Raw genomic sequence first — 72,089 nt, 5'->3', positions numbered from 1 at the left:
AGACTCAGATTGACCTAAAGCAAGCGTCAGCAGCCTAGAACCTAGGAACCCAGTCCAGCCTTCCATCCAGTCGTTGTCTTCCCAGTCCTTGAGCTGGGGATAAAAACTTCATTATGTCACAAATAGGTCTGTTTTTGTTTTGTTTTCTTTGAGACAGGGTCTCACCAATTCACCTTTAGGCTGACCTCGAACTTGATATCCTCCTGCTTCGGCCTCCCAAGTAGCTGGGATGACATGCATGCACTATCACACCCAGCATGTATTCTTCTCAGGAAATCTTTGTAAACAATTTACAGGAGGCACGTGGTGAGCAGGGGTCATGTCAGCCTGGTAAGCTCAATTCTCTTAATCGGGGAGCACAGGGAGGAACTCTGTGGTCTGGTTCTTTCTGGATCTGGAGTTGGTGTCATGCAGAAAATAGATAACACATGGTATATACACATATCTTAAGTTTTTAACAATATCTTCCCTTTGCTCTATTTAATCTAAATAAAAAATGTTGTGTAAGCTAGCAACATATGTAGGCATTAGTCACTGAGACTTTATAATTCTCTAAGAATCAAGGGTTTTTCAGGAATTGAGGCCTAGAGGAAATCAGCATGGGGGGTGAAAGTGAGGGTATTGGTGGGCTTGTTGGTTTCTGTTACCTTTCTTGCTAGTAGAAATAAGGATGGGTAGGAAGGAGGCTATCTCAGCAACACATGAACACTGCAGAATTCAAATTTTAGAATCCATGCATAGTTTTGAAGAGACCACACTCCTTAACGTATTATGGAGGCTGCTTTACTGCTACAGTGGCAGAATTGAGTGACTGTGACAGCCTGAAATAATTGTATCTGGTCCTTTACAGAATAAGTTTGCAGCCAGGTGTGGTGGTGCATCATAATCCCAGCAGTGTGGGAAGTTGAGGCAGGGGGATTGCAAGTTCAAAGCCAGCCTCAGCAACTTAGGGAGGTCCCTAAGCAACTCAGTGAGACCCTTTCTCAAAATAAGAGGACTGGGGATGTGGCTCAGTGGTTAAGTGCCCCTGGATTCAATCCCTGGTACAAAAGGAAAAAAAAAAAATTGCAGACCAACTCCTGCAACTTAGGTCCCTAACTTCAACACAGAGTCTACAAAGCCATACTTTAGAATTTAATCTTTGTATATTTTTCCCTAGAAAACCTTAACAGCCAGGTAACGCAGACTGATTGTATTTGTTGAGTTTTAGAATTTCTAAAAACATGCTACACTGTAAAAATTATCACATTTGGAAGCGCCAGCGTTCAGTGGTTTGAGACCCAAATCTTCTAAACTGAGAATTGCTTTAGAACATTTTGCCTAACTGAGCACAATAACATGATGCCTGAAGTCATCCCGTTTAACTGTTCATTACAACTGCATGCACGTCCTGATAAAAACTCAGTTCACGTTTCATCACCTTCCTCTAAGACAAAAGTCCATGCCCCCAAACCATTCGCACCCTCTCAGTTGCAACTTTCTCCCCAATTTTAAACAGAAGCAAAAACTCTCAAGCCCCCCGGAACCACTTTGTTTCAAGAGACACTTTGAAGAGTGGCAGGACATCAGTTCAATTCTTGTCTCTGAGCTCCTCTGGCAAGAAACTTGCCATGGGTCAAATTGATGAACTGGGATAAAAATCCTCCAAACCAGAGAGGGTTTAATTACCAAAGGAATTGTTGAACTTAGCTTCCAGGAAGAAATATGAAGGACTTTTAAAAGAATAAAATCTGAACATACCTTCTGTCTGTAGATCCTGAGAAGCAGTTTCTAGAAGAGCAGGAATGGTGATTCTCTTTCCGGTGATATTCAGGCTCCTGTAAGAGCAATTAACAGTCTTAAATACCATCATGCAGAAAAAGAAATTCAAAGAGAATTGTTTATTAGAGTCTTTTGCCCAGCATCTTCACTATACCATTTCTACAATACATTCCCCTCTCAAAATGAGGAGGGACCATCAAGCTCTTGGGCAAAGCCTTATGCCAAGCTGGAGCATCTCCACTGAAGATGTCACCATCAGCAGGGAGGAAGCCATGTGATGGGCATGGCCACCTTTGTGCTGAGCTTTATATTAACTAGGGTCAAGCGCCAACTAAGATACTTAAATATACAAAGTCATTTTAAGGGAAATATGACAACAGCTTGTAATCCTGGCTTTTCCCCAAAAATATCTAAATCTAGTCTTTAATTCAGACAACATGATTCAGTTTTCTTAATTTACTTATGGTAAGGAAAATAAATAACCTACATCAGAATTTGCAAAGTTTTCTTAGATTGAGGTTGCATGATCACATAACTACTACTAAAGTCCAAACAGCCTTGATTCATAGAGAAGCATTGGAGATGCGCGAATTAACAAGTGATACTAAGTTAAATCCAAATTTCTGGTGAACAACAAATGTATTTTTAGTATACGTGTATATTCTGTGTAATATTTGGGACTTAATTATGCTAAAAATATTTATCATTTGTTAGCAATTCGAGTTTGATTAGGCATCCTGAATTTTATCTGGCAGCCCAAGAAGAAATTTTAATTCAAAATGCTTTTGGGTGGACAACTAGTGAGGAGAAAGTTTCCTGAGCCTGCTGTACCTAATCTTGGAACACAAACATTCTTAAAAACATTAATAGAGGCCCAGGTACCTTTAAGCCTCAGTTGTCCAATCTGAGAAATAGGAATATGAAATCTAAATATTTTTAAACTTCCTTAAGTTGCTTGTGTATGAATCTCAATGACTGTCATTAATTTATCATATTTATATAAGTGAATTAAATGAACAAAAGCTGAGTGCTTTCAATTCTAGTCTGGCACCCTGTCACGAACTGTAAGATAAAGCTTAGCCACCAAGAAGGCATTTTCTCTTCAGCTTTGGTGCATTTTCTCTACCAAAATAAATCAATTTAAAAACTCATCTTGATATGACTCCATTTCTTCCCCCACATCCTTTCAATGTGAAAAAAAAAAAGAAAAGAGATTCAAACCAACTAATCCGGTTGTTTTCTGAAGACACAGGGTCCTTCAGTGTTGCCTCAGACTACGTCTGACCTCTTGAACACAGAGAGGGGAAATTAAGGCAGGAAAAAAAAACTAGTAGTTCAAACCATTCGGCTTTAAGACAGGGTAAGGATTCATCTTTGCAGTTCCCTAAGGTAAGTAAGTTTGAGCAAAATAACCAGGGAGTAATAATATATTGAAGAATGATTTATTTTTAAAGAGTGAAACTGACTCCAAATACCAAGCATTGGGGGGATGGGTAGAAGTTATAGAAGTTCAAGGTTAGCATACTAAGTTTCCAAAGCACAATGACATGGACAGGTCAACTAATCAGGGAGAGGTGAGCTTTGGAAGATGTAACCAACCTCAAGGACATCACTGTGGACATAATACCACATCTATGTCAGAGTTCATTTTCTTACACAATGGAAGGAAGCATTTTTATTTCTTAATATTATTGACTGGCTTGAGCAACCCAAAATGAATTAATTCCTTCTGAGGAGTCCCCTGATTATTTAGTCCAGGAAGCAATATTCAAAGTCCCTCGGTATCACCCGCTGAGTGTGCTATGGTGGATCTAAAACTCTAACCATCCATGGGAAGTCCTTGGAATTTCAGGTGTTAATTTTGGTACTTGGAAATTCCAATATTAGGGCACTTCAAATAATTAAAGCCGGGCTGGGACATAAATACTTGCAAAGAATGAAGATTCTCAAATTCTTGTACAAATTCAAGACTCACCTTAGAAAACGTGTTACAAATAAAATTTCCAGTCTCCATCTGGAAGACTGAATTAGAGAGTCTGATGTAGTAAGGTCTTCATTTTTCTTTTTCTTTTGTGCATACAGTTGTTATTATGTACTATGAGTCATGTAGAATGGTAAGTACTGGAAGGTTACACATATAGATATGTATTACCCACTCTCAAAAGTTTATCATTATTTGAGCCTTTACTTTCTCAGAGCAACCTGTAAGGGGCAGGTATTAATCCTGCTCTTGAAGAGAAACTTAAGGTCCTAAAAGATCCCAGTGTTCTCAAAGGCAGATGCAGAAGTCAAGTCCATAAAAGAGGTAAGTTCATTCATTCGTTCGTTCATGATTTCTCTCACCTCTTTTCCAACTGCTTTCCTGCACATTAGTCTACTCTATCACTCTGGCTGACTATTCTCTACACCTCCCAGACCACACCTGCCCCAGGGCTTGCTTTTCTTCCTCTCTAGCCTGAAGCACTCTCTCTTGACTCCTCCCCTTCCCTTCCTTTAGTCTCTGACCAAAGATCTCCTTCTCAGTGGGATCTTCCATGTCCACATCATTTAAAATTACAACCCTCTCCAGAATACCCTGACCTGCTTCCCTATCTTCCCCATCTTTCTGGAGTTGAACAGATAAAGAGAAGATACTCCACCTTACAAATCTTATGTGTACAAATCTGCTTCTCACTGATGGACGTTTATGTTTACATTCAATCCTTTGTTTCCTGTCTCTCGGGCTGGGATGGTAGTTCTCAAACCTCAGCAGCATCAGAATCACCAGAAGCCATTTTTAAAACACACATTCCTCATTGCTACCTCCACAAATGTGACTTGCTACCCCTCACTTGGGTAATGGTGCTGTCCAACAAACCCTTTTAAGCAGACTCACCACTTTGTTCCATCCAGGGGTGATTGTCAACCCGCCTGCTCCAGGATATATTTCGTGATCTCTGGAGGAGTTTTATGTTTTCACACCTGGGTGGGGAGTTACCTGGCATCTCGAGAACAGTCATCAGCAAGAATGTTAAACATCCTACAATACACAGAATTTTCAAAGCCAAACTGTCCATAGTTCTGAGGTTGAGGGATGCCACCCTTGGAGAATGCTTCCCAAACATTTACTAGGCATCAAGACCTGGAGGACTAATGAACATTGTCTTGTCAGACCAAACCTCCAAGATTTGTTAGATAGGTCTGGGGGGGGGGGCTGAAAATCTGCATTTCTACTAATGAAGGGGATGCTGTTGATCCAGGGTGGACACTTGGAAAACAATTTCAGTGGAACAAAAGCAACTTGAAGTAGAGTCACAGTCTCATCACCCCTGCTTCCTAATGCAATTCCAGTCACTCCAGTTTATAATGCTTTCAATACCAACTACCATCACCCTCCTCCACCCAATGTTTCTGATGCGAAGGAGTCCTGTATCATACAAGGAAAAGTAAGAGTTGTCAAGGATTTTTTTTTTTTTTTTTTTTTTTTTGCTATTTGGGCAGCAAATTTGAGACTCCTTCTATTTCTGTTGACCCCTCAGCTCCACCCACCAAAGAAACGTGTTCAAAGTTGACATCTTTGCCGGCTCACAATTGCCTAATAGTTAGTCTGGCAGAGGTGGGGGATGTGGCTGTGACACCCCCACAGTGAAATCCATACAAAAGAAACTGTCAAATGCAATTCCCTGTATTTTTTGTTTATGAAACTCTGTGAGCCTACAACCAATTAATTCCCTTTTTCCAAAAGTAAGGCCAGAGAATTAATAAATGTGTACACATTCTCCCCCCCCCCTCTCTCCCCCCTTCACTCCTCTGCTTGAGTGAGGCCCCTAGCAGTTACACAATTGGGAATGTGTGTGTCTTGAATGTACTTGTGCTTCCCTAACTACATCGCTGGTACTTGTTCTCTTGAAGATGGAATCTTCCAGGTGCTGCCAATTACCTCTCCTTACATCATTTTCTGGGGAATATTAAATTTGGTTCCTTTTATCCTATGCCCAAGGCCAGCAATGAAGCAGTTGATCTCCATAATTCAAACACGTCTGATATCTTAGATTCAATTGCCCTGTTTAAGACAGGCACTTAATGAAGAACTGGTGAATGAGAAGTTTAATGGCTAAAGTGAAGACACTCCATCTTACAAATCTCTTTTTACTCATGTGGCATCATCGGCCAGTGTTATTGATTTGCATTTACAGACTGGACTTTCTATTGTTTTCAGATGTTAGTATCCTCTGCCGGTGCCTGCAGGCTATCAATTGCAGGGTTAAGCTCACTGTCCTGAAAACCAAGGACTTCTGTACTGAATCGGAAAAGCTGAAGCCTCCATGATAGATTGGAGAATCTGATGCATTTCAGAAAGCTGGAAAAAAAGTATTTCACTCATTTTCTTCCCGTAGATCAGTGAGAATCTACATAACTTTCTGATGTGATACACATGCCTTTTCTGAGAATTCCATAAAAATGGCAGCATACAATATATTGTCTTTTGTGTCTGACTACTTTCACTTAGAATCATATGTGTGTGTTCCATGTTGTAGCATGTATGGTACATCATTTCTTCTTGTATACAGCATTCATTGTATGGACATATTACCACTCATTCATTCATTCACCCACTGATGGATATTTGCTTTAAGTGACTGCTATGAATGATGAGCTATAGAAATTTAGAGAGCCTTTATGTGGACATATTTCATGTCCCTTGGTCATAGAGTCCTACATGTGGAGATTCTAGGTCATATGTAAATCTGTGTTTAACTTTTTGATAAAATGCCTGTTTTCCAAAGTGGCTATACCATAGTACAATCCCACTGGTAATGTATCTGGGTTCAAAACACACACACACACACTCACACACACATTTCCAACATTTGCTACTCTCTATCTTTTGACTGTGGCCAACATGGTTCATTCTTAATGTTGAAATGTATTGAAAGAATGCTTTCAAACTTGTACCACAAATACAAAAATAGATCCAATAGTTATTGAGGATCTGCTCTGTGTACTGTTCTTTAGATATAATGCTGCTGAGATTGGAGGTATAGCTCAGAGGTAGAGAACTTGCTTCACACACATGAGGCCCTGGAGTCCAGAGCCAGAGCTACAAAATAGTAAGTAAACAAACAAAGAAAAAGAAAACAAAGATGTTAACTTATCATTGACAGAATGAAATCTCATCCATAGTTCACAAATGAAAAAAAAAACAAGGCTCAGAAAGGTTAAAATTTTGCCCAGGAAATCACAGCATGCAGGTGTAAATCCTAAAGTTGATGCCACAGATGTCTGCCACAAAACCTGAACGCGAGAGTTCTTGATGCCTAAGTCCAGAAAAACAGTAAATATAAGTGTGGGCTTCATCTTAGCCATCGTAGCCTGAGCACATCCACTAAGGTCATTACAAAGATGACACGTAACAGCACATTTCCTTGCTTCTAATAAGTACATTTTCCTTTGAAGAAACTATACTGAGGTTCTCTACAGAACAATTTCACCTTGAAATTTTATCTTCAAATGTCAAATCCCACAGTTGTAGTTTTGATTCAAGATTTAACCAGCAAGATATTTATGACAATCAAAACTCAAATGAAACATACTTCATATCAATGAAAATGCTGAATGGTTTTTATTAACTGTACTGAATCACTTGCCACCACCTAAAGATGTGAATTCTGACAACTGCTGTTCATGTTTGAGTGCGCAGAAAGCATTTATTGCCGGTTTCTGGAGTCCCCGTCTGTGATTGAAGACTATTGATGTTTCATCTGGCTTGTTGTATTCCATTACAAAAGAGGCAGTTGGCAGAATGGTAGACAAAGTCAGGGGCCACCCCTGATCCAGCTGAAAATCAACTTACCGCCCTGTGACCACAAACTCTTAACCACCTACCCACTCTCCCACCACCCAATCACGACTCTATCTGACCTGTCCTTTGTGATCTGAAAGGCCACCCTGCTCTCTCAAAGCCTAATTCTCTGCTTTGAAGACATTGTGTTGAAATGCTCAATATTTCTGAACAACTGACTTCATTCTCTTTGGATTCATCGTTTGACACAGGTGTGTGTGTGTGTGTGTGTGTGTGTGGTGTGTTTTGAACCTGGAGATGTTCTACCACTGAATTACATCTTCAGCCCTTTCTAATTTTTCACTTAAGAAAGGGTCTCACTACGTTGCTGAGGCTGGCCTCAAACTTTGCAATTCTCCTACCTCAGCCTCCCAAGTGGCTGGGATTACAGGTGTGCACCACCCCTCTGCCCCTGCTACAGGTGTGCACCACCCCTCTAACCCAGCTTTGCTACTCAAAGTCTGGCCCACAGATGGGCAGCCTCAGCATCCTCTGGAACCTTGTTAAAAATGCAGAATTTTAGGTTGCATTTGACCCTGACCTATTGATTAGAATCTGCATTTTAACAGTCTTTCCAGGTGACTCCCATGAGATGTATCATAAATTTTAGCATAGACTCCCAGAGACCCAGAGACCCAGAACCCCGCACTACTCAGCTAAAGGTCTTTCCTTACCAAGACACCAGGGGACATTTAATCATGCAGAGAACACTTCCTTCTCTTCTCTCTGCATAGGTTCCTTCCTTCTGTTTTCCAAACATGCTAAAGCCACTCCATTTCGAGCAACAACAAAATCTTTTGACTCCATTAACCCTGTGAGGAAGAGCATGTCATTGTTCACGTTTATCTGCTTCCTCTCACTATCAGAGGTTAAACATCCCCATCCTGTTGAACTCAGATTTGCCTATATGACTTTCTTAGGCCAATGACATGTAAGCAAAGTAATATGTCATTTCTAACCAGAAGCCTGAAGTTGATGCCTTTTGTGCTCATTCATTCTCTCTCTCTCTCTCTCTCTCTCTCTCTCTCTCTCTCTCTCTCTGCCTGGCAACAGCCCAGATGAAGGAGGTCCTGCTAATTTCAGTCCAGAGAAGACAACATGGAGCAGAACTAAAGGTGATCTATGAAGGCAAGCTATTGAAGGCCCCAGAGATTCAGGGGCCTTTGGCTACTGCAGACTTTAGCATAAGCTTACTGATAAACCTTACGTCACTATGTGTATCAGTCAGCTTTTTGTTGCTGTGACAGACACCTAACAGAAACAACTAAAAGGAGGAAGGCTTTATTTTGGTTCATGGTTTCAGAGGTTTTAGTCTGTGGTCAGCTGGCTCCAAAGCAGAAACATCATGGCACCAGGACATGGTAGAGGTAAGTTGTCAGCTCAGGGCAGCCAGGAAGAAGAGACAGTAGGGGAGTGGGGATGGCAAAGGGACCAGAGACAAGATATAGTCCCTAAGGGTATGCCCCTAGTGACCTACTTCCTCCATCTATGCCCCATCTACCTACAGTTTTTACCACCTCCCAGTAGTCCATTCCACTATCAGTGGATTAATCCACTGATGAGGTCAAGCCCTCATGATGCGATCATTTTCTAACCCTGCCCCACTCTGGCCATTGCTGCATTGGGGACCAAGCCTACCCATGAACCTTTGGGAGAACACTCCAGATTCAAACCTTAATATTACTGTCGATTTTTTTCTCTCTCTCCCTGCCCGCCCCACTTTGTTTTTGTTTTCTTTGGGTACCACAGGTTTAACCTAGGGTCCTTTTACCACTGAGCCACAATCCCCAGCCCTTTTTAGGTTTTGAGACAGGATCTCACTAAGTTACTACAGGCCTCATCTAATTGCTGAGGCTGGCCTTGAGTTGGTAATCCTCCTACTTCAGCCTCCCACATCACTGGGATTACAGGCGTGCACCACCACACACAGCTTTTTCTCTTCTTTAATAAAAAAACAAAAGGAATAAACACACCTAAAGAGAGGAATCTTAAGTATCAGTGCACTCACATCTGAATTTACCAGAAACTGAATTGATCCTCTGTCAACTCTGCCAAAATTGTCTTAGGGTTATCATTCATCTTCTAATTCCCAGATTCCTCCCAGTCTGTGTCATGATTTTTATTCTACTGCAGGGGTCACCAAATGTCTTCTGATTTGCTGACCACATGAAAACTGTCATTAATACATAGCCTTAGCGTGCTAGTATGAAATCAGCCTTAGATACTACAGGAGTCAATAGATATGACAATTGCCATGAATGTATCCCTCAGAGTTTAGGTGTTGGGAACTCAATACCCAATGCAACAGTGATCAGACGGGGGGTTGTTTGGGAGATGTGTAGGTCATGAGGTTTTTAATGGATTAATACCACTATATAGAGAGCTTACTGGAATGGGTTGGTTCTCTCTTGCCCTTTCTTCTGTATGTGAGGATACAGCAATAAGGCCCTTACCAGATGCCAGTGACTTGCTACAGAACTATGAGAAATAAGTCTTCTTTGTAAAGTACCCAGTCTCAGGTATTCTATAATAGCATCATAACATGAGTTTGCTGTATTCCAATAAAACTTTTCAGTTGAAGGTTGAAAACTTAAGGGTTATTCTTAATTCACCTCACACTAATACCTCAAAACTAAACCAGGCATCTAGTATAAACAAAACCCACAAAAATTTCACCTGCAAGACTATTTGACATCTCTTGGCTCAGCCCCATAATTTTACACATAAAGAAATTGTTACCCAAAATAATTAGAAAGTAATGTCAATACCAGAACTCTTCTTAATGTTATGCAGGCTGAAACAGTGAGGCAGAAGTATAGTGATATCTTCAATTTACTTTGCAAATGCATGAAGGAAATAAGATGGATTAATGACTGGGTAGAGAATTATTCAAGAGGTAAATGAAAAAGCAAGGATAGTAAAGTGTAGTTTACACTATATGGTAGATTTATAGATATTTCCTATAAAATTATTTTAATTTTTCTGTATTTGAAAAATTTCATGATAAAATATGAAAAAAAAAGGGGGAAAGTATACCAAAAATAAAATCCGTAAATCCTGGGACATAATCAGTTGACTAGTGAAGAATAATTCCACGTGATAAATATCTTATGGAGGCCAAACACGGTGGCGCACACCTGTAATCCCAGCTGCTTAGGAGGCTGAGACTGGAGGATCACGTGTTCAAAGCCAGCCTCAGCAAAAGCAAGGCACTAAGCAAACCAGTGAGATCCTGTCTCTAAATAAAATACATAATAGGGCTGGGAATGTGGCTCAGTGGATGAGTGCCCCTGAGTTCAATCCCTTGTCCCCCCCTAGCCTCTGCCCGCCAAAAAAAAAAAAAAAAAAAAATCGTATGAAATTTATCAAGCAGGGTTTGAAAAAAATATTTAAATAAGGTTCTGAGACACCAGCTGAAAATAGCTCCATGTCCATTCAATTTATACTGCTTTGAGCTGATACTATATACAGGCTATAGTATGGCTGTGGAATGTCCCAAAGTCCTGTGTGTTAAAGGCTTGGTCCCTAGATTGGTGCTGTTGGGAGAGCCTGGTGTGAGGTGTTTAGGTCATAAGGTCATGACCTAAAGAGGATTGTGGGACTCTGGCCCTTCCTGTTTCTTTTTCTTCCTCTTTCTTTTTTTTTTTTTCACTTCCCAGCCATGACATAAGCAGTTTTACTGTGTCCCATACTCCTATCATGATGTGCTGCCTCCCCCCACCCTGCCTACCAGATGCCTAAAAGCAATAGGTCTGCCTGATCGTTGCCTGAAAGCTCCAAAACTGTGAGCCAAAATTAAACCTTTTCTCCTCATAAGTTGGTTATCTCAGATATCTGTCACACTACTGGAAAGATGAGAATACAGCACTAACACCTGGCACTGAAAGACAGACGTGGCATCTAATGGGAGACAAACATTAACCAGCACTTTTAATGGGTCTGAAATTCTCTAACACCCATTGTACCATCCGATATGGTATTCTGCTTGGGGGTATTGTACCATACAATATGGCAAACTAACCGTTCACCATATTGTATTGGCACCTCCTTTTCTTCATGGTGATTGCAAGCTCCTGTTGGAAGGCACTTCCAACAAGAGCCTCACAGTAGGCTTGTTCATAAAAGCTGGTGTGTAAGGCATCCCAAGTCATTCGCAGATGTTCGCAGTATGGCCAAGGTGAGGACACACCTCCACTAATATTAAATGCAGACTCTGCACAGGCTGCCAACAATTGCTGAACAGCTGGAGGCAAGTGCCTCTGCCTCTTTGCATAAGAGAGCCCACAGTAAGAGAACCAGCTGTGGAAGAGACACTTGTATGACAGTGTAGAGTCAAGCTCATTAGTCATCGGTTTGCCTCTTCACTAAAATGTATTTGAAGCCCCCAAAATCAATACTCATGGTACTTTCAAGGTCACCTGTGATCATGGACAAAGTCATGAAAAGTCTGAATTGCCGAAGGTGTGCATCAGGTGAGATCCATCCAGGTCATACCTGCCTTCTTCCTTCAGCTCTCATATAGGAAACAAGTGCCCTTTCTGTGGTCTTTTGGGTGCCATGACTTTTATGCATTTTGTGCTTTTTGCTGGGGGTTTCACTGTTTAAAATACCCCCAAGCAGAATGCTAATGTGCCACCTGGGGTTCTTACGCACAAGAAAACCACAATGTGCCTCCTGGGGAAAATACATGTGTTAACAGATAAGCTCTCTTCAGGCATGTGTTATAATGCTATTAGCCATGAGTTCAATGCTAATGAATCAATGTATAGCCAATAAGTTATCTTTATGAGAAACACATATAAAATAAGATTATGCACTGATCAGATGATGAAAACATGACCAGCAGTTTACTGGAACCTAATCTTATATTTCCTCTAGGGACAATGATTCAGTATTTGCTAATTCAGCATTCTGGCTGACTACAGAATATAAGTATCAAATATAATGAGAATTAACCATATAGCAAAACAACTTTATTCAATATCAGCAACTCCTGTGACCAGTAGTTTCCTGGGAGTCATTTTGAAGCTCTCCATGGTCACCACCATCCTCACGTTGTCTATAAACACATAAGGCTCACGGCCAGAAAGGCTGATTATGGGGAATATAAGCAGAGGTAGATGTCACAAGGCAACAAAGTTCATTGCAAGTCTGTCCAGAGTGAGCGGTGAGGGGAAATTGCACAATCAACATCAAATAAATTATTTCTTATTCCTTTGGGTGGCCATAAGGTATAGAAAGTCATGCCCAGATACAAATACAGTTTATGATGATCTGAAAGGTCACACTGAAGCCTGATTCTCTTTCTAAATAACCCTCTAGGACATCCTGAACTAAAAGACAATCAATCATGGAAACAGATGGGATATAGAATGTGCTGCTGTGTTGCAATTAGTAAAAGGGGTTATGGAGAAAGCAAAACTCATTATGCTGAAAAGCAGAAGCATTGCGCACAGCAAAAGACCTTGTGGTCAGCCACAGCTGTACACTGAAGGACAGATGTGCCATTCGTGAGGCAGAGACAAGGCCAACAGTGATTAATAAACATATCCCAAGTCATTCACAGATGCTTGGCCCAAACCAGGAGAAGCATTAAGGAGTCCTCAGACATGCACTGAGAAGCCAAGAGACTGGAGAATCTCTGTTCACGACTCAGGAGTGGTCATCTGTCCTTTCATTAAAGAACAATTAAGGAAGAGAGTATTTGGATTCTATGGGTTAAAGACTTATATAGCCCAAAGAACTGGAGATTTATTGGTACTCTGTATCACAGGTAAAATTGACAATCTTAAAGGATTGACAGTGGGTCTGAAATTCTAAGTTTGTCAGGGCTCATCAGCACATTTTCAGTTGAAGAAGCTATGGGGCACCTTGATCTATCTACACAGAGGCCAGCTCTGTATCCTGTGAATGATGTATTTCCCTGCCACTCCCAGTGTGGTCTGCAGACAAGCAGTATGACATCAGATGCAGACTGCAGGAAATGAAGACTCCTCAGCTCCAAACAAGATAGGCTGAACGAGAGCTGGTCTTTTAATGAGATCTCCCAGTGATTCACACTGTGAAGCTGGAGCAAAGGCCCATAGTTAGGGTGAATAGCTGCCCAGAGCCTTGGGTAAGTTCCCACCCTGTGGGAAAGCTCTCAGGTTCCGCAGCACCTTTTCATCCCGTGACAACAACCAAATGATGTTCTTGACTGAGAGATTTGAGACTTGGGGCCTACTTAGGGATCACTGCACCCTGAAACGACTTCCCAAGCTTTGGTTTGGAGTCCTACCTGGTTCCCTGTGGTCCCCACAGAAGGAAAGTAGAACAAGAGTGTAAGGAGTCAAATGAAAAACTAAGACACAGGAGAACACTCTGCCTCCCCACCCAATCTTCCACTTCAGGACACAGTGGTCCAGAGAACCCATTTTGAAATTGAGCAGATAAAAAGATCAAGAGACATTCATTCTTCAAGGGACTACAGTCATTCTCTATGACTGGTTCCTTTCAAAGCCAGGGTGCGCCCCTCTAGAGCACTGGTTCTCAAACTTTCACCATGTCAAAACCACTTGAAGGTCTTGTATAGCACAGATTGCTGAGCCTCACCCTCAGACTATCTGAGATTCCCACGTCAGCAGCATCCAAATCATATGGGAAAATATCCAGAAATGCAAAAACTCAGGCCTACTCCAGATCTACAGAGGTCAGGGTCTGTATTTTCCCAAGATTCCCTGATGATTTTTGCTTGCAATAGTAAAGTTTGAGAAGCACTGATGCGGGAGGTACTCTTAAAGGGTTGCTAAATCGGCGTCCTGCGTCTAAATACAATTGTTTAATCATCCCTTTCGGTCAAACCATATTCTGTGCCTCCTCTTCACTTTTATGTTTGCTTTTATTTTAGAAACAGAATAAGACAAAACTCAGTCTCATGACTCCATTCATTGGACAGAATGGGTGAAATGACTTCACCTTTAGCACCAAGGTCAGAAAGTGTTCTCCCAACAATGAAGGGACATTGAGACTGACGCAGAGAACACAAGGTCTTCTGTTCTCTACAGGGAAGCAGTCACTCAGAGGAAGATGCTGCATGCAGACTGGGGACATCTGGACACAGCCAGTGCCAGCACACCTTGGACTCCCTGCTCTCTGCAAAAGTCCCTGCAGTTTGTTTTCTGTGGTAGATGCAGGAAGGCTTGGTTCCTGCTCAGAAATGGCACAATCCTTTCTGCAAGTAGATAATGCTGTTTTCACATGTGCTACTGCAACTTCATTTTCACCGGTAGTATAAGGTCACATATACTGTTATTTCTTGTTGGCATTCCTTAACTAGATTAAAAAAATTTAAATAGTAATATCTAATACTTATGAAGCACATGATATATCTCAGACATTGTCTTAGACACTTCACATTCTTCCTCATTTAATCCACACAACAACCCAAGAGGTAGCGACTATAATCTGCACACCTTGCAGATTAGAGAATTTGAGGCACAGAATGACTAATGAATTGGCCTAAGGCAAACCAAGAGGCAGAATTCAGAGTCGGACACTAATAAGATGTCAAATAATTATTTTTGTCTTACCCTTTCCAGAAAATTTTATTTTTTTAAAAAAATAAATCATCCTAATAGTAAAAAGGTTTTGTATACAGGAGTGACCCTGTGGCACTGGATAGAATATGCCTTTTAACCTGTGTACATCTCAGCCCTCTTCCTTTGGTAAGGGGGATAATAATTAGCACTCTGCCTTATATAGAGGTGAGCCTGCGTATATACTGTGCAAACTGCAAAAGCCCAGGATAAAGACAATGATCAAAGGGATGATAATCACTCAAAATCATTCATTAATTCTCACAATATCCTTGTGAAATAGAAGAACTTGAGCCTGGATTAATTGTTAGCAACTGTTAAAATGTGGCATGCCAGGATGCTATTCTTATTCTTCAGGTGGGTGGAGGGGGGATTTTTGCAGCAGAGAACTGACTCTCAAGTAGGGGAAGGGAATGTCAAATCTCTCTGAGGATTTGCAGGAGAAAGAGACAAAAGAAACAGGGCTGTTCCAACGTATACTGGAGTGCAGCAATGACTGACAGATGATCGCCAAATCTGGCACATAGCTAGGTTAGATTTATCAGCCTCCTTTGCAGGTAGCATAGCCATTTGATTCTGTTTTAGACAATGGGATGTGAGCAGAAATCATGCTCCATAAAAACCTCCCATGCATGATTCTCTCTCTCTTGCCCCATCTGCCAACTGATGTCAATACTTAGAGAAACCTAGGAAACCACTCAGGACCAAGGCAAAGCCTTTATCAGCTGGGTCCTAGAATGATGCATGGAATAACCCTTCTCACCTACTGCTCCTCCCCAGTGCAGGTACGCCATCTTTACAGCTTCCTGCTGCTCACTAGAAAGTACTACACAGTAGTACTTAAGATTTATATACTACATAAGATTTAATTTTATTAAGCCACTGAAATGTGGCAATTTGTCTGATAACCCAGATGGTATTATCCAAACTATTACACCAACAAATGTCCCATTTACTAAAAAATCTGCTTTATGCTATTTTAAATATGTTGTTCAGATTGTTGCAAATTCCTGTGAAAAAAAAATCCATGTAAGTTAGAGGAAATATCCTTAAAAGGATTAAGAGATTTTTTTTTTTTCTCTCAATGAACCTTAATCCGATTGTTTTCCTCCTAACTCCTATCTGAGATTGGTCACACTGGATAAAAGAGAGTTTTGATTCCTGATTACATGGATAGGAAAAAAGATTTTGTAGCAAAGATGGAGGTATTTGAGAAGGGGAATAAGTTGTTCAATCTGAGTTCATGAGATTTCCAAGACCACTTTCTTTCACCAAAGTAAGTCAAGTAAGATTGTTCCAAAATGAAGTCTCCAGGCTTGACAGTTCTGCCAAGACAGGCCTTGGGTACAGGGAGTTGGAAGAAGGTTCCAGATCTTAACTATCCAGGGACTACTGGCATAAACTTCACTGAAATACACTCTGGTATAGATTGATAACACTCAGTTTAGACATATTTGCCATACTTTTGTGGACTAGGGAAGTACCATGTTTGATTTGCCCATGCATGACAATTAAGTCCTCAAAGCTTCAAGAGCCTATAGTCTTCTATTTCTCACCTTCCACAAGATACCAAGTTCTCTCCAGTCATTCCATTTTTCTCTGGGTAATATCTACTCCCCCGTTCTTCCCTACTGCAAGTGTACTCTATGCCATCCTGAGAATCAGAAACTTGGAAATTCGAAATCCAATGGAGACATAGGCCAGTTAGTCCCAGATATGGGAAAACATAATGGTGCAACACCATCTCTTTATCACTTGGTCCCTAGTGAACAGGAAAGACTATATCCCCCAAAGAAATTGCTCCCAAAGCATAGTGACACCAGCCTTGTCAGGGGAGGAAAAGAAAGAGGCAAGGACGCTCCTTGTCCTTTGTTCTGGCGGCATGCATTTGACAAGCTTTCCGAACCTCAGCAGATCTCCTGGCAGGAACAGAAGAGAGCAAACCCCTCCTCCCATTGGGCACGGGTAATGCCTCCTGGCAAAGACCTTAAGCACATTCATCTCTCTCCAGGCCCTCCTAGGGCTGCTGTGCATTAGCAGAACAGATGGGAGAGTCTGCTTGTCTGACTGTTGGCTGTTTTATCTCACTCAATAAACATTTATTGAGGTTCTACCTGTGCCAGGCCCTATGTGGAGGGGTGTTTCACGAGTGGGTGTGTGAGAGAGCATGCGCTGACCCGCCCCGAGGAAGAAGTGCCCTACTGTCCATCATACACTAAATCCATAAAACAACAAGCGGATGGTGAAAAGGAACAGACAACCAATAGCACATCTGGTTGACTTGGTAATGAGAAAAATGTCATGGTCTATCTCAGTGCTTCTCAGATTTGGCCGCGCACATGAATCCCCTGGACATCCTGTACAACTCACTGCATATTCTGATTCAGCATGTCTAGGGTTGGGCCCTAGATTCTGCATTTCTAGAAAGTTCCCAAGTGAGGCTGATGTTGCTCATCAGAGGACCACAGAGTAATAACAAGGCTTATCTAATTTTGATGCCAATCTCATATATTAATGTGATGTTGTGTGGGTAGGCAGGAGGTGTCTATTTGATTCAAATCTGTATGAGCTTATAAGGGAAATGAGTGTATGGAACTCACTTTATCGTGGGCCTACAATGTGCCAGGAACTTTGCCTATGTAAATTCAATGAATTCTCATAGGTAGATGCTGTTCCATCTCTTTCACAGGTGACAAAACAAATTCAGAGTCATAAAGCAATGTGTCTGAGGTGCCACAGCTAGTAAGTAGGAAAGGCAAGAGCTGGGATGATCTCCAGGTCTTATAAAATGCATACCCTGCCCACTCCCTTCAGGGGACTCCTCAGTCCACTTTGGTTGCTTCTGGTCTGATGTGATGCAGATTGAGAAGTGGAAGCTGTCCCCCTGTGACCCTTTACACTTGGTAAAACCTAATATGTGATTCTCCACTCTGAAGCATCAATTCAATTTTTTAAACCAAGGCGTGCTCAGTAAAAACCTTTGGGTGGGTATTATAGAAAGAAAGAAAGAAAAAAAAAAAAAAAAAAAAAAACAAACCCTGAATTGGCTGGTTTTCCCCTCCCGGCGATGACCTAACACCAACAGACAGGTATCAATATCTCTGAAGGTGATGGATTTTTGTCATGTCAGAGCACAAGAAATAATCATAATAAAGGCCAAGGGTGAAATACTTTCCATTATAAGAAGAAATACAGTGAGGGCTGTTTACCAGGAGGCCTTTGGCTCGGCCCAGCCTCCTCCAGAAAAGGTACTCAGGGCCATTGTCACACAACCCAGCCAAGTATTCAAAATATATTAGGTTTCATGGTTAAAGAATTATGTTTATTGTTTCCTCTAATCAATTTTACTTCACAAAATAAAGAGTGATATATCATTCTTAACTTCTCGGAAGAAGGGAGTGTCAGAAACCTTACAAATAAAGCATGTGTTAAAGAAAATAGGTCTGGAGTGGCTTCTTAAACCGAGGAGAGGATGTATGGCCCACTCTTTAAGCTCATAGGAAATTGTGACCTCGAAAAAGCACCCATGATTTCTCAAGAGAACTATTACTTAACAAAAATCTCCACAATAACAATGAATAATGGCCTGCCAACGAATATAAATAGAAAAGGATTTAATATATATCCCTTAGTTATGAGATTATTGGCCAGGGAGTCTTGTGCTAATATGATCACTCCCCTCAATCCCGAATCAAATTCCCCACAAAATAATATTCATATTACTAACTCTGATAAGGAAGGAAGATAGTCTTCTCTAATTTGCAGCCCAATTGGCATTTATTTTTCTATAAGGGAAATAAAGAAATCGAAATGATAAAATAATTCCATTTTGAAGTAGTTTTTAATGTGCTGATCTAACTATAGCTTTGAATTTATAATAGGGGAGCTTCCATGTTTTCTATCTAAATACAATGAATCTCTGATAAGAACTAAACATGAAAATAACCTGAGTTATTTCCCATCATCTGCCTATTTCCATAACTGCAGCCAGTCCTGGGCAGTTCTCAATCTTTTCCCTCTCTCCTTCGTTCTATTAGTCTCAGGAATGTTGCTCAATAGAAAATCGAACTAACAAAAATGAAGAATTCTTAATGCATCATTAGGCCTTTGGAACACATGAATAGACTACATCAATTAAAAAAATGGGTTCCGGAATATATTTTCTGTCTTTTGATTATTAAAACTAAAATCAGGCCATTTCTAAACAAGTTCCTTCATGTTTCATGAAGACAAAGTATATAAAATCCTCGAAAGACATGGATTAATAAGTAATCATACAATAATTTCTAGAATTCATATATCTTGTACTTTCGAAACCTATTGCACAGCCATAATCATTCACAGACCTACAACTATTTATATAATTATGAGATGTCTGTTAATTTTTTCATTAATAGAAAGCCATTTTATTAATTATTTGTTGTTAGAGACATGTAAAAAAGATTAGCAGGATGAGGACAATGTGATAAACGCATCTTCTGTTGGTCTCATTTTTTTTTTTTTACTCCTCTAAAATATCAGATGTGCAAAAAAGTGTTCAATTTTTATATAAAAGGTTGCTATAAATTTGGTTGAGGTTTTTTCCCTTGAAATTTAGTGCTCAGCATAACCTTACTATATATGGCATTTTACAGTCATCAAAACTGCCACAGACCTTCTGGAACATCCTAAATTAAACAAAGACTTTGTGTTTCACGGCAGCCGTTTGAGTAACAATTACAGTAACCTTCCTCTACACAGCAGTGCTGATGAACTGCAAGCAGGCAGCCGATCTCTGAGGCAGAAGCCCAGGGATCCTGTGTGCACCATGGCCCATCTATGTGGGTGTTACCCTCGCAGCTATGCTGGGCAACTTCCTTGTTTCCTAGTTGTTGGGTTTTGAAATCTTCTTCAGTGATATCACCTTAGGTGGGAAAAAAATTGGGACGATTTCTATGGAATTACTGAGTTGGGTATGCGATAACTAAAGTTCAAGGAAGCAAATAGAAAACATTTGGCTTTGTTTGGTTGATGTCATTTTGTCTTTAAGAGCATCTCTTGGCTACTGAGTTAAGTCTAAAAAAGTATTTTACTGATATTTAAATTAGGATGTCTTCCTGGAATCTCCCCCTGCCACACACTGCAGCCCCATCTCTTAAAATATTTACAAACATTTGCATCTATGCGTGTATCATGTTGTGTTGGTCTTCCCAGCCAACATGACCTCCAGGAGGTTAGGCACCGTGTGCGGTTGGTTGATCTGTGTGCATTTGTTTGTGTGTATCTCCTACACCTACTATAGCTGGAAAAGGAAAACTGTCCAACAATTTTAGAAGTGGCTGTTCTAGGTCATCTTTACATCTGTGCAGCACATCACCTTTACGTTTTTTTGTCCACTTAACTCATATGGTCTTGAAGAAAATGACCCAGTAGGAGCAATAACAAATACTAACCATTTAGATTCTAAGGCTATAAAAAGCATTTATACACATGGCCTCTAGCAAAGGGCATCTAAAACTCGCATGATTTGGGTATAATTCCCATATTCACATGGCATGGCTGGAATATTTTAAGAAAGCAATACTTGCATACAGGTCCTTAGGCACCAGGTCAAAAACTGTTGCAATGCAAACAACTGCATTCCATGTGGGGAGCTTCAGGGAAAAGTGGAATCCCCCACAATCTTTAACCAAGGCAGCAACAGCTAAAGGAGCCATGTAGGTCAACCTAGAATTAAGATTGTAACTATCCAATTCTTATACAACCTCACTCCTTCATTTAATAAGTCACAGATAAGTCCTGGGTCTCTATACATACTGGCATTTAAAAATCCACAGCATAAGAATTGATGGTGATTGGTAAACTGCTGGGTACCCAGATCTGGAATCATGTGACAAGAACAACCTCAGCTTTTTAAGCCATCTTTCCATTGAATCCTCAGGATAACCTCTGAGACAGGTGCTAATTTCCCCATTTTGCAGATGAGGAGATCAAGCCTCAGCGAATTACAATGACCCTGCCAAAGGCGCTCATCTGCTGAGTGGCAGAGCCCTTACTCAGTCCCATTAGCATGGCTCAGGTAGGCTCCCAGCCCTGAACCCTTCTCGCCTCTGCTCCCACCCAGGTGGAGACCATTTTTAAAACCTTAGGAACCTCAAACTCTATCTAGAGGATAAATTTTCTGGTCTCTTTGTGCAATATTATATCTTGTAAAACAAAATTTCGTTTTCAATCAGTATGTGCTTCAAAAGTACTTCCCCTCAGCTCTCAAGACAAATATAATTTTGTGACTAGATGGATTTGTGCTTCTTCACCCTCAAATCCAGGGATCATTCATCACGCTTGATCCTGATTCCCTTTGTTTGTATAAACCTTAAGAGTGTAAAGTAACAAAAAGTGGTATTCTGGATCCCCATGGAAGGTGAAACGCCCTAGAACAGCATCATACATTAATTTTCTTCTTTGTTGCTTTGGGTTTTTTTTTTATTACAGGTTGAAGAAAGCAGACCATTAAAGTCGCAATGCTAGATCTAGAAGCTGAAGCTAAAAGCTTCTAAGTATCACTATATTGCAATGATTTAATATCTTTGTCAATGCCAATTCCTTAATTGAATACTTTCTGACATATTGAATACTTTTTTACTCAAGCACACACTTAACTCAGCATGAATAAAACCATAGATTGCTAACTGGCAAGCCACAAGCCAAATCTAGACCCTGTATGTATTAGGCTTTGGTGTTTCTATTATTTTAAATTTTGATTTAGTTGGCATTAACAAGAACAACAACAACAACAACAACAAAACACTGGTGATTTCACACAGATGTCCAGACTCACCCTAAGATTCTGGATTTCTCAACACTCACCTAAATGCAGACACTTGTCATTACTAGGCTGAAACTACTCCAGGGTAAAGCAAGTGCTGGGAGCTGCCCTCCTCCAAGCTCCTAATCCATTCTGATGCTGCCATATCCTGCTGCTTCCCGCCCTGGACACCTGACTCCTGAAGGTATCTGAATGTTTCACTGCAGCGCACAAAATGGTTCTTTGTATATTTAAGCCTCTTTTTTTAGAAGTCATGTCTAATAAAATTAAGTAATCTATTTCCGTTTTGTTTAATACAGTGGGTATCTTTACTTTTTTGTTCTAGGAACTGCCAAAAGACCACCACTTTTGCCTTAACCACAAGTTGATATCTTTCCAAAAGAGGTTATTGTTTCTAACAATTATCAAGTTATCTGGTTTGTCTTAGTTGACCATCCATAAATCTAGAGGTAAACCTCATGGGCCTTGCAGTAAGCAAAATGTTGGCCCCATATCCTTCACACTGCTGTCACTCCTGTGAATATATGACTTTTACATTGCAAAATGCACTATTTTTGTTGTTGTTGTTGTTGTTACTGGGGATTGAACTCAAATAGGGCTGGGGATGTCGGGGGCTGCCACATCCCTAGCCCTATTTTGTATTTTATTTAGAGACAGGGTCTCACTGAGTTGCTTAGAGCCTCCCTAAGTTGCTGAGGCTGGCTTTGAACTCATGATCCTCCTGTCTCAGCCTCCCGAGCTGTTGGGATTACAGGTGTGTGCCACTGCCACCTGCCTAAAATGCACTGTTCAAATGAGATTAATCTTATTATTCAGCTGGCATATTAACCTGGATTATCTGGGTGGGCCTAATCTAATATAGGAACCCTTAAAAAGCAGAAAACATTCTGTGGCTGCATTTAGAAGAAATATGGGAAAAGAGCAAATGGAAGAGATTTTAATTATAAGAATGACTTGACCTGTTGTTGGCATTGAAGATGAAGGGTGCTTCATAAACCAAGGAAGTAAAACCTGAGAATTATCACCAGTTTACAACCAGCAAGGAAATGGAGATCTCAGTCCTACAACCACATGGAAATGAATTTTGCTAGCAACTTGAATAAGTCTGGAAGGAAATTCTTCCCTAGAACCTCTAGACAAAAGCTCAGCTAGCTTGAATCCTGGATTTTGGGCCTAATAAAACCCTAAGCAGAGTAACCAGCCAAGCCTGCCTGGACTTCTGACCTATGGAAACTTAGGAGATAATAAATTGGTGGTGTTTGATACCACTAAGTGTGTGTTGGTTTGTCAAGGCAATGACAGCAAAATAATACAGGCCCCTCCAGTGCTGGTGACACTAATCAGTAATATCAGAGAGACAGAAGCATTCTCAGCCACCATTGTTTCATTTTCTGGCGTGATGTTGTTCATTTATTTGTTTCTAAGCAAATCTGAATGGAGTCTGCATGAGTTTCCTATCACTTCCATAATAAATAAACATAAGCAAAAATATAGGGGCCAAAATTGGGACTAAGAAAATAAGCAAAGCAATGAGCAAATTATATGGAAGCTGAATTTCTGCAATTGAAACTTTTCCACATTATCTCTTTTAACTATAATAGTGAATGGACTGATGTATGAAGCAAGAAAAAGTTATCTACCCTTAGTTAAACTTCCTTAAGTTATTTATCAAAAGAAGGAGTACTTGATTGAGTATGATGGCACACACCTGTATTTCCAGCCACCTGAAAGGCTGAGGCAGGAGGATCACAAGTTTGAAGCCAGCCTCAGAAACTTAACAAGATCCTGTCTCAAAATAAAATTTAAAAAGGGGTGAGAGTGCTAGAGTATTCCTGAGTTAAATATCCAATGGGACAAGAGCAACAACAAAAATAATTTTTTATATCTGTAACAGTGAAACATTTAATACCACTTTAAAATTAAATGCAGAGCTAGGCACAGTGGCGCATGCCTATAATCCTATCAGCTCAGGAGGCTGAAGCAGGAAGATCATGAGTTCAAAGCTAGCCTCAGCAACTTAGGGAGGCCCTAGAAACTCATCGAGACCCTGAATCTAAATAAAATATTAAAAAAGGGCTAGGGATGTGGCTCAGTGGTTCCATACCCCTGAGTTCAATCCTCAGTACCAAAAATAAAAAATAAAAATAAATGCAGAACATTTCCACTAAAGCCATTGATTGGGGATCTTCTTTAGTTAAACTTTGTTTTTCAAATATTATTTGAAAATATTAAATACTACTTGTTAAAAGTAAGTCTTATCTCATTAGTCAAAAAAATCTTAAGGAAGACAGGACTACACATTTATTCAGTAAGACTGGTTGTTGTCTTCTGAGATCTGAGCATAGTTTTACAACACAGAGAGGCAGACAAATGACAACAGTACTGATCACTTGAGAGCAGAAAAATTTAAGACCTGCTATTAAAACTGTACTCCACCTTGGATATTCCCTGGCTCACTCAAGAGCCAGTTATCCATTCAATAAAGGAGACCCATAGATGAGATCGGAGAGGCAAACTATACGTTGAAGTTTTCTCCATAGGATGTATTGCTACCTGGAGTTATAGTTTTATTTGTCTAATTTAATGTAATATATGTCTTCTAATAGAATATCAGCCTCACACAGCCAGTGAATTTACTTTCTTGGTCACTGATGTGCATCCAACCTTTAGATGGATGCCTGGTATGCAGCAAATGTTCAATACATACTTGTGAAATGAATGAACAAATAAGTAGTGAAAAATCTAGGGCAGCATCCAATAGTTCTAATAACTTTTATCCTCATTTATGCACCAAATTGTTCCTGTACCTCTTTTTTTTTTTTAATCCTAATTTCTCCAAAGAGTCTCTATTATTATCCAACAAACACTACTGGGTACCTTGGATATTCTCTGGCTTACTAAGAATCAATCCATTCATTCATTCACTGTACAAAGGTGACCACTCATGAGGTCAGAGAGATAACAGGGACCTGGATCATGAGGAGCCTGGTCAGACACAGCAAGGCCTTAGGCTTTTAGTAAGTGAGAGGAGGAACCCTGGGAGGACCCAGACAATGTGTCATATTCTCATTACCATTTTAATGAAACCAATCTAGGGACTATGTGGGGCAAAGCGGAAACAGAGTTGCCAGTCAGAAAGTTGTTGAATACTCTCAAATTTTGTTTTTTGATGGCTCATGCTTTTCTCTAATCCTGAGTTCTTTAGTAAACACTGTTAGAAAACAGAATTCATCTTGAAAGCCCTTATAAGACATTGAGCATCCTTTGCCCACTGTCCTCTTTTTTATAACCAGTCCCTCCCTGTGTATAGAATTATTGGGTATTTCCACTGCGAAGAACTGAAGAGACCACCTAACTCCAATTGCCTCAGGTTATAGAAAAGGAGGTTCCATTTTGCTCGCAAACCAGTCAAGATTCATTTCCCCTATATAAGGTCATCTTATTTCTTCTCTGCTCAGACCCAGTGTTACCTATCATTTATGTTCAAAAAAGACAAATAATATCATGTTCACCCCAAAATTAGACTTTCATTTACTTTAGAGAAGATGGAAAGCATTTTCAGGAATCCACTGAAAACTTCTACAAAGTCTGGCCCACACAGTGGTACAAGTTTGTACTCTAGACTCCAGAGGCTTCAGCAGGAGGATGGCGAGTTCAAGGCCAGCCTAATCAACTCAGTAAGACCCTGTCTCAAAATTTAAAATAATAATAATAATAATAAAAGAGCTGGGGATGTAGCTTAGTGGTAAAGCTCCCCTGGGCTCAATCCCCAGTATCCGAAAACTCTTTTACAAAGCCTATGATTTTTAGGTCATTCCAGAATGAAAACCCACTAATTTTCAGCCTTCCTCAGTAAAAATACTGGAAAGAGAGTCAATAATGAGATGCCTCTACCTTGCTTTCCTGTGAAGGATCTAACCTTAGCCAGGCACAGTGGCACAGGCCTGCAATCTCAGCAACTCAGGAGGCTGAGGCAGGAGGATCACAAGTTCAAAGCCAGCCTTAGCAACTTAGAGAGATGCTGTCTCAAAATGTTTTTTTAAAAGGCGGGGCAGAGGATGTGGCTCCGTGGTGAAGCACCCCTAGGCAGCTACTAAGGTTTTCAGGGTTCCCTGCAACCCACGATCAACATGAATGTTCTGTATTCATGTAGAATCTGGGTGTTGCTCAAGAGGCACCTCCACAGTGCTACAGGGTACCACAGTTAAGAGAATCTGAATTGCCACTTGCAAACCATTAATTTTGCAACCTTTGTCAAGTCAGTTAATCTTGATTATTCTGCTTCCTTACTGAAAACATGGGCCTATGAAGAGTAAGGAATAAATAAAATAATAAGCATCAACTTTTTAGCCTAGAGTCTGGTGCACGGAAAGCACTCAGTGGCTATTATTAAGCATCATTTAAACAATTATTCTAATTTTCACCATTACCGTGAACGTGAGCATGCATCTACCACTAAGCTATGCCCTCAACCTCTTTCATGTTTTGTTTTGATGCAGGGTCTTACTGAGTTGCCAAGGCCGGACTCAAACTTGCAATCTTCCTGCCTCAGCCTCCTGAGTAGTAGGGATTCCAGATGTGCAACACTCCAGGTTTAAGGTTCTCTATGTGAATTTGAAATAATGCATGCTGTGACCACCAAGTCCAAAAGGGATTCCTTTTGTTTGTGCTCTGATAAGAGACATGAGAAAAGACAGTGAAAAAGGAGAAGAGCCAAGAGGAGGGGAGAAAGAACGGAAGCAACAGAAATTGAAGAGTAAAAGAAAGAAGTGAGAGAGAAGGAAGGAACTAAATAGAGGGAAAGAAGGAAAGAGGAAGGCAGGAGAACAAGAGCGAGGAAGCTTAGGAGAGCCCAAACGTGGCCCAGTGTGGTGCAAGGGTAAGGATGGGCCCAGGGAGACTGAGGGAGGTTGTGAAGTGTATTCACCATGGAAGGCATCCTTCTTGCCTTACTGTGACTCTTTGGTAAAAGAAAATGCCTTCTCTGCTGGAAAATTGAAACAGACTTTTCTCAGTTCTCTTTCCAATGACTTTACTGAACCCTTGAGTCTTGTGGGTGTGATTACATTACTATTCTCACTGCCCTTTGGGGGTAAAATCTTCCATTCCATATATATACAGCATCCAAGTACAGTGCACTCACCGATGCCCATTTTGCTAATAGTGGCCCGTTAGTGAAAGAGGGGAAGCAGGGACAACCAACAGCTCTGGGTGGACACTGATGATATTTCCCAATCAAATTATTTTGCTTTCATTTCCTACCATTTGTCAAAATAATCACCACACCAACATACACCATCGTTGATGATCTCTTCATTATATTTCAAGATAAGTTTTTTAATTCAATGTACTCTATAGGTCTTAGAAAAAAATTGACTATTCAAGGTTGTGATTATTAATTTTACTTATCCTAGTGGTAGAACTTTAATTTTATTTCATTTCTGAAAAGTGAAAAGCAAGCATAGTATTCCAAGTTTAGTAAGAGTGAAATTCCATAATCCAATGTCTTTGTGAGGGATATGCCAGCTCTCTATCTCAGCCCACAAAGGACTTCTACCTTTCAAGGTATCTAACCTCTTAGCATTAAATTGAGTTAACATACAAAGTGTGAGTCCTTTCTATATTGTTGTCCAGCCTCTTACTGTTAGATGATGTGAAACTTATTTCTTGTCCTGTGCAAAATGTAGCAAAGTTTAAATGATCATACTAACAATTTGTATACAAGTCTATCATATCAGGACAAAAATAATAGGTGAGAGGTGATCTTGGCCTGGACACTGGGGGATGCAATGGAGATACAAAGAGGCTGATTGACACCAGCAGGGGTAATATTCCAAAAATATTAATCAATTGGTACAGTCAGAGTACTGGCCAATTGGAACAAATGAACCACTGTTCAGGGCGTCATTGCTCACCTTGAACACAAAATATATGACCAAGAATAAAGAAATACGTGGAGGTAAAAGGGATGGAGTTGCATTTGGACTGAGCAACTGGGTGCATGGGGCTGTCATGTCCCCAGATGAGAAAGAATAAAGGGAGAATAATACTTGGGTGTTGTTGATAGTGGGAACACAGGCTTTAAATACAGGATTCATGAAATTTGATATGCATGTGAAATGTCCAAGTAGAGAAGTTAAGTGGACAGTTGAATAGATGTTTCCAGAGATCAGCGGCCAGGTATGGACTAGAGACACTAAACTGAAACCAGCATACAAGTGAGATTGAAAACCATGAGAATGAGAGAAATCACCAGAGGGAAAGGAGAAAGGGGAGGAAGGAGATATCAAAGGAGCGCCCAGCATCAAGCCCTAAATGGAAAGATCCAACCTTTCTTCCGAAATGAGGTAACGAAGGAGGAGCCCGCTAAGAAACAATACAAAGTCTAAAGAAGAAGAACAGGAACAGAGAGTCTCACAGAGGCCTCTCACCTCACTGAAGATACCTGGTGGCAGAAAAAGGACCAAGAAACTCAAATGGTGTAACTCTGTTATGTGAGAATGAGCTCATGTGATCTGACCACATGGTGGTCACTGCTAATCTCAACAGAAGTTGTCTCTGTAAGTGGTGGGGGCAGAAGGCACACTGGAGAAGATGGACAGTAAGGTAGACAGGAGGTAGAGGCAGCATGGGCCGACATCACCAGAAGTCTGACAATGACATGGAGCAGAGACGTGAGGTGTGGGGTGCTGACAAGGATGGGATCCAGAATTTGTTTTCAAAACAGAAGACATGAAAGTATGCTGCCACGTAATCTTCATAGCAATGCTATGGTTTATGGTTTAGGGAAATGTCACTTCCCCATTCACCAGTTAAGAAAACACAGGCTCAGAAAGGTTGAATAACTGGGTCAAATTCTGATAGGCAGTAAGAAGCAGAGCTGAGAGTTGAACTCATTTTATCTCATTCCAATGTTCTGGGGTCGAATACCACTTATTACATCTTATTGCATTTATTTACCCATATAACTGTCCTCCTCACTGATTTAAAGATTATTTTATTTTATTTTATTTTTTGGTACTGGGGATTGAACCCAGGGGCACTAAACCACTGAGCCACATCTCCAACCCTTTTTTAAGTTTTTTTTTTTTTTTTTTTTTTTTTTTTTTTAACAGACAGGGTCTTGCTGAGTTGCTTAGGTCCTCACAAAGTTGCAGGAGGCTGGCTTTGAATTCGCAATCCTCCTGCCTCAGCCTCCCAAGCCGCTGGGATTACAAGCGTGAGCCACTGTGCCCACCTAATAATTTTATTTTTACTTTACAAATAATTGTATATATTATGGAATTTACACTGTAAGTGCAGAGACTGGGTCTATCTGATTTCTTTTCTTTTCTTTCTTTCTTTTCTTTTCTTTTTTTTTTTTTGGTACCAGGGGTTAACTTTTCTGTATTTTATTTAGAGACAAGGTTTCCTTGAGTTGCTTAGGGCCTCACTAAGTTGCTGAAGCTGGCTTTGACCTCATGATCCTCCTGCCTCAGCCTCCTAAACTGCTGGGATTACAGGCGTGAGCCACTATGCCTGGCTTCTAACTCATTTTTGAATCCCCAGTACTTGGTACAATATCTAGTTGTTAATTATGGGCACCTAATAAGTGCATGTAGCAGGAAAGAATAAATGAAGGATTAACGAAAGTCATATTTTGAACTTTTAAGACAAAGGAAAATACAGAACCTCTCTACAGAACATTGCAATAAAGAAAAAGGGACACACAGTGAAAGTGGTCAGCTTTCAAAATATTTAGAATGCAAAAGTGAAAACAGAGAATTAGTGACTTTCTTTAAGGGAACATACAGTAATTAAACTTGTATTCAAAATGTTCTTTGTTCACACCATTGTACTTCCCAAGTTTACACACCAGTAAACTGTTAAGGACTTGCCCCCACCTTCCACACACCAACCTTCCCTTTAACAAACAGCTTGCTTGTCTCGTATTCTTTTATTTTCCTCTGTACTCAGAATATATACAAGGTCCTTATTTTCACATGGAATCCATTCTCAGGTAATACTGATTTCATTGTGTTGTTCCACATGAGACCAGCCTATTTGTATGGAAAGGAAAAGGTGCATTCAATCATTGTGATATTGTGTGTGCCTGGTAATAATAAATGGCTTTTTTTTTATAAGGCATTCATGTGATTGACTGATCCCTCCCAACCACCACATGTTTTGCTCAGCTGTTTTGCTGGCATGTTACTTCAAAGCCCTTTTAATACAGTTATTAATTGTTCCCTTTATCATATGAGTAAAGCAGTTTTAACAAATATTCCAAGGTTCAAGTAATGCACCATAGTTTTAAAATAGGGGGCTGATTTTTTTTGGTCTTAAATTGTTAATGACTTCAGTTTCTGATGAATTTTGCTTTGAGCTTCTTCCAACAAACTCCCTCCTTCTCACGTTCAAAAAATTTATCCGTTGAAAGTTTGAACAGCAAAAACAAGCCTTTCAGGTTGAAGTAGAGCACTTCAGTTTGGTTTGGTTTTCAACTAGAAAAGAAGTTTAGGATCTGTCCATCTACTAATCACATATATATTAACCATTTCTTGAGCCAAGTTAAATAAAATAAGGATACCTGAAGAAGGTTGAAGTTGCAGTCTGATTATTGGAAGACTGTTTCTTATCCCACAAAGTTTCTTCGTGTTTAATGTAAGGATTACCTACCAGGGTTTTTCCCCAGTATATCTATAAGCATCAAGGCTTTTTTTTTTTTCCAAAACGAGATATACTATACAATTTAGCTATTCATTTATGCAAATGATGGTAAACAGAATTATAAAGACAGATAATAAACAGCAAATGAGGTTATTTTGTTTCACGCTTTATGTTGTCAGAGTTCTGAGCATGGTTTAGTGTTTTCTATTCATGACTTTATATTACCAAATTACTCCCTGATGGTGTCTCAGATGTGCTTTTGTCTGCAAATGAGAAGGAATAAAATACCAGGACATTAACGTTAAATTACAATCGTTAATGGCGTAAATACGAAAATAATTACTGCATCATACCATCAATTGTTATGTGTTCATTACTGAAGTTCTTGTAAAGCCTTCATTTTCTTGTTACAATTATTTTTTTCCTTTATTTTTGTCTGGCTATTTTATAGCCCTGACAGTACTTTAGCAACATTCAGCAGTTACACAAGCCATTTAATCCTGCTCAAAGCTTCATTTAAACTTCATTTAGCTGCATTTTATTTGTGTATATATGCCTTTTACTTCTTTCTGACAGTCAAAAGGTACTTTTGGAGTAGGTGCTAGAAAGATGTGTCAGAGAGATTACCTAAAGCCAGCAATAAACTTCAGAGTGGGTTTCAGATTTACTTTACCATCACTGGATGAAATACTTTTATTAAATAATCAAATTTACTGTGCCCCCATCCTCTAAGATTTTAGCTTCCGGATTTTCTTTTTTCTAATACCTTTTTTAAAAAACGGATTTATAATTCGACAGCCTATCAGACAAGAAGCTTTAAATCTTGGCTCTCTTCTCCACCCAGTTCTGTTTCTTCTTCTCTGCTCTGACTCGTCTGTCTTTCTCTCTCTTCTACCTCATCCCTCTTCTCTCAATGTTTTCTTCCTAGCTGGTAGAAGGGACCCCCTTCCAGATACACACACACACTCAGCCGCTTCGCCCTGGGAGAGTCATCCAAATGCACCCTTTTGTCCGCTCCATTCGCGACCATCACTCCTGCCTCTTGCCTGTCAGCCTCAGGCGGGAGTGGCAGGGAAACTCACGCTGCTGTCAAAAGAAGGAAGCAGGAGGGGGAGTGGAGGCACAGCGGGCGGTCCAGCACCAAGCGCATCCCTAGCTCTTGTGCGCGCTCTCGTGTACACGCACACACACACACACACACACACACACACACACATGCACAGACACACGTCTGCTGTCACCTGTTCGCTTTCAAAGCCAGCTCTAGCTCTGGGTAAAACTTATCCCTCTTCCCCATCCCCAAACCCACTCTTGGAGTTCAGGTACAAGACATCCCATGCACAGCTTTCCCAAAATATCCAGAGGGAGGAGCGGGGAGTGCTCCCTGGGTAAGCTATAATCGCATATATTCCTAGTACCTCTCTTTTCCTCTCTCTTTTCCCCCATCGTCTCTACAGTCACATGAAGCCTCTTCCTGCCAACGCACGCACACAACAAGAAGCACCCAATTCCCGCGGAGAGTCCCATCTAGGAGCTTCAGTCTCCAGGGTTCTCTTACTGTCCCGTCCCTCAGTCTGTCACCTAAGCCCTAGCACTCTCTCCAACTCCTGCCATGTGCAGTCTGACGCGGCTGGTTCCCAAGGCCCAGTCAAGAATACAAACTTTTTTTTGCCCTTTCTTCGGCCCCAAGTCCTGCGTAACCCTGAGGTCTGACGCCGGAATCTGAATCTCAGATCCCAGGCGGGGGAATGGGGCGATAACCTCTGCTCCGGTGAACACCTGCTCTCGTGGCGCCCAACCCTAGTGCGCGCAGGACAGCGCTGGACCCGGCAGGGATGCGAAAGGAGCCGGGACAGATCCGACTGGCAGGTGCAACTTGCCAGCGACTCCTGGGTTCACGCCCTTGGGGACGGAGGGTTTGGCCTGACGAGAACAAAGCTGGAGTCCGGGAAGACTGTCTGACAGGAGGCGCTAAGACAATGGCAATAAAGGGAACTTGGAAAAGGACCGCTGCGCAAAGTTGTCTCCGAGTCCTGCTGTCCTCGAATGGCCGCGGGCTTCCGCAGCAAACCCCCAAACCCCCAGCCCCGGGCCCCACCGCCTCACACACAAAACCCCCTCTCGGCAGCGGGTCCCAGGATGCAATGTAAATGCCCTGGGTACCAAGACGCTGCTTGAGGGCGCCGCGGACGCTTGGGGCTTGGACAGCAGCCACCCAGCAGGAAGACCCGCCAGCGCGCTCTCCTGGCTTTACCTTTCGGCGGGCTGCTTGGGAGTCCGCGGCGCGCCGCTCTCTGGCTGTGCCCTCAGCCCCCGCCACCGCCGTGGAGAGCAGACAGCGGGAGCCGGGTTCGCTGCGCCCCGCCCCCGGGTGCCAGGCCCCGCCCCCTAGGCGCCAAGCCCCTCCTCTCCACGCTGGGTCGCTACAGCTCTGAGCCACACTGGCCCAGTGGGGTTTCCGCGTGAGCTGCCGCGGCGGCGGCTCCTGCTGTAGCTGCTGCTGCTGCCCGGACTTCTGCTCTGGCTGCTGCAGTCACCACCCTTGCTAATGCATGCCATAGGCCAGGATATCCCAATTTGCCAAGGATATCCTCCAACAAATGAGAGGGCTGGAAATGACCTCTTCAACATGGCAGCCCCGAGTATGGTTCATATCCACTTGCAGCGTCAGCATCACCTGGGAGCTTACTAGAAATGCAAGTTTCTGGACCCCAACCCAGACCTACTCAATTAGAATCTCTGGGTCTGGGTCCTAGCAGTGCATATTTTAGCAAGCTCTGGGGTGATACCAGGCACATTAAAGTTGGGAGATGCGCTGCTTCTTTGCTAAGAGAATGAAGTGTCTGATCATATACGTGCTTCCTCAGTCCTAAGGCCCACTCCAGCAGAGGGTTCAACTTGGCAGTGTTTGCAAAGCACAAGAGTACCTCATCTGCTCCTGGATGTCATTCATCTTGTTTTATTGACTGAGAAGTCTGTAGAGATAAACAGAGGGGGGAACACATTTACTTTTGATCTGACAGCTCTAATGAGCTCAAGGAAGAATTATGTAAACATTATTAAGTGTAATAAACACGTGTCGGCATCAGGCAATCTTCTCTGGAGAAGGGTTGGCAAAAGCAGGCATGAGCCAACGTTTTATTCATAATGTCTTTTTAACTTTATGTTGCCTGTGTAATAGGCCTTTGGCTTAGCTGTTGCCCAGACGGAAAATCATTACACCAGTAATGGATGAGCCAGTTCAAAAGGAGAGCCACTGGGATGCTGAGCACTTTCATTCATAAATGCTATGTTTCGGAGACAAGGGGAACCATCTCCTGCCAATGTAGCTGTTTTAATTATCCAACTATTGTCCTGGTTTCTTGTTTCAACTTCCTGAGGCATCACTTGCATCAAACTATAAAAAATAAACAAAAGTTAGCTGTTCACTCGCCTTACCATTTATTAACAGTAAACTCCCTTTTCCCTTTTTATTTTTATTTTTTTTTCCTTTTTGTACTGCTCTTTCCAGAGCTTCAGATATTAAGTACTGGGGAAACTGATCATTTGCCAAGGGGAGCACATGATGGTACTGCCTTGGCTTTCACTATTAGCTATGCAAATGGATTCTGCCTTAAATTCCCAGTTTGGGTAGATTTGGAAGCTGGAAGTTTTTTTTTTTTTTTTCTCAAGGAAGTTTCATCAGTGTTATCCAGCACTGGTAGTCCTTCAAAAAAGTCCTTTCTCTACAGCTTCATGTTCCTTCTTCATATAACAATGTCAACCAATAGCATAATCACCTGAAATATTGAAAAAGAAACTTATTATCAAGACAATCACTCCATCAGCCCCTGCCTTCCAAAATTCCACAAGTGTTCTCCGAGAAAAAAATTAGACATGTGGTCCTAGGCATTCTAGAAGGGAGATAGAATAAATAAGGAAAAGGAAGACAGGAAGGAAGATAGGAAGGAAAAAGAAAAAAGGAGAGAGGGAAGGAAGGAGGGAGAAAGAAGGATAGGAGCATTAGCAGCTACTCAGAACTTTGAAATTAATCAAAATTGAAAGCTGGAAAGAGATGAGGTTGGGCAATGGTGGCAGAGCTCCATACTTACCCATCTGCCCATTAAGGGTAAATTTCTTGGACTAGGTTCCAAAGGAGCAGACCCTGAGTGAGGATTCAAGTGATTTATTGAGAAAATGTTCCCAGAAGGAAACACTCAAGGTCATTGGGGTGTCAGGGCAGGAAAGGGAAGGGGCAGAAGCCTAACAAGGGTCCAAAAGTCCCACAGTAACAAGAACAGCTTGGCCTGAATCTGCAGGGATATTTTGAAGTTTAAGTTAAGCCTCTATATCATTGAGAACTGAAATAATTCCTGAATTGTTCATTGGTAAATGGTTTCCAAGAAGAGATAAACTCCTTGGCTCTTCTTTAAGGCTCCGGTAACTTGAAAGTGGTCCTTCAAAGAAAAGGCAATGTTGCTAGGTGTTGAAGGCAATGGAACTCAGAAATCCGGGCAGGGGAGGAGAGATGTTACACAAAAATACTAAGAAGGACTTTGGAGTATTTTAGTTGATTTATGACTTTGTCTACTACAATGTGAGGTTTCCATTTTGGGCACCAGGTATGAGCTGAGAGTCTGAACCTCACACAAGAGGTCTCAGGAAAAGGACAAGAACCTCAGTAGTAAATGGCTAAGAAATGTCCTCTGGAGGTGAGGGATAGTAGAGGCGCCAAGGGAGCTTGAACCATGTCAACTCATAGAACTGAGCTGTCCTCATAACCTTGACTCCCGAGAGAGCCAGCATTTGGATGCCCAGCCTAAGAATGACAGGAATAAAGATATTAATGCCCCATGGAAAATTAATCAGCCATTGAAAGAATGAAATCCTGGGCAATATGGAGAGAGCTGGAGAGCATGATATTAAATAAATTAAGTCAGGCAAAAGTCAAATACCGCACATTCTCAAAAAAGAAAAATAAAAGCTGATCTTATAAAAGTAAGAATAGTGGTTACCAGAAGACAGGAAGTTTGGTGAGCAGGAGAGGGAAGAAAGAGGATGGCCAATAGGTAAGAGGCCCAGTAGAGTAGGAGAAATAATTTACAATGTTTTATAGCACAGTAGGATAGCTAGAGTTGGCCAAATATTAATTTGTATATTTCAAAATATCTGGTAGAGAGGATTTTTTAATGTTTCAGCAGAAAGAAATGGTAAGTGTTTAATGTGATAGATATGCCAGTTACCCTGGTTTGATACGTTCATATCAATATATCTCACTGTACCCCATAAATATATGTAACTATATATTAATCAAAAACAATAATAAATGTTTTTCCCTCAGCTAGGAAAAAAATATACAAACCAGTCCATCTTCACCCCAGAAGCCATGTCAATGCACACAAAAGGAGTTAAATAGCAAAAATTTGTTCTCCTTCCTCTTTCTTTCCCAGCCCTTAAGACCAAAGGAGAAGGGAGTTTTGCCTTTAAAAATGAGAGGAAAAGAAATGCTATAAAACCAAAGAGTGGTTCTGCTTGAATTTTTGGTACTGTTTTGAGAGGAGGAATAAGAATAGACCATGACCCCTCTCATAAACATTCCTTAAGGCCAAGCCTGGCCTGTGATCAGGGAGAGAGAGCTCCAAACTTGGAGAAAAAACTGGAAATTTAACTTGATGGATTTTATAGCTGGAAGTGAATAACTGAAAGTGACCCAGGTGTTACGAAATCATCCCAGTGTCTTGTTGAAGGGGTCTTCCACCTGATGGGAAAGAGAGATTTGACACCTGCGGTTGGAGAAAACTGTCACAGTTCCATGTTTATACTGCAGCTGGTACCATAAGTTGGTTTTATTTGGAATTGTTTACTTCTTCTGGCTGCCTCCAGCCATGTGTCCTTAAGTAACTTCTCCACCTTAGATGAGCCTCCAACCCAGTGTACACTGGGATCACTGTGGCCTGGCACGGCTTGTCCTGTCCGGCCTTTGTTTAACCTGAAATATTGGAAATATAAGCAAAGCACAAAGAAAAAATGACTATAACATAATTTTATGTGGTTAATATATCTCAGGTGTGTCTAAATCCAATTATTTTGCTTCCTTTTAAGGAAAAGCTCCACTTTGGATTTATGCATACGATAGTTTCCTCTCATCCTTTTTCATCTGAAGTTTCCTTTAGAACATCTATTTAGACATGCTGTTTTTATTGGGGTTGGGATATTTGGTCCTGGGTATATGCATATGGGTCCGACACTCAGGGAAACTGTTTTGACCATTAGTTGGAAACTGATTGGGTGATTACCTGGAGCTGAGAGGAGATAGTTTTACAGACGTGGTCATTTTGCCACCACACAGATGTAGAAATAATGGAGCCCCACTGTTTCTTTTCCCTCAGTGTTTGGAATGCTCTGTACAGTCCCAGCTTGAGATTCCAACTCAAGCTTTCTATCTCTCTCTCTCCTTCCTGTTCAGCATTTCCTAACCTGCCTTCTAGCCAGATTCTATTCCCATACCACACTTGCACCATTTCCCATTTGGACCACAAGGCTAAGATAAGATACACAGTACATCCTGTTCCGAAACCGAGTGTGATAAATATGACTCATTAAACACAGTGTACATCAATATCAGGTTAGGGTAGAAAATATACAGCATAATGAATAGTCCATGGTTTGAGATTCAAGACAGTACAGTCGTTCCATGGAGGGTTTTCAGCGGTATCATCAATCACGAAGGTAAAAGTAGAGTGGTTTGTGGTTTACTAGCATGCCATAAACATGGGCTCTTTTCCATTTCCTTTCTCACTTTCCACCTGCTTTTCTTAACGATGGCAAAATCAATCCTCTACCTGTGAGTAACTCACAATTACCCTTTCCCTCTATCGAGACCACTTTTTAGGGCATCAATTAGGGCCATATTACCATCCATGGAAAGCTTTCTAAGAATAACTTAATACAGATTGGCAATGTTTATTCACTGGCCATCCCATGAGACCTCAGCACATCAGGAGGGGTTGAGCTACTGATCCCCCAAAGGCCAGAATTTCTTTGAAAAATGTGACAAAATCTAGCTCAAATTACCCACTTGGAAAAAAAAAACCAACTCCTTCTCTGCTATTTTAAATTATTTCTTAAAGGCTCACTTTTTAGGATATTAATAACAGTGATAAGGGAAAATATGAGTCTACTGAGAAAATTAGTATTTATGGAGGGTGTACTATGTGTCTAGTACAATTGAATCATGGAGTTTTGTACCCATAAATTTCCTTCCTTGTTGGATTTAGCAATTTTCAAATGTAAATTCATGTTTTATTTATATATAAATTGTTAATATCAATTTAAAAATATGTAGATAAAATCCCAAATCTCAGATGCATAGCACATTAAAGTGTGTGTGTGAAACATACCAAAGCTCAGTTAGCACATAAAAGGTTCTTATTTCTCTCATATACGTCTATTAACATGTATTAATTATATATAAATGGAATTCGGTGTAATAGAACAATATGATACAGCATGTACTGAAAAATATCATATTGCTATTCTTTTAAGATTTTAAAAATGATGAAATCAAGTCAACTTTAACACAAGAGGATACATCTGAAAAAATTTATCAAGTTTCTGTAAATTGTATACCAGTTGTGTAATGGATTTCAAATAAAATTATAGAGGTGATTTAACTTCCATTTAAAAGATCATTTTTAAATTCTGACGCTTCATACTTGAAAAATTTCCCTTTCTTTTCTTCATTTTCTCAGTCTTCTGTCTATAACCAAATTAGACCTCTTTGTGAAGTATTAAATGCTCTATAAAACCAACACACAAACACACACTTGTGGTAGTTACTAATTTAGGGAACCCTGGTAGTAAACTTAGTTTTAATGTTTTATTTGAATTTTAAAATAGAATAAGAGTCCTTTAAAAAGCTCTGGTGATTCTGGACCATGTACATATGTATGTACTGTATACATTGCAACATGTTGTGTCCTCGAGGACAATTATTTTGATTCTGTATGAAGTGGTGATTTAATTGTTTGCTCCTTCTTACATTAGAAGGGAAGGCTGACTTCAACACTTACTGCTCCCTGCGCCCTAGGTGCAGCTCTCACAGGGATGAATAAAACATTGCTCTCCCTGCTGGCTGGCTATGGGCCTTGGGCCCAGTTCCTTAGTTCATGAGCTCTTACACAGATGAAGGTGGTAAACACTTCACAATGGGCATATTCCAAAATGCTAACACATAATTTCTTTACATTCAAAATTATAATGAGTTTGTCATTTAGATGAACTTTAAAATTATAGCCATCGATTATCAAAAATTAATCTCTGGGATTTTTAGTTGTATAATAATATGGTCTAATTATAGAATTTAAACCTTTATAAAATTTTTTTAACCAATTCCTCATATTCCTCACTAGAAGAATTAAGTATTTCCCCTCTGTGTTTCTCTGGTGATTTGGAAGGTATAATGTCCGGTTTGTAGTCCATATCATTAAATGACATTTTCACCTATATTTCATTATCTTTATCAGGAATTAAACATATTAAAGTACCTTTGAAGATCATAATTTTCAACATCTTTACTATCTTCCTCTCCCAAAAGAATCCCATTTTTTTTAAAAAATCAGATAAACATGAGATCAATATGTATAATGTTATTATCATTCTACACATGTCTACCAAGAATAATATTTAATATTTATATCAGGTTTAAAAATCATATTAATGGTATACAGGTTAACAATTCTGGTGTGGCTATACATGAATGCTGAAACTGAACAGTTAAGTAAATGCTTGATTGGCAAATTGTGGGAGATAGTCTTCTTGCTGTAAGAATGAGAGGTTAGAGCTAAGCAAGGAGAGGAGGATAGAATGACTCATGAGGTAACGGAAAAGCGTTGGGGACATCAGGATAAACTCCTGTTTAGTATAATATGGAGACAGGAAGTTCCATAAAGAAATAATAAAGGAGCTGAGCTCAGTAATAGGGCATTTGCCTAGCATGCACAAGGCTCTGGGTTCCAACCCTTGCACAACAAAAAATAAAAACAAAAACAAAAAACTCACGAGCCCCAAAACAAAAGAGACAAAAGAAAGAAGAAAGGAAAGAAAGAAGGGAGAGAGGGAAGGAATATTTATAAAAATATATACTGGTTAGTACACACACTCACATCTCCTTGTTTTATCAGCTGAATTGGACTAGAAGCAAAGATACCCCCCATGGCTAGCTCCCAGATTCTTCTCCCTAATACTCTGCTCCAAGAAACAGAACCAAAGCTTCTTGGAGAAATGGCTAATTCTAGGGTTGGGGCAGGAAATATCAATAATAATTAGTAAAATAATATTTATAGACCATTCTTCTGCTGTAAATATGTTAAGATATATAGTATTATATATAGTAAATTAAGTGAGATGATTATATATATGAATAAGTGTGTGTGTGCATATTAAATGCATACACATTTAATACTACAAAAACAATCCTATAGGGAAAATACTGAGTCTAAATTTTAAACTTCACTGTTCAATGCCATTTTGAATAGAACTCCTTTTCAGTTCTTAAATATCTGTTTGATTTTTTTCCTTTCATAACTAGAAAACCAGCAATTTTGTTTTCACTGAGATTCTTGGAGTGGTAAATTTATTAGTCTATACACCTATGACAATGCATTTTTGTTGCTTCTGACCATAAACAATGGCTTAACTGGGAATACATACTATGAGACATAAAGACTATTTCCCCTTGAAATTCTGTAGAGGTTTCTCCTTGCTTTCTAGCATTTAGATTCTGATATAACTTGAATATGTTTCTTCTTTAGGTAATACAGAAATGATTTAATGGTAGCAATTCTAAAATTAATAAAGTACATTAGGAAATGCTTATGTATGAACCATGTTTTTGGCAATATTGATTAACACTTTGAGAGAACATTCATCCAAAGATATAGCTTTTCAGGAACATCATCTATATTTTAAAATTTGTGGCCAACAACAGTCTTACTTCTTTGTGCTATCTAACTGAAACTTGATATTAGGTTACTTGCACTCCCTCCCAAAACCGTGCCTCAGGGGAAATGACAGGCCAAGCCTCACACAGGGTAAAATATAATTGGTCTATATCAACCATGGTGACCCCCTTTTCCTGCATTAGGGACACAGACGTTGGATGCAAATTCCACTGATGAATCAAAACAGAGAGAGAGAGAGAGAGAGAGAGAGAGAGAGAGAGAGAGAGAGAATGAGAGAGAGAACACATGGAAAATGTGGCTTTAACTACTAAGAGGAGACACACTGCTCTACATTTGTGACAACCATTTTATAACTTTGAGATTACATACTGTGTTAGTCAATTTTCCATCACTAGAAAAAAATACTAGAGATAGTTAACATAAAAAAGCAAAGGTTTATTATGCTTCACAGTTTGGGAGGTTCCAGCCCATGATCAATTAGCCCCATTAGTCTGTGCTCATGGTGAGGTAGCACAGCATGGTAGAAATGTGCAAAATTGCTCACTTCATGGTCAGAAAACAAAAGGAGGGGACTGGTGTCCCACAATCCCCTTTAAGGGCACGCCCCTAACGACTCCCAGGAGGCCCCACCTCCTGACACTTCCATACTCCCCCAATACTACAACTTGGCAGATCAGGCATTTAACAAACTCGTGGGCCTTTGGGGAATATTCAAGATCCAAAATATAGCCTATAGTATGATGAAAAATGCAGAATGGGAAAGAGGAAAGAACTCTGACTCTCTTGGGCCCCTCTATTCATCAAACCTGGATGCATCCCATTTCCAGATTTCTTGTTTGGAAAAAAATCTTATTGCTTCAATTATTTTGAGTTAGATTATATTCTACTTATAAGCAAAAGCATCATAATACATTTTAATGCTCGTTTCTCCATTCTCTCATTTCCTGCTTCTAATAGTTTTTATTGAATCTTTTGACTCTAAAATTTTTTGAAATATAATATTTACAGCAAATGATGCAGCACTTGAGTGTTGGAGTATAATGAATTGAAACAAAAACACTACTGAAAACACCACCGTAGTCAAGAAATTCAACAGCCAATTACCCAGAAGCCTCAGCACACCGCCCTCCAAATCGCTATCCTTCCTCTTGGTAATAACCACTCACACTTCTTTTGCTTTTTCTCTATAGTTCTCTCATTATACATGCATCTTTGCTTTCACTCTGAAATTTTATAGAAGTAACACAATGTTATTCTAAGATTGCTTTCTTTCACTTAGTATTATGTCTGTGAGACTCACTCATGTTCTTTTGAGTAGTTGCAGTTATTTTTGTTTTGTTTTGTTTTTAAATACCAGTATGCCTTTGTATGGATATAAGTCAAGGTCCCATCCTTCATGCAGTGGATGGATACTGAGTTGTTCCTTGTTTTTGACAATTGCAAGCAAGGCTATGGTGACTATTCTTGTTTTTGTGTCATAAAGTTAATACCTACCACTTTTCTGAGGGTGTATACTTTGGATTTGCAAAGTTGTTGAGTATCCATATGGTGAACTATACAAACGAATGCCCAGTTGTTTTCTAAAGTGATTGTATCAATTTGCATTCACCAAAGAAGTATATAAAAGTTTTCTGTTGTTTTATATCCTTGTCAATATTTGGTATTGTCAAACATTTTTTTTTTTAATTTGTCAATCTGTTGGACAGGTAGTGCTATCTTAGTATGGTTTTATTCTTCATTTTCCTAATTAATGGTGGGATGTTCAAAACATTGCACTTTCCAGAAGTTTATTGACCCAATATATTTCCTTGTTTGTTAAATGCCTGTTCTAGACTTTTTTTGTGTTTCAGTGGAGGCATTTATCAAAGTAAATTCTGATTTAAAAACTTTAACATTGACAACACAGAAATTTTAAAAGGACTTGGTGATATTAATATGAATATAACTCATCATTCCCAATGCACTTAAAAAGCATTTCACTTGGACTTTGAACCCCTTTTAACTTCTCACTGCCAAACCAATCCAATAATAAATTTAAAATGCTACAGGAAAACTAATACACTTAAATTCATTAATGTGTCTATATCTACAAGATGAATTGTGCAAAGCTCTTAGCTACAATCAGTAAAATATATTGCAAATACTTTAAAAACACATTCAGGTAATATTTTGACTTAAATTTTTGTTAAAGTACTTGAGATATTACACTCTGTCTTTATATACAGGTTTAAGTTTTCAGCAGATTGTTACTCTATAAATACAGAAACATTAGTGCAAAAATCATTTACTGAGCTTACTGAAAGCAAAGGTGCTGGTAGAAATTGGTTTGGTTAGTTAAAATGCTATCTCTTGGAAATAAAGATCTATATCTAAATCAGGTACCATTTATAAATGCTGAACAGACAATTTGATGATATGGAATAATAATAATTGAGTTTCTTCTTTTCCCTAGAGAAAATTTAACACTTTAGAATATAATGCCTTATATAGACCATAAATATGGATATATAAGGTTCTCATTATATATCTCTATCTTTGTATGTAAATGCAAAATATTGACACTGATCAAATTTTGGAGCATGGTATGTTATTCTGACTTATTGAAATAGCATTAATCTATGTCATACAAAAAGACTGAGAGAACACTCTGTTTTGATAGTATATATGACAATTTATAAGTATTAGGGATTATTAACTTTGTTTCCTTGGATAGTTAAATGTATTAACATACTATCCAATTTCACTGTTTAAAAGTGTATAAATGTTACAGAGAACTAGTCTAAAATACCCATTTGAAAGTGACTTCAATTTTTAGCGCTGACTGAGTATCTGGTACCATACGTGACCATCTAACTAAAAAGAATTGTAAAATAGGAGAAAACATATTAAGACATTGTGTTTAGGAATTAAATACTAGCCTAGGTAAAACCATGGTTCTTGAAAGAAGATCAATATGAGAAGTGAATCCCATGATCACCCTAATGGCACCCCAGCTTTCTTAGTGGTAGGAAAGTAAAAAAACAGGATTGGTAATCTCACTGATCTGAAGAGGAAGAGACTGGTGAACCAGGCAATTGAGACATCTGAAATTTGCAAGGCATGTTACCTCAGAAGACAGAGCTATGATAAATCCCAGCAGCATACATGGGGATTGATTCTGGTCCCTTGGTCAAGTACTGGGCTGCTTAAGTCAGAGTGAGACTTCACAAAGTATAGCACATATTCTTTTTTCAGGGTTGAGAGCTGAAAAATAATACCAGAGAGCCTATAGTCCTAAAATTCATTAGAATACCAGCCTGACCAAAGTGAAAAGAACTCACTTGTCATATACTTAAGATTCAGAGAAATGATAAAAACAATATCTTAAGAGTAAGAACCATGCTCTAGAGTAAGGACATGGCCTAGGGCGAGGTTAAAAACTAAAAAGTAAATGCAAATAAGTTCTGATACAAAATAAATTCACATCTGTCAAGAACAAAAATATCTACCAGTGATTTAGTTGTCAGCCATAGAAAAGCCAACATTGTTTTAAAAAAGGCAACAAAATCTAATTTCTCTAAAATTTGTAATTCACAGTGTCCAGAACACAACTAAAAATTACTAGATATAAGAAAAACAAAAACAGAAAATGTGAACTTAAGAGAAAAATGTAATCTATATAAATCAAAGACAAATACATAGCTGTTGGAATTAGCAGACAAAAACTTTAAAGCAATTTTTATAAATATTTAAGGAAAATATGATTATAGTAAATGAATAGATGGTATATCTCAGAATAGAAAGGGAAACTATGAATATGAAGCAAATGGGAGTTGAGATACTACCATGCATTTTATCTGATCATAATGGAATGAAATTGGAAATCAATAATAAAATGAGAAAGGAAAAACCCTACATCACATGGAGATTAAACAATATGCTACTGAATGAACAAAGGGTTACAGAAGACATCAAAGAGGAAATTAAAAAATTCTTAGAGGTAAACGAAAACTCAGACACAACATATCGAAATCTTTGGGACACTATGAAAGCAGTACTAAGAGGAAAATTCATTTCATGGAGTTCATTCCTTAAAAGAAGGAAAAGCCAACAAATAAATGACCTCATACTACACCTCGAAGCCTTAGAAAAAGAAGAACAAATCAGCAGCAAATACAGTAGAAGGCAAGAAATAATTAAAATTAGAGCTGAAATCAATGAAATTGAAACAAAAGAAACAATCGAAAAAATTGACAAAACTAAAAGTTGGTTCTTTGAAAAAATAAATAAGATTGATAGACCACTAGCCACGCTAACAAAGAGAAGAAGAGAGAGAACCCAAATTACTAGCTTACGGGATGAAAAAGGCAACATCACAACAAACAATTCAGAAATACAGAAGATAATCAGAAATTATTTTGAAACCCTATACTCTAATAAAATAGAAGATAGTGAAGGCATAGATAAATTCCTTGAGACATATGAACTACCCAGATTGAATCAGGAAGATATAAACAACCTAAACAGATCAATATCAAGGGAGGAAATAGAAGAAGCCATCAAAAGACTACCAACCAAGAAAAGCCCAGGACCGGATGGATATACAGCAGAGTTTTACAAAACCTTTAAAGAGGAACTAATACCAATACTCCATAATCTATTTCAGGAGATAGAAAAAGAGGGAGAACTCCCAAATTCATTCTATGAGGCCAATATCACCCTGATTCCCAAACCAGAGAAGGACACCTCAAAGAAAGAAAACTACAGACCAATATCCCTAATGAATTTAGATGCAAAAATCCTCAATAAAATTCTGGCAAATCGTATACAAAAACATATCAAAAATATTGTGCACCATGATCAAGTAGGATTCATCCCTGGGATGCAAGGCTGGTTCAATATACGGAAATCAATAAACGTTATTCACCACATCAATAGACTTAAAGATAGGAACCATATGATCATCTCGATGGACGCAGAAAAAGCATTCGACAAAGTACAGCATCCCTTTATGTTCAAAACATTAGAAAAACTAGGGATAACAGGAACTTACCTCAAAATTATAAAAGCTATATATGCTAAGCCTCAGGCTAGCATCATTCTAAATGGAAAAAAACTGAAGGCATTCCCTCTAAAATCTGGAACAAGACAGGGATGCCCTCTCTCACCACTTCTATTCAATATAGTTCTCGAAACACTGGCCAGAGCAATTAGACAGACGAAAGAAATTAAAGGCATAAAAATAGGAAAAGAAGAACTTAAATTATCACTATTTGCGGATGATATGATCCTATACCTAGAAGACACAAAAGGGTCTACAAAGAAACTACTAGAGCTAATAAATGAATTCAGCAAAGTGGCAGGATATAAAATCAACACGCATAAATCAAAGGTATTCCTGTATATTAGCGACAAATCTTCTGAACTGGAAATGAGAAAATCTACCCCATTCACAATATCCTCAAAAAAAATAAAATACTTGGGAATCAACCTAACAAAAGAGATGAAAGATTTATACAATGAAAACTACAGAACTCTAAAGAAAGAAATAGAAGAAGATCTTAGAAGATGGAAAAATATACTCTGTTCATGGATAGGCAGAACTAACATCATCAAAATGGCAATATTACCAAAAGTTCTCTATAGGTTCAATGCAATGCCAATCAAAATCCCAACGGCATTTCTTGTAGAAATAGATAAAGCAATCATGAAATTCATATGGAAAAATAAAAGACCCAGAATAGCAAAAGCAATTCTAAGCAGGAAGTGTGAATCAGGAGGTGTAGCAATACCAGATTTCAAACTGTACTACAAAGCAATAGTAACAAAAACAGCACGGTACTGGTACCAAAACAGGCGGGTGGACCAATGGTATAGAATAGAGGACACAGAAACCAATCCACAAAATTACAACTATCTTATATTTGATAAAGGGGCTAAAAGCATGCAATGGAGGAAGGATAGCATCTTCAACAAATGGTGCTGGGAAAACTGGAAATACATATGCAACAAAATGAAACTGAATCCCCTCCTCTCGCCATGCACAAAAGTTAACTCAAAATGGATCAAGGAGCTTGATATCAAATCAGAGACTATGCCTCTGATAGATGAAAAGGTTGGCTCCGATCTACATATTGTGGGGTCGGGCTCCAAATTCCTTAATAGGACACCCATAGCACAAGAGTTAATAACAAGAATCAACAAATGGGACTTACTTAAACTAAAAAGTTTTTTCTCAGCAAGAGAAACAATAAGAGAGGTAAATAGGGAGCCTACATCATGGGAACAAATTTTTACTCCTCACACTTCAGATAGAGCCCTAATATCCAGAGTATACAAAGAACTCAAAAAATTAAACAATAAGAAAACAAATAACCCAATCAACAAATGGGCCAAAGACCTGAACAGACACTTCTCAGAGGAGGACATACAATCAATCAACAAGTACATGAAAAAATGCTCACCATCTCTAGCAGTCAGAGAAATGCAAATCAAAACCACCCTAAGATACCATCTCACTCCAGTAAGATTGGCAGCCATTATGAAGTCGAACAATAACAAGTGCTGGCGAGGATGTGGGGAAAAGGGTACTCTTGTACATTGCTGGTGGGACTGCAAAATGGTGAGGCCAATATGGAAAGCAGTATGGAGATTCCTGGGAAAGCTGGGAATGGAACCACCATTTGACCCAGCTATTGCCCTTCTCGGACTATTCCCTGAAGACCTCAAAAGAGCGTACTACAGGGATACTACCACATCGATGTTCATAGCAGCACAATTCACAATAGCTAGACTGTGGAACCAACCCCGATGCCCCTCAATAGATGAATGGATAAAAAAAAATGTGGCATTTATACACAATGGAGTACTACGCAGCACTAAGAAATGACAAAATCATGGAATTTGCAGGGAAATGGATGGCATTAGAGCAGATTATGCTAAGTGAAGCTAGCCAATCCCTAAAAAACAAATGCCAAATGTCTTCTTTGATATAATGAGAGCAACCAAGAACAGAGCAGGGAGGAAGAGCAGGAGGAAAAGATTAACATTAAGCAGAGTCATGAAGTGGGAGGGAAAGGGAGAGAAAAGGGAAATTGCATGGAAATGGAAGGAGACCCTTATTGTTATACAAAATTACATATAAGAGGTTGTGAGGGGAATGGGAAAAAATAAGGAGAGAAATGAATTACAGTAGATGGGGTAGAGAGAGAAGATGGGAGGGGAGGGGAGGGGGGATAGTAGAGGATAGGAAAGGTAGCAGAATACAACAGTTACTAAAAAAAAAAAAAACGCAAATGGGAATTGTAGAATTGAAGAATATTTTTTTGTGTGTGTGTGTGCTGCTGGGGATTAAACCCATGGCCTTGTGCATGTAAGGCAAGTACTCTACCAACTGAGCTATATCCCAGCTCTGAAGAAAACATTTTTAATTCACTTGATAGCATTAATTATAGATTGACCACATAAGAAAGATCACTGAGTTTAATGATAAATTGACATCCAATTATACAACTTGGAGAAAAGATAAAAAATAAAATAGAAAAAAACAGCAATGAAGGATCCATGGGACAATATTAAAAGTAACAAAACAAAAATTATTGATTCTTATAAGGAGATGATACTAGAAAGAAAGGGGGAAGGAATCAAGTGAGGTCAAAAACATGAATAAGGCAGTAAATAAAACCAAAAGAATAATGGCCAAAATTTTTATGGATTTTTACAGAATCAAAGATTTAAGAGAACATCAAATAGGATAAGTGCAAACAAAACAATACAAAATCCTGATAGGTTATAAACTATAGATCAGGAAGATATCTTGAAAATAACCAAATTTGAAAAAAAAATCATGTTCACATGGAAATAATAGCTGTATGACACCTGACTTCTAGTCAGAAATAATGGAATAAAAAAAGCAATGGAATGACATTTCAATTGTTGGGGGAAAAAAAACCCTCTCAATTTAAAATTCTATATCCAGCTGGGCGTGTGGCACATGCTTATAACCCCTGTGATCAGGAGGCTGAGGCAGGAGGGTTGCAAGTTCAAAACCAGCCTCAGCAAAAGCAAGGTGCTAAGCAACTCAGTAAGACCCTGTCTTTAAATAAAATACAAAACAGGGCTGGGGAAATGGCTCAGTGGTGGAATGCCCCTGAATTCAATCCTTGGTACTCTAAAATAAAATAAAATTCTCTATTCAACAGAACTATTCTTCAAATATAAAGGTGAAACAAAGATATTTTCTGATAACAAAATGAATTCAGCAACAGCAGACTCACACTGTGGAAAATGCTACATGGTCTTTTCATACTAGAGGAAAATTACAACAGATGGAAATTCAGATTTAAAGGTGGGAAAAAGGGCACAAATTTTAAATATGTGAACAAATAGAAAGATTATGTTTCTGTATTTTCTTTCATTTCTTTAATAAATATGTTACTCTTTGAAATAAACAATTATAACACAATTTTGAGCCTTAAGAACATGTGCAATGCAGATATTCACAAACACAGTATCACAAAAAGCAGGGATAAATTGGAATATAGTGTTCCAGATTTTCACATAATATCTAGCAGAATTATTGAAAAATATTACCAAGAAGTAGAGCTACAGTATTCATTTTTCATTTTACTTTTAATTGCATGGAAATGTAGGGAAGAAAAAAAATTAATTTCTTTTCCACTATTCAAGGGTCATGGCGAAGACTCCATTGACAAAAGATAGGTTTGCAAGAGAAAGGCATGACACATTTATTTAACAAGGCTTTGTGTGACACAGAAGCTTTCCTCCAGATTTGGAGACCCTGAAACCCAGGAAAAATGTGCTTTGGTGCTAAGTCTGATAAGAAAAGTGGATAGTTGTGGAGAAGCATGATTGGAAAAAAGGAGTTTGCTCTAATAGTAATAAACTAGGGAAAGGTCGGCAATAGGCCTGTTCGTTAAGATTATTTTCTTTGTAAAACATTCTTTCCCTGGGTTTGGGACAGGACACTTGTCACATGAGGACCTTCAAGAGGAAGAAAGGATGTCAAGAGGTATCCTTAAATTTTATGGCTTGTTTTCAGAGACGAAATTTTGGTTTCTCTTAATATCCTTGTGATGGTTGGGAAAGAGAGTTTTCTTTTTTCTACCACTTCCCTACTTTCCCATGCAATTAAAAGTAAAATGAGAAGTAGGTACTTTGAGGGAGAAGGATAATGGAGAGAGGGAGGTCAGTAAGACCATGCTTGTAAGGTACATCCAGTCTCCTTCAAAGTATTCAACCTGCCAAGGCTTCATAAATTGGGGGCACTGTGCTCAGATTGCCAACAGAAGAAAGCCACAGAAAGTAGCAAAATCCAAGATCTATGATCAAATAGCTCTTAAGTCATTGCATACTGTTGAAAGGTGTGTGTGTGTGTGTGTGTGTGTGTGTGTGTGTGTGTGTGTGTAATAGGTTGAAATGTACATATTTCAAGATAGCTTAGTGTGTGTCTGCAAATGGCTAGTTCTGCTGGCACCTAAATCCACTTTGAGGAATTCAAAATCACATAAAATACAAACATTTTTAAAGAAATTTTATGGCACATTCATTGTCTACTGACTTAGAGAATAATGTTAGTAAGTGGAAGTTGGGATGTTGATTTGCTTTTATATCATGTGCACATATTCTTAAAGCCATGCAAATAGTTTTTCAAGTTTTTTTTTCAAAGCACTCCTTCTTAAAGGGAAATCCTTAATAGAAGACTCAAGATACAAAGACAGATGTAATAAGCAACGCTGTTTTGTCAACGTGGTTGCTTTGTAGAGGATTTCCTATCCTGTGCGTCTGGTGAATTTCCCTTTAATGCCAAGAGAAATTCTAGACAATCACTGATGTGCAATATTTTCCTTTTGTATATAACATTTCAACAGATGCTTGGATTCTGTTAAATATTTCTCTTGGAATCAATGCTAGAATCAGAATAATGACCTTCATGATATTCTACCTTGGGATTAAAATGCATTAAAAATAGGGCATGAAGTTTAGAAGTTAATAAAAGAGCTGGTAAATTGACAGGCATGGTGATTTCTTTTATTAAAATTAGAAGTCAGAAATAAATGGGCAGAGGGTGATTTTAACCATTTTTAATGTCTACCCAAATGGCAACATATTGCTATGTTTTCAGACATTAATAATGGTTAAAAGATACCCTCTACCCATTTATTTCTGTCTTCTAATTTTTATTGTGTCTTCATTTTGCCAGGTCATTCATATCAAGTCATTACCATTTGGTATGAACATCAGAAGGAAATTGGTGACTAATAATTTCCTAATTTTAAAATGGAGAGAATGATGAAGATCTCAAAATTTCTCAAAAAAAAATAGTTGTTTTTTTAAAAAAAAAATTGTAGATTTTTTCTTTAAAAGCATACATTTTACTAGTTCTTTGACTATTTAAATTCATTAATTCACTTAACAAAATTCTCTTGCAGTGGATGTGCTTAGTCAAACCTCTGGTATTTTTATCATGTAGACAAAATCATTCAATTTAAAGTAAAGTGCATTCACTTTCATTGTATGTGGATTTCTTTTGTCTTTGCATTTTCCACCAGTTTGGACAAATAGATGAAGAAGTAAAAACAACTACATACTTATAAGATAGCAAACTAAAGTTCAGAGTACAAAAATTGCAAGTCTGAAATATCCATGTGGGATAAATCAACATGACTATACCACAAGTAAATCTAAAAATAATTCTTAATTACTGAGCATCTAGTTTTACTCTATAAGCTTTTTTCTTTTTTTTTTTTTTTTTTTGGTATTGTATATTAAACTCAAGGGAATTTGATCCCTAAGCCATAGCTCCAGTCCTATTATGTATTTTATTTAGAGATGGGGTCTCACTGACTTGCTTAGGGCCTTACTTTTGCTGAGGCTGGCTTTGAACTTTCAATCCTCCAGCCTCAGCTTCCTGAGCTGCTGCAATCATAGGCATGCACCACTGTGCCCAGCTCATTTTATAAGTGATTTGTGGTGAAGAATTGCGGCATAGCCTTAGCACATCCGTCAAGACACATGTGTACCATGGCAAATCACATTTAACTTGTATAATGCCAGCAGAAAACATGTAACCTTTTGGTTACAGGTGAAATGTGTAGGTCCTTGACACTCTGATTTTACAAAAAAAAAAAAAAAAAAAAATCCTCAGGACACCAGTACTTTAAATTAAATTATCATAAGCCAACAAAATAAAGCAAAACAGAGTGACATTATTTTTTTTTATTTTCATTTAAGTTAATAAATGATTTCTACTTTAATCACAACAACTAAAACTGACTTGAGTATAACGGAGTTGGTAAGTGGGGTAGGCCTTGGCTTATAGCAAATACTGAATCAAATCAAAGAAAATACTGAAAGAGACTTTAAAGAAGCAAAGAGCAGCCAAGAAGCTTCATAAAGTCTGGTACTATGAGTTGTTCCATAACTATATTAGTTACTTATTGATGTTAATACATTTCCTCAAAACTTAGTAGCCCCAAATGATAATAAATACCATTCTACCTCACAGTTTCGAAGATAAGTAATTTGGGAGCAGTTTGAGTGCTTCTGGCTCAGGGTCTCCTCTGATGTCAATGTCAGGATGTTGGCCACAGCTGTGGACATCAGAAGGCCGGAGGATCCTTTGCAGGTGGCTCACTTAGGCACTGTAAAGCTGGTATATATTAAGAGCCTCGGCATTTCTTCACAGGTTGGCTTGAGTGTTCTTACATCATGGTGGCTAATTCTCCCTAGAATGAAAGATGAGAAAGAGAAAGAGGAGGGAAGGTCAAGGGAAGGTCAATAGGTCATATTTTGTTCATGTATATACCCTTTGGTGAGGGAATGGCATGACATCTTGGTTTAAATTTCTACTAAAACTGCACATAATGGAAATTATATATAATTTCCTAAAATGAATTAAGAGTTTTACTATTTTGACTGTGTAATATCAGTGGTTTTGATGTTAGGTATCCCCCCCAAACAATAAGAGTCTACAACTTATGGAAAAATAAAAATTGCAAATTATTCCTGTAAAACAAAAATTAAATATATCAGATATATTCGTGCCCCACGTGGCTCCATGTCATGTTGCACACTGTTTGACTAGCAAACAGCTAGCACTAGTGCTTATAAGATTTAAGGCCTGAATTGCTTTTCAATTCAATATCTCAGCACAGTGAGGTTTTCCATCTTACACAACTATGGATTTTCATTCATCAATACTTTTTTTTCTGACATAACTGTGTAACTGTTTATTAAATTGCTTCCTCTTCCAACTGTATTTCAATTAGTGGTAGCATTTTTCTGTTACAAATCCCTGAAATGAATTCTACTACCAATGAAACAGTTCTATCTTTAGAGAGGAATAAAATCCTCTCAAATATTTTCTGAACTGACCTCCCAGGATATGAGAAATTTTTATAAAGCTGCTTTTTTGGGTGTATCTGTAAACTTGAGTAGCTAGCTTCTATCTGCCTGGCTTCTTTTTTTTTTTCTTTCTTTCTTTCTTTCTTTCTTTCTTTCTTTCTTTCTTTCTTTCTTTCTTTCTTTCTTTCTCAATCTCTGTATTTCTAATTCCTTCTCCCTCCTTCCAGTTCTATCAAAATCCCAACAGCATTTCTTGTAGAAATAGATAAAGCAATCATGAAATTCATATGGAAAAATAAAAGACCCAGAATAGCAAAAGCAACTCTAAGCAGGAAATGTGAATCAGAAGGCATAGCAATACCAGATTTCAAACTATACTACAGAGCAATAGTAACAAAAACAGCATGGTACTGGTACCAAAACAGGCGGGTGGACCAATGGTACAGAATAGAGGACACAGAGACTAATCCACAAAGTTACAACTATCTTATATTTGATAAAGGGGCTAAAAGCATGCAATGGAGGAAGGATAGCATCTTCAACCAATGGTGCTGGGAAAACTGGAAATACATATGCAACAAAATGAAACTGAATCCCTTTCTCTCACCATGCACAAAAGTTAACTCAAAATGGATCAAGGAGCTTGATATCAAATCAGAGACTCTGCGTCTGATAGAAGAAAAAGTTGGCTCCGATCTACATATTGTGGGGTCAGGCTCCAAATTCCTTAATAGGACACCCATAGCACAAGAGTTAATAACTAGAATCAACAAATGGGACTTACTTAAACTGAAAAGTTTTTTCTCAGCAAGAGAAACAATAAGAGAGGTAAATAGGGAGCCTACATCATGGGAACAAATCTTTACTCCTCACACTTCAGATAGAGCCCTAATATCTCCATTTTTCTCTCTACCCCCTCCATCTTTACCTCTAGTTCCCTTTCTCTCTCTTTCTTTCTCTTTGTCCCTCCTTCCCTCCATCTCTCTCTTCATAGCTATTTTTCTGTGTCCCTGAACCTCTGTCTCTATTCTTCCCCTCTTTTCCCTTTCTCTCTCTCTCTCTCCACCTCTATTTCCCTTCCTCTCCCTGTCTCTCTCTCTCTCTCTCTCTCTCTCTCTCTCTCTCTCTCTCTCTCTCCTCCCCCCCATTTCCCCCTCTCTCCTTTCAGAGAAAATCAGTCACAATGATGTGAAGACACTCAAGAGCAGACCCTTAAGAGCTCACTTGAAGAATCTGGTGCAGTTTCAAGACTGAGGTGAACACCTTGGCAATACCAAGCATGCAGCAGGTGCCTCATCAAAAGTGTTCAACAATTAAAAATAAAACCAACAGTTGATTTATTCCATCATGAATTTTTATTAAAAAAAAAAAAGAGGGCTGGGGATGTGGCTCAAGTGGTAGCGCGCTCACCTGGCATGCGTGCAGCCCGGGTTCGATCCTCAGCACCACATACAAACAAAGATGTTGTGTCTGGAGTCATGGCTCAGTGGTACAGCACTTGCCTGCCATGCATGAGTCCCTGGGTTTGATCTTCAGTGCCGCATATAAATAAATAAATAAATAAAATAAAAGATCCATTGAAACTAAAAAATATTTTAAAAAACACAATGAAAATTCAAGAGAGAATTTTCTGTTTATTTGAGAAAATAATTTTGGAAAGATGGTATAAAGTATCCTAGGCAAGTATTTAACCTTGCAGTTCACATATATTTCTTGCAGTTACAGGAAGCAATTGAAGTCTAACAAAAGAGGAAAAGAAGGTCCAACACCCAGACATGGTAAAAGTGAAGTAGAACATCAAATATATTTCCAAGATGGAATAGAATACGAATTGCCAAGACACAAAGTTGAAGGGTTGATATCATATGATTTGAAACTTCTAATTTAACTCATAAGTCAGCATAATAGGCTAGGCATTTAGCAAACATAAAAGGGGCTGGGGATATATCTCACTGGTAGAGCATTCATCTACCATGTGTGAGACCCTGAGTTCAATCCCTAGGACCCTAACCTCTCCACACAATAATAACAATAATAACTACCTTTGAAAAGGCAGAAGAAACTAACTCAGGAGTGCTTAAATACTAAGCCACATCCATAGCCACTTTTTTATATTTTATTGAGAGACAGGGCCTTGCTGAGATACTTAGGGCCTAGCTAAGTTGCTGAAAGTGGCTTTGAACTCGTTATCCTCCTGCCTCAGCCTCCCTAGCCACTAGGATTATAGGCATGAGCCACCACACCCTGTATCTTTTAGCCTCTTAATAAATTTTCATTTAGTCTTTAGAATCTCATTCTCAACAGGAGCTATCTTCTTTTGCCATGTCCTCCAATAATATACCTGTCACTGTTGAATGATGTCCCTTCTACCTATTACCCCAAGAAAGAAAAACTGATAGACATCCAGATTAGTTGTGTGTTCAACCAAAGATGCCCTTAACTTCTTTCAGCCTCTGCATGTCAACATGCTCGGCACATGCAGCTCTCTGCCTCTAACTTCACTTAAGGACTGTCTGACTATTTTAGTTCAGTGTTTTCATTAAATCATGGACAACTTAATGAACATGGGAATCCTTTTTCACAAAAATTTTATTATGCAAATTTTCAAATATGCCGAAGTTGAAAGAGTAGTCTGTCAGTCGACTCTCAGGGCACTTCCTAGTTCTACAGACAATATTTTACTCCATGACGTTACCATTCATCTATCTCTCTACCTAAGCACTACTTCAAAAGACAAGAATCATAGCAAGCAATCTTCCAAATGGGATCCAATTACCAAATTTGATGATAAATTATTTGGGAAAGCTTATAATTTATCTTTTGCCATTTATATATTTAAAAAGAGCATATTATAGTTTTGTTCAATGTATTTTATATTCTTTTTAAAGTATAAGGAAAAATTGATATTACACTATGAAAATAACAGTAATTTCTACATGTCTAATTCACTAAAGAGGGAAGGCTATGTGTTTTTTGTTGTTGTTGTTGTTGTTTATTTATTTATTTACTTATTCATTTCTTGCAGTGCTAGGGATCGAACCCCAGGCCTCTTGTATACTAAGCAGGTGCTGTATCACTGAGCCACATCCCAAGCCCAAGAGGGTGTTTGTTTAAAAGAATACTTTTGGTAAACAATTCCTTTATATTTGATACATATTGACTGGGTACATCCTATGTGCCAGATAGTCAGGACAGACAGAGCTCTTACCCACTGGAAACATATTGTCTGAGAAAAGTCATAAAATACAGCAGTGTGTCATACTGTATGATTATTATAGCATTTTATGAAGGATGTACAGAAGGCACCATGGTGCATAGCCTACTCCCCTTTGGGACTGTGGCAGTCATTTCCCAACTGCTGGGACTCTTTGGTGACTGAAAGCTCTCAGCTGAATCTGTCCTCAGCTGCATAGAACCACCAAGAGCCAGATCATGTTCATATTTGGTCTATGCAGGGATATAAAGGCCCAGCCCCCTTGCCTCAGTGGGCATCTGCTGGAGGGTCATTCCAGTTCCAGAGCTCATGAAGTTGACAGAAGTGTGTACTGTGAGTACATCAGAATCCAACTTATCCAGTGTTACTTCTTTCACTCTTCTAGGTGTTGACCCTCAGGAGCTGGTTAATAAATTTTCTGCATGCAAACCTCCAGCTCAGAGCCTCTGTTTCAGGAAATCTGACCTAAGGCAGGACCTCACTGAAAAATCCATCGCACTTGAATGAGTTCTTTTCCTGTCATTATGCAGTCATAACAATAACATTTTCATTTGAATAACACGAAAATATTGCAATTAATGTAATAAGTGCTTTGTATCCATTTTAATCCTACCTTAATCCCTACCATGACTTTGTGTAGTCGGAATATTATTATCTCCATTTCATAGATGTATCAGTGGAAGCTAAGAGGTTTAGATGCCTCTCTTTAATTCTATAGTTTTCAAGTAGATCACATACAAAATTAGGAAATCAGTCCAACAATTTGTGTTTTAGTCATCCTATATGTTACCACTTTCCAGATTTATTTAGGTGGGATCCTTTATTCTACCCGTGTTCAACCAGAGAAGACTTCAAGATCAAAAGCATGAAAAGTGATGTTGATTTCCCCTGTTCTGATTTCACAGTTTGACCTGTGAAATGTTGAAATTTTGAAAAGGTTGTAGGTGGAAGCGGATAAGAACAGTCCTGGCTAGCCATTTTGTAAAGGAAAGCTATTTTCCCTTTTGTGACTGTTCCACCGTTTAAATTCAAATGAAAGTCAGCAAGAGAGAGAGAGAGAGAGAGAGAGGAGGAGGAAAAGTGAAATCAGGGAAGGAAATGAAGACCAAGGGAAAGAAAAGTAAAATGATGTCTGATTTAAACAGTGGATTGCAATCCCAGGCTCCAGAACAAAATATATTTGGGGCCAAGTTTGGAAGTTTGGGACCAAGCAGGGTATAATAGATTTTGTTAGCAATAAAATGGAGTTGACATAATTTCACCAAATCAAATTTCCATTGAACAATAGGTTGTCTTTTCTGGAATTATTATGCTTTATGTTTAATGACATTCCTTGCATACAGAAAAAAAAATCAGCATTCATTTATTCCCTTCAAAAAAAATACTCAAGAACAATTCCTAGAACTATTTGTTGTAGATAAAGTAAGGGGAAGGAAATTTGTAGCTTTTTTACAGTGCTTCTGGCATTGTACTAGACCTACCATATGCCAGGTGTTACTTCTTTTTGTCCTAATGAAATGGCAAGATCAGCACAAATCTATAACTTTGCCTTCAGGAACTTTCAAAATACCTGGGGTGTCAGACTTGAGAAGGCTAAAAGAAAAAAAAAAAAAAACAATGTAAAAGCCGATGTGTAAAAGCGGACTTTTGTTTTTCTACATTTTAATTATTTTAATTCTCAAATAGCTCTATGGGATGGATCCCTATTATGGCCATTCAGAGCCAAGAGAGGTGAATTAAGTTGCCAAAAGTAACACAGCTAAGACATCATCGGGCTGGGATTTTGACCTAGACAACCTAGGTCCAGAAGGTGTGTCCTAAACCATGACTCTTTCCTGGTCCTTTTTGTCAGGAACAAACATAATTCATTTTCTAACCCATTGAAGGAGGTGCTGCCACCACAGGAATATGACGGCTGCTTCTGCAATAGAAGCAGCAGCCACAGAAATATTTATGGAGCACTTACTAGGTGTCAAGTCCTTGTGTGAAGCACTTTACATGCTTTTTGTCATTTAAGATCCTGAGATTTTTTTTTTTTAAAGTGTCTTAAGGGAAATGAATGTGCCTGACAAGAAGTGCCCTAAGACAACATAAGTGGAGAAATTATCACTAGCTCAAGTGGGGGTGGGAGTAGGGGGAGTATTCTTCATAGCTCAGGGGGAATTTATTCTAACTCCAAAGAAATATACGGAGAAGGCAAATTAGGATTTATTAAACCCTGTAAGCCAGATCCTTTACTAGACGACTTTATATGAATGATCTCATCAGCATTGTTAATCATACTTATTTCCATCCATAGGTGAGACACTTGAGGTCCAGCCAGCTTAAGTAATTTGCCCCAGGTCCCATGACTGGGGTGAGAGGCCACAACCAGACCTGGTCTGTTTGATTCCAAGGCTGCAGAGCTCTGTTGCTCCGAAAATTTGGATGCCCCAAAAATGACAGAGAAGTTCTAGATGAGGGATCATACACAGAAACAAGCATGTTTTGCCCAGATGGCTTGACCTCAGCTGTCAACCAAAGCAAAGTATTAATGTAGGGCTGGGAAAGGGACACGTGTGTGGAAAGGTAAACTGAGGCAATTGTGGTGGACCAGGATTTAAAGTTTAAGTAATTGGCTGTAGGCTTCACAAGGCATTTTAAAAAATATGTAGGAAGCAAATAAACACCCCCCCCAATACATATGTTTAATTATTCTTATGAACATATTAAGCTATCCCATTACACGCCCTTTTCTCATTATATGTGTATAAATATTCTTCCACTTTTAAACACGTGTTTTTACTGCAGTTCCCATTTCCCTGGAAGAACACTGTAAAGTGAGTCTGTCAGCCACACTCAGGCTTTTTTGGGAACAATGGCACGCTTTTCTTCATTTTTCTACCACCAGATGGTAAACTGAAAAGGCACTGTTAAGGGTTTTTAGCCTTAGTCAGGATACTTAAAATTTTACTTTGAAATATGCCTTCAATGATCAGAGGATGAATAATAGATAGACAGATGCACATACGTATAGACAGATGTGCCTCAACTTTCAGTGGGGCTGTATATGATAACCCATATTAATTGAAAATATTCTAATCGAAATGCATTTTATCCACTTAATTTTCTAAACAGAGTTGAGCAACAGTTCACTGTACCATGTCAGTTCTTTGTCCTCCTGATCGCAAGGAGGAGTGGGTGCTGTGGCTTACCATCACTGGCCAAGGATCTTCAGTATTGTACTTCATACAGTTACCTTGGGAAAAAAGCTGAAATTAAAAAAAAATGTTTCTTACTGAATGTGTACACTTTTCACACCACTGTTGTTTTAGTCAGCTTTCTTGCTGCTGTGACTAAAGGACCTGACCAGCACAATTATAGAAGAGAAAGAGTTTATTTGAGGGCTCACAGTTTCAGAGGTCTTTTTTTTAATTATTTTTTTAAAATTTGTTTTAATTAGTTACTCATGACAGTACAGTGATCTTGACATATCATACATTTGAATCAGATGGCGTATAATTTCTCACTTTTTGGAGTGTACAGGTTGCAGAATTACATTGGCCATGCAGTCACATATATACCCACAGCAATAATAATGTCTATTTTCAGAGGTCTTATTCCACAGAAGGCTGGCTCCACTCCTCAGGGCTCGAGATGAGGCAGAACATCTTGGTGGGAGAGAGAAGCAGCTCACATATAATGATCAGGAAGCAGAGGAAGAGACTCCATTCTCCAGATACAAATACCAATTCCCACCTCCTCCCGCCACACTCTACCACTTCAGTTACCCCTCAGTTAATCCCTACCAGGGGATTAAATCACTAATTGGGTTAAGAGTCTCACAGCCCAATCTTTCTCATCTGAACCTGCTTGCATTGTCTCACAGGTGAGCTTTTGGAGGACATCTCACATCCAAACCTTAACAACTATAAAACTAAAAACTTGGACATTGAATCATCACATGCCAAGAACCAGCTATATCATCTTTTTGAGACTTTTCTATGCATAGAAGAAGGCTAAGAAATCAAGGTTAGTAGTTTTAGGAAAAATTGGTAGGTTAGAAGAAGCTTAAATAATCTTTTATTTTCTTCTATATTTGTCTCTGAGGCCCTGAGCCTGTTGATTAAAACCAATTTCTTTGACGATGCAGCACAACTAATGGCTCTCCATGTGGGCACCTGAGGTGTATCTATCCCACATGCCAGAGGGTTCAGACCAACTGAACAGTAATGGTTGGTTCCTGAGAATGCCAAGGCAGCACCCGCTTTTCAGGTCCCTAGGTCTCTAACCAGTTATGAGGAAAACCCTCAGTAAAGGAAATATGTGGAGACGTGGGAATCAAAGCTTCCACCTCGCCATCAGTGTCCTGCCATTTTGGGCAAGACTGGGTGGCAGTGAACTAGAAATAGTGGGTAGCAAGGGCTGATCTTCAGGGAAAGAGGTGCTCCTTGTACAGATGGATTTTCATGTCCACAATAGGAGAGATGGATTCAGCAGCTGTCAAAAAGTAAGGGCTAAAGCAACCAATTCCCTTACTCCCCAAACATAGTGGACATTTTAGCTTCTGTTTTTAAAGTGGGAAACCTCTTTTTCTGTTATTGATAGGTATCTCTCTTGGCAAAAACTTGCATTTATCTCTTACAGCAAGAAAATACAAGCATATCTCTGTAGAGCATCATGCATCCAGCGGCTGTTGACCAATCCTCCCCCTACTCTTTAGATTTCCAGAATCCCACTCAGGACACTACCACCAGATGATGGCCCAGACTATATCCCGCTCTTTCTTCAGCAGCTTTAAGCAGGCAGACATCTTCTGGAGACAAGCTTCACTCATCAAGAAAAGAGATCTATCTACTCCAATTATATATATCTGAGATAAAATAATGCAAATACTTTTTAACAAGGTCTCCAAGAGTGCCAAGAATATGCGTGGCCACTTAGTTATTAAGCCTACGAATGAAAAATACAAAGGGGTCTATCACCCCAAAGGACCATCTTTTTCTCACTGAGATTAATTCAAGACATACACAAATTCAATGATGCCAAACTAACAAAAAGGCACTGGAAGATCTGTCACATCTGGGCTCTTCATTTTGTTGAAGTATATAATTTAATCCCAAGTGCCCTGGTGTGGTGCCTATACCACAAGGATACAAAGAGCACAGAATGAGTTTGGAACTCCACCTCTGCAAGTAGCTAGATCAGTGAAACAGCAGCATTCCCTTCCACAGAGACAGAGGTAGTGAAGCTAAGACTCAGTGATCACCTGGGAGATGGTGAGCGCTCATAATGGCTCTGAACTTGGATAAAATTGACATAATAGATTTCTACAGGTACACTTTTTTTTTTAAGTAATTTCTGTAATGGCCTCATGTACTAAACAAAACAAAATTTTCACCACTTCGCACCCCACTCTCACCCTCAAGGTAGAAAAATCTTCCAAATTCTTTCTTAGTTTATAATCATTAATGCAAGAAGTTTGCAATAAAGGAATTAAGAGCATTTGGTTCGTTAGTCTCTGGTGCTCCCCAAGCTATAGACACATAAAGAACAATTACACTTTCCTGATACCCCTGAGAGAAAAGGGACCTGAGAACGTGTGATCACGGTGACTAGAAATGACTGATTAAAAAAAAAAAAAAAAGTATCTTCCTTGAATTCATCTTGTATTATACCCATTCAGCCAGTTGTGCTAAATGACATGCTAATGGGAAAATATGCATATATTTTTTAGAAGTTTTTCACTTCTTCATTTGTTTATGTTTAATTTTGAAGCTATGCATATGTTATTAACAACTGCTTCTTCATCTTTGTTAAAAGATGCAGCCTCTCAGAAAGATGAGACAATTGGGAAAGGCCTGCCAGCCCTTATTTGCTGTCAGCAATAAAAAAAAGCTGTCAGGAGATGGCGCTGTCCTAAACTGGCCCTGCCTGCTCTGTACTTGAGAGACAAATGAGATAATCTACTCAGCTACCCTTTCTAGAGTACTGTGATTGACTTCCTCATGGCCTGCTTTTACATAGTGACGCAGAGTTTGGGTGTTAGAGTCAAATGCAGGTGTTACAGCCAGTCTCTATATTTTAATCTTTGGGTGACTACGTTCAGCAAAATATGGCACCCTTCTGTTCAGAAGAATCAGAGTCTGGGATTACAACAGACACTTGAAAGTAAGAAGGGAAAAGAACCCCAAATTCTGAACATAGAATATGTTCATCTGTGGTTCACCATTAACCCATGTACATGTAGCAGAGATTCAGTGACGATTACAGCAAATCTACAAGAACTCAACTGAGATTTGAGCTGCCTCCCCATGTACAAAAGACAGTGCTTTCAGTTTGAGTCTAACCAAGTTAACTGATTTATAAAACAAAAACATCCACACTCTTGGGAAGAATACAACACAATTTAGAGTCTTTACAACATAACACTTTTTACATTTTACAACTCACAATGTTTGGTATATATAAACAAAAATCAAAATATGCAGAAGCAAGAAAATGTAATTCATTCTCAAACTACAATCAAAAGAGGAAATGCTCAACTTTAACTCAAATGTTGAATTATTAGGTAATGAGTTCAATACAGTTATAATAATTGCAACTAAAACAAAAGTATGTAAAGAGAAATATCATAATTATTGGACATTCACATAAAAAAGAAAACAAATAGAAATTCTAGAACTGATATTATGATGCCTCCTGCTTTGCTATTCTTGCTCAAGATTGTTTTAGCCATTCTGGGCTTTTTCCATATGAGACCTTAAATTATACTAAGGAGCCATAGTAACAAAAACAGCATGGTATTGGCACCAAAACAGACATGAAGACCAATGGAGCGGAATAGAAGACACAAAGAAAAAAATATTTATTCCATAAATAAAGTTATCTCATACTAGACAAAGGTGCCAAAAACATACAATGGAGAAAAGATAGCCTGTTCAACAAATGGTGCTGGGAAAACTGGAAGTCCATGTGTAAGTTGAATGAAGTTTAACCCCTCTTTCTCACCCTGTACAAAATCAATTCTAAGTGGATCAAAGACATAGTCATTAGACCAGAGACCCTGTGCCTCATAGAAGAAAAAGTAGACCCAACTCTCCATCATGTTGGCTTAGGAACAACTTCCTCAACAATTTTTTCTAAAGTGCAAGAAGTAAAATCAAGAGCAACTAAATGGGGTGTCAAACTAAAAAGCTTCTTCATAGCAAAGGAAGCAATCAAGAGTGTGAAGAGAGAGCCTTCAGGATGAGAGAAAATCTTTGCCACCTGCACCTTGGATGGAGCATTAATCTCCAGGATATATGAAGAATTCAAAAAACACACAAAAAACCCCACAATAAAATTAAATAACCCAATCAATAAATGGGCAAAGTAACTGAACAGACACTCCACAGAAGAACAAATACAATTGTCAACAAATGTATGAAAAAAAATTGTTTAACATTTCTAGCAATTAGAGAAATGAAAATTGAAACTACACTGAGATTCCATCTCACTCCAGTTAGAATGGCAATTATCAAGCATACAAATAACAATAAATGTTGATGAGGATGTGGGAGAAAAGGTACTCTAATACATTGCCAGTGGGATTACAAATTGGTGCAACCACTCTGGAAAGCAGTATGGAGATTCCTCAGAAAACTTGGAATGGGACCACCATTTGACCCAGTTATCCCACTCTTCTGCATATACCCAAAGGACTTAAAGTCAGCATACTAGAGTGACACAGGCACATCAATGTTTATAGCAGCTCCATTCACAATAGCTAAGCAATGAAACCAACCTAGGTGCCCTTCAACAGATAAATAGATAAAGAAAATGTGATATATATATATATATATATATATATATATATATATATATATATACACACACACACACATACACATACATACATACATATACATACATACATACATACAATGGAATTTTATTCAGCCATAAAGAAGAATGGAATTATGGCATTTGCTGGTAAATGGATAGAACTGGAGAATATCATGCTATGTGAAAAAAGCCAATCCGACAAAACCAAAGGCTAAATGTTCTATCTGATATGCGGATGCTAACAGATGATAAAGGTGGGGGAGGGAAGAATAGAAGTTCATTGGATTAGACGAATGGGAATGAAGGAAGGGAGGAGGGAAGGGAATAAGAATGACAGTACAGTGAATTGAACATAACTTTGTTATGTTCATTTATGAACATATGACCAGTGAACCTCCACATCACGTACAATCACAGGAATGGGATCCTAGTTCGAATAAGTTATACTCCATGTATATATTATAACATGTCACAATGTATACGTAAAAAGAACAAATTAAAAAAAAAGAAATTCTGGAAGTAAAACATACAATATCTGAAATAGAAAACTTACTAGCTAAACTCACATGACAACAGCAGAACTGAGATGACTAAGGGAGGTGTCAGTGAAATTTAATTTTGCTCTTAGAAATATTATAATAGGAGGCCAGGGTTGTGGCTCAGTGGTAGAGATCTTACTAGCCTGCTTGAGGCACTGGGTTCAATCCCCAGGACCACGTAAAAATAAAAAATAAAATACAGATATTGTCTCCATCTACAACTAAAAATTTTTTTAAATCTTAAAAATATAATAGGAAGATGAAAAGAGAAGCCATACAATGGAAAAATTATTCCACACACATAATATATATAACATGCATTCTATAATATAAAAATATTGTGTACGTATAGTCTGGCAAATGTCAAATATCTGAATATGTGAAGAACTCAAGCCATTTACATAAAGAATGACATTGACAGAATCCTCTTTAGTCACTGAAAAGGATGTGATTCATTAGCATGTATTAACATGAAGAGTTACTAAACCACCTTATTCCAGAAGACAAAAACAAGACAAAACAAAAGCAGGAATCATAAAACGTGTGTAGTATGATATAATTTGAGCAGGACTGTGGGGCATTTAAATATATATACACGAATATATTGCACGGATAGGAAATTGTTCTAGAAACACCCACACAGACTTAATTGTGGTTACTTTGGCAGAGGGACACCCACAGAGAATGTGGGGAGGGAGTTCTACTTTAAGAAATCCATATCGACCTCAAGTCACAGAGCTTTTCTCCTTTCTAAATAATGCCCAGCAATTTATTATTTTTTATTTTACTCCCAAGTCTTTAGCCCATATGCCATTTATTATTGAATATGGTATCAAGGGATTCTGTCTGTTATCTCGGCATTTGAAAATGATTTTTAATGTTTTAAAACTTCTCCAATCTATTGTTTTAACCTCTTGAAGCTCCTTCCTGCTTTTGCCTTTTTAAATTTGTTTTTTTGTTTGTTTGTTTGTTTGTTTTTGTTTTGAGATAGTCCTCCTCTGTTCCCTAGGATGCTCCTGGTTTTAAGTGATCCAGCAGCATCAGCTCCAGTACTGGGCATATAGACGTGCCCTGGTAGCACCTGCCTTTACTTTCTGTTTTTTAAAGATAATTCTAGTTGTGTGTTATAGACCTTACTATGTCACCTTGAGAATACTATTTAGGAATAAAAATATTTTCTCGAATCCAGTTTCAGTTTCTTTATCTCTTCTCTTCTGTGATGCAGGCATTTCTCTAACACACAGTGGTCTGTGGGCTCTAGTCCTAGGTTTGCCCAGCTGGTGGCTGGGTGGGTCTAGGAAGCACTTGTCAACAGCAGGCTTCTCAGAGGCCCAGGTAGGAAGGGCTCATCTTTATTGTGGTACCCAGAGAGGGAAGAGCTTTAACCTAAGATGCTCCCGCCAGGGCATGTTGCTCATGCTCAAGAGTCATTCTGGTATTTTTTTTTTTTTAAAGAATATATTTCTTAGATCTTTTGACACCAGGGAAATTTCCAGGATGCCTCTGCTCTCCCCTGGAGGTTCCAGAAGGAGGTGGGGAAGTTGTCTGTATACCCCTGATCAGCTGCACATCTCGCTTTGGCTCTCTGTTGTAAATCCTTTCTGAGGTTCTGACTGACTCCCCATTCTAGAGCTCCTCAGGTTGGACGCTAGGTTGTGACTTTCTCCACTTGGTTTCTTGTATTCTCACTTTTGCTCTTGTTTTTGAATGACACAAATGTATGGATGGTTGTACCTGCCATAGCACACCTGCTATTTGTTTTGCAATTAAGGGTTTATTGCTATAACTGTAATGTGAAGAGATGGGAAGTTAGTGCACTTTTGCAATTAACCACCTGTAGCTGGAAGCACCAGAATTAATTTTTAAACAAAGTGGAGTTGGCTGTTGTTGTGGATAGTATCGTTATGTGGTGGTGACAGGCACGCAGGAGAAAATACCAAAATAATTTTTGAAACAAAGAACTGGAGCACCAAAGGGAACACATCACTTCCTTGGGTGAATTCATGGAAGAACAATTTGTATTGATGGGAATGAAACCCTCATTTTAAGAGTATAAGAAGTTAGCGCCCACCCACGCATGCCAACTCTAAGCTCTCACTCTGGTCCCTAAATATCAGTTGGCACTTGATATTAAAAACCTTGCTTCTGACCACTGTGCCATTTTTAAATTCTTGCTCCTGGCCATTGTAAGCCTTCCTAGACATTGATCTGAAGCTTGTTTTCTTGTTTTTATTATTGATTAGCATACAGACAAATGCAGGATAGCTCCTGGTTCTACTTTGTCCACTTCGAAATAGAGTAAACTATTTGACTCAGCCCAGGGTTTGCCTGCCTTTGTTTTTCCCGGTGATGGCCCAAGACACACAAGTTCTCACCCATCTTGATCTGGCCCCATAAAAAAGAAACAAGGAAAGAGTGAAGCAGAGAAGGGAAAGAGAGAGAGGAAGAGAGGGGAATATGTATCAAAGTAAAAATGTGATTATCATCTCCTCAAGGGCAGCGGGAATGTCTTGTATTTTTTTTATACCCCTAAGAACTTAGCAAACCCAATAAGCACTAATTACACTGAATTCAATTGAATAAAGCATTTCCTACCTCTGTAGGTAGGAATAAATAATTACACTGAATTCAATTGAATAAAGCATTTCCTACCTCTGTAGGTACTTAAAAGTACCAACTGAATAATCCTTTCAGCATACCCACAAGGCAGGTGATTATCAATGCTTCTCATCTTAGATCCTAAAAACAGAGCACACATTCTCCAATTCACCAAAGTTATCTCCTAACAGCCTAATCCTGTCTTTTCACCAGCAACATTAAATATAACCAGTGCTTTATTTTTTACTTATTTCTTTCACAGATGTTTATGGAGTACCTATCATGAGCCTACATTGCTCTAGGCACTGAGAATATAGCAAAAAATAAAGCAAAAAGCAAAAAAAAAAAAAAAAAAATCTGTGCTCGTGGAACTTACATTGTATTTAGGTTTAGGTGACCCCTGCAACACCAAAATGTCAGTTTAAAAAAAAAAAAAAGTTAACCTGGGTGCGGTGATACACATCTATAATCCTAGCAGCTTGGGAGGCTGAGACAGGATTGTGAGTTCAAAGCCAGCCTTAGCAACATCAAGTAACTAAGCAACTCAGTGAAATCCTGTCTCTAAATAAAATACAAAACAGGGCTGGGGATGTGGCTCAGTAGTCAAGTGCACCTGAGTTCAATCCCCAGTACCAAAAAAAAAAAAAAAAGTCAAATTATCTTAGATCCTTAGAAATGAATCTTCTGCAAAGCTATAATTGCCTTTTCTCCATGATTGACAATTCTGGGCCTTTCCCAAATAAAGTTGTCATGGCTGGCTGGTGACTTGGGTCAAGCAGAGGCACCAGCACTACTCATATGGGCACCAAATGAGCACCCTAGAGAAAGGAAGAATGGTACTGGAGGCTAACTGTGTTTATAGGCACCATCCTTCAGGAGTGCTTATAGCATTTAGTCACAAATCAAGCCATTGACAGGCGTTCTGTGGATGTCCACCCACAAGGAGGAGAGACCCAGTGATGACTGACTTAACAATGGTGGTGTGCTAACCTGATTCTCAACATGGCTTCACATGCAACTAATCTTAGGGGTCTGTGATCCAAAATAAGACCAAGACGATAAACAGCTCAAATTTTCTGTTATCCTTGCATCCTAACAGAGATTATCAGTGATCTAGTAACAGGCATCTCTATTATCTCATGTAAATTAAATCAGAATTGCTCAAAAAGCTAGCCTTGCTCCTTCAGCCTTACATGCTTCCGACTCCTCAGAAATGTCCAGGTTTAAAGAAACCAATTCAATTTACCCATAGACTTTTAAAAGAATCTTCTATTTTCCTTCCCTATCGTTTTAATTTGTGCCAGTCATAATGCACCCTAAAACAATTAGCTCATAAAATGTAGTGGCTGTACAAATTACACCAGCTAACTTTTATCTTTACTTTTATTGTGTTTACTTTCAAAAGCATGAAGCCATAAATCACAAATAATAGAGTTATTTTACTAAAACCAAATGTCACCCTGTTCATTTGGCTCCCAATCATGGCAAAAATAAATGAGGAGATGGGGGAAAAGATGAATCAGATCTATAGAGCGCGATGCATTCACTGTTTCCATTTATCTCATCACGTCAGCTCATACCCTGCAAAAATGTTGCTATTAAATTGTAAGGAGGAATATCTGTCAATATAATCTTGGAGGCAACTACAAACAAATTTAATCAAGTGAGAACAAGGATGACTAATAAACTCCAATGAGAATTAAGAAGCTGTTCAAGAAGCAGATTAGATGTTGATGTATTACTTGAAAATATGACGACCGTTTCCCTGAAAAGCCTATTCATATCATGCTTTTTAGATGTCTGAATTTTGGCAACAGCTCCCAGGGACTGATTGAAGGTGATCACACAGGTAGAATGCATTAATCTCACCACCCATGATAGAGAGGCAGGCAGGGCCTGGGGTCCTGGCATAGCAGGTACATCAGGCAAGGAAATAAGGGCAATTGGGGACAGGTTCTCTTATTTCTCTTTGCTTGCTAGTACACAACCATCTGTTTCTGTCGGTTGGGAATGAATAATGCAATTAGAGTGTGAGAATTTGGGTGAGTACAGGGAATAGATACGTATTCTGCTTTGATCTGGATACAATAAACTTCCTGCTGTCTTTGAATGCTGGATGGTGGGATAATCTTCTCTCATGATTATGGAAAGTCCAGAAATAATTGAATCATATTTCCAGAGACCTAGATAGGTCAACATGCAGTACAAGGACTTGTAAAAGAAACTCTGGGCTAGTTCCCCTTGAGGGTCAGGCCCATCTGACAACAGGATTCTCCAAACATCCAGACTGATGACAAACAATGTGGTGTCCTAAAGAAAATCAGCAAAATGAAGAAGCAACTATGATGTCATGGAATTTACAAGGGAATGATCATTCTGAGTACAGTGTTAGATGGAATCCCTCCCCACCATCTTTTCCTTCCCCTTCCCAGAAAGTATGGGTGTACTCTGTAGGAGAGACATGTGGCACAGGGCAGCTGCTCTCAACTGTGAGGAACATATCAGCTAGGGATCTGGTTAAAAAGCAGATTCTGATCTGGTAGCTTGGGGGGAAAAGGAGGAGAGAAAGACTCAGATGAGTTTTATCCCTTTTCAGGTATGCTAATGCTGCTCGTACAGAATCATGCTTCTAGTAGCAAGGGTCACGAAGGTTGCTAGGTCACAAGGAGAGTCACTCTACTGTCTAATCATAAAGAGCAGAAGGTACTTTCCTTGGGCTGGAGGGGAGAACAGTGGTCACCAATGCAGGGGAGGGTCACACCACCAAGGGGTGCTAAGAGCATAAACAATAGTTCACTGAAGACCTTGAGGGAGCAAAATATTTAAGAGTTCAGGACTTGGGATCAGAATGATCATAGGGTCCGTCTTCCTAGCTATGTAATCTGAGCAAAGTTGCTCAACATCCCCAAAGCTCTTTCCTTATTAATCACATGTGACCAACAATGGTACCTACTATCAACGGTTGTTGTGAAGATTAAATGAGATAATGTAGGCATAGCCCTGGTAGCTTATTAGTGCCCAAGCATTGTCGGTATTAGCAATTTGCCTTTAGATATCTGCTCCATTCCCATTCCTGAAATCAACATCATCCAGACATTCTTGCTAGTTAGTTTCCCATGAACCTCTGCTAACCACTGGAAGACACTGGAAGAAGAGCAAAAGACAGGAGAAAAGATAAGCCATTTTTCCTTTCTTTCTTTTTGCTTCCTTTCTTTCCGCTCTCTGTCTTCCTTCTCTGGAAGAAGGAGCAGCAGAATACCCAAAGCCTTGGAAATGGGGGCTCATGGACTGTGACTGCAGCAGCTTCAGAGGGGACAATGGCCAGCCACCATACATGACTACCAGGTGCTGCATTAGTGGCATGGTTATGGCAGCTACAGCACAGAAACCAATAATTGACTATAATTCCAGAAGCATCAGCAAGACTGGGCTCCAGGGTGCCTGCCCAGTGACAGTGGTGGTGGCTAGTATCACAGCTGATACTAGTGACACTCTAGCCCCCTCAGCAAGGCAGCCCAGTGGGTTCCATGAAGGACCACTGTTCCTGTTCTCCCTCCAGCTCCGAGGGTATAGAGAATTCTCAAGTTCTCATCTCCAAGTAACATCTTCTCCTTTCCCTTCTTGATCTCCCAGTTCTTCGAATACATTCTTGAACAATTCCCTTTGTGAAATCCCCTCTGTTTAAAACAACACGGCTGATTTCCACCTTCCTGACTGGGCCCTGACAAGGGCCATGACCGTCATCGATACTAACAATTGTATTGGCTGTGGCAAAATTAAGCAAAGGGGAGAAGCAGTGGCCACTGAGCCTTGGCCCACAGGAAGTTTGTCCTCTGAAGCCACACTTTGCCCTTGACCTTCAGTAACCCTGCCATCAAAACTCTCCACTAAAAATATCTAAATGTCTCTAGATGTTCTAATTTCAGACTTCTGGTCCTGAGTGTATAGTTCTAAAAGCAAATATATATCACATTTTAAATAAAATAATAGAAAGACTGGCAAACAGAGTTGTAGGATCGTCCCCTAAAACTTAATAAAAGAAAGGTATAAAATTTTAAAAATAAAGGAAACTTGAGAACCAGTCAGAGGTTCAAGTACTCAAATAGTGAAGGGTGTCAGGGAGAGAAAACGAACAGTAGAAAATTGTTTTTAAAAATGAGAAAAGTTTGCAGATCCAAAGGGCATGAATGTCCAGATTAAAAGAGATCCCTGAGCACCCCAAATCAGTAAATGAAGAAATAGTCATATGAACACCACCAAGGCTCATGATTATTAAACTGCAGGAAATCCAATTAAGGAAACGATTCTAAAATACGTCAAAGATAAAATAATGTTTAAGAGAGCAGAGATGATGATGACACTGAATTCCTCAGGAGCAACACTGGAAAATGGAACATAATAGAATGATCATGCATTTGAGAACAGAAGGGGAAATAGTTTTTGCTGGGAGCCATCAGCCAAGTAGGTATGACAAATTCCTTGCCAGCTTACTCCCATGCTGTCTAGTGGAAGGACTTCTGAAAGGTGACATTGTTCAAGGACCAGGGCAGGATCCGTGTTTAGGGTGTTCCCCCTTTAGAATAGGGCAGTTTAGCATAATAGGAGATTAGGGTGTTCCCCCTTTAGACTAGGGCAGTTTAGCATAATAGGAGATTAGGGTGTTCCCCCTTTAGAATAGGGCGTATCCTGCTGCTGAGTTCCTCTTGAGTGCTTAGGGTCAGACAGTATATTTTGGGAGACAGAAGCCCATGCGGAGGGGATTTGGGCAGAGTGTGGATTTTGGGAGAAGTGGATTTGGGCAGAGAACGTGGATTCCCCCAGAGCGTGTTTGTAGACGGCCGGTGTGAGTTCGGGAATAAAGAATTGCTGTTTGAATCTATAAGCTGTGTGGAGACTCGTGATTTGTGCCCAGCCAGAGACTGCGGCAAGTTTTGGAAATTATTATGACTTTATAGGACTCTTCATTATAATTAGTAAAATATTTATCATTTTCTGCATCTATCTAAATTATAAATCCAGTGTGAGGGTACAACGTA

This window comes from Callospermophilus lateralis, chromosome 1 (assembly GCF_048772815.1).
Source record: "Callospermophilus lateralis isolate mCalLat2 chromosome 1, mCalLat2.hap1, whole genome shotgun sequence".
Taxonomy (NCBI): domain Eukaryota; kingdom Metazoa; phylum Chordata; class Mammalia; order Rodentia; family Sciuridae; genus Callospermophilus; species Callospermophilus lateralis.
This window is presented reverse-complemented; position numbering follows the sequence as displayed.